Source organism: Pleurodeles waltl, chromosome 6 (assembly GCF_031143425.1).
Source record: "Pleurodeles waltl isolate 20211129_DDA chromosome 6, aPleWal1.hap1.20221129, whole genome shotgun sequence".
NCBI classification, from domain to species: domain Eukaryota; kingdom Metazoa; phylum Chordata; class Amphibia; order Caudata; family Salamandridae; genus Pleurodeles; species Pleurodeles waltl.
The window spans coordinates 1,654,892,750-1,654,964,838 of NC_090445.1; positions in this window are offsets into that span (position 1 = coordinate 1,654,892,750).

Here is a 72,089-nt window from a genome sequence, read left to right on the forward strand (position 1 = left end):
TGGCCGTATACGTCCCACATTCTGTAGAAGTTTAGCTGACCAGAAGAAGAACGCAACATCTTACTAGCAGTTCACTTACAAAACATGAGCAGGTGATATTGGCTGCAGAGAATGTAACTATCCAATTTTGTGGGATTTTGAATCCTGCTACTCTGCTGCCAATATTGAATCAAGAAATTGTTGGAGCTTGTGAAGGAGACCATGATTATCTTGATGTCACTGAACTTTGCACGAAACCGAGACCAGACATCCGAGATGAACCATTACCTGAATCTGATCATGTCCTTTATGTTGATGGTTCATGATGTTTAAGAGACAGTTGAGGAAGTCTGAGTGCAGTTAATGCTGTCTGTATACCTTCGGAAGTTGTTCTCTGCCCAAGTAGCTGAATTGATTGTTCTCACAAGAGCATGTTGTGTTTCCGATCAAATGAAAGTGACAATCTTTACTGGTGGTCAGTATGGCTTTGGTGTTGTTCATGACTTCGGACAACTGTGGTCTCAGTGAGGCTTTATGATGTCTTCTGGATCCCTGATCTGGAACGGCAAACAAGTGAGAAACCTTCTCGACACACTACAATTACCTGAGCAGATTGAAGTGTTTAAGTGCTCTCCACATCGTTATGGAGATGATTATGTAACCTTAGGCAATAGGCATCATGACAAGGTTGCAAAAAACTGTGCACATAATGTTTGCACATTCAAAGGTGAAGTCACAAATGAGGGAATGGATGAGACTAACCTTAACCTCTTGTTCACAACAGTTGATGCCTGGGATGAAGTGAAAAGGCTTCAGGAGAAGGAGTCTGAGGAAGAACAACAAAGTTGGGTCAGAGCAGATGTGTCAAGAGAGAAGATGACATTTGGATTTCAATGGATGGATGATCGGTATTGCCAAACAGCCTGTTACCTCCCGTGGCTAGATATTTCCATGGTCCAGCTCATATTGGGAGGGATGAAATAGTGAGATTGTTTAGACAGACTTGATACAATCCTACATTTAGGTTGATGACTGAAGCATTGTGTCATAGATGTGTCATGTGTCAGCAGTACTTTGTCGGCTAGAGAACTGCAGTTACTCTGAGTCATATAGAGAGGTCAGGAGGACCTTGTAACAGAATACAAATGGACTTCATTGAGATGCCTGTGTGCAATGGATTGAGGTATGTTTTGGTTGTAGTGTGTATCTCTTCCCGTTGGTTCGAGGCTTACCTAACTAGGCGAAATGATAGCCTCACTGTAGCTAAGCTGTTATTGAGGGAACTCATTCAGACATTTGGTATTCCAACCACTTTGGAATCAAATCAAGGAACTAATCTCAGTAATGAGGTCCTGAAATTGTTGTGTGCAGCTTTGCAAATGGAGCGGTGATTAAATTGCAATTACAGAAGAGGTGCAGTAACAGATGTAAATTATTTCTTTTTTTTCCAATTTTCTTTTCCTTTGCTTTCTATTGCTAGTTATGTTTATCATATAATACAATCAGGAATATAAGTAATAAAATGCAAATAAAAACATGGCAAGCAAGAAAATACAATAAAACATAGACAAGGCAAATTACACATGCATGCAAGCAGACTACCTGAAAGCTTTTTTTTGAGAGTTTGAGATTAAAATTTGTAGACAACCTGAACTTGATTTCCCAAGTAGAGTTCCATTTACGATCCCTGGGTTAAATGTAAATGATGTACTGATGGATTGGTATGTTGGAGCCCATCACCACCTTCCACAGGATCTCATTGTACAACTTTTAGGCATTAGGAACACAAATAATGACCCTGGAACATTTCAAACCATAGAGAGAGGAAGCAGGATGCGGAGAACATCCTTAAAATTAAGAATGTAAATTATACCAAAAGAGACACTTTTCAAATATGTCTTTGAAGTGACTCTTTTGGACAGAAGAAAAGCACTGGCAAAACCAATATGTCTCATCTAAAAAATGTTTTATGAAAGCAAAACTAATTCTTAAGGTTTCATGTAACTCTACATTGATTTTTAAAAAATCTTTATAAAAGGCTTATCTTATTTTCCAAACACTTTTTAAGCTGAAAACTCTGAACAAAATGTAAACGAATACGGAAATTTCAGAATGAAAAGGAAAGTGCTTGCCAAAGTCTAATTTACTTAATAAAAGACTCAACAGAATCAAACACTAGAACCATTTGGTGATCAGCAGCCGCCTAGCGAACATGTTTATGGACCTCTATGAGAACAGACATTTCATTTTCAGTCAAGCTTTGAATACCCATTGTCTCAAATGCCAGCTATGTAAATGAAAAAGCCTCCCCCAGCACCATGAATACTGCATTTATGTGCCAAGGCCCGGGTTTTCAATGCAACATGTGTAATGCATGTGATAAAACAAAGCCATCATAATAAAGGCTGCTCTTTAGACAACCCATGGCAAAAAAGAATCTGATTTGATGCTTTTACAGAGGCTTGGCGAGGAACACTGAGAGGCAGGGGGTGAGGATTTGATGGTGAAGCAGCACATGGAGAAGAGAGCAAAACAACTAATTTACTCCTTTGGAGTGCTCACAGAAAAAAGAAAAAAGTAGTTCCCTGATGTGAACTATGGAAGGGTATAAGACGTCATAAGAATGGTAAAAAGGCTGCACTCCAGGAGAGAGTCATACAAAAGAAAGAAAGAAAGCCATAAAAAAGAAGCAAGCAAATGTGATTGACAAGAAAGCCACCCAATGATAAGTAATGGGCTGACCCATGGGCCAATCTAAGCATTGATATTATCAAAAATTGGGGCTATTTACATAGGCAACTTGCACTTTATGAGCTATTTACAGATTCAGGTTTACTCTTAAACTTTTGAATAATTTAAAACTTTTGGCTGTTTATCATTTACGAGTGTAAAGTTACTCAGAAGTGGCCAAATTTACGAGTGTAAGTTACTACTTCCATTATTTTCCATGGCAGTGGTTGGTTATGTGTTGTGCTGGAATTGCACCAGCTCGGATCTAGAACACATTTACTACTGTTTTGGTCCTGTTATTTACTACCACGTACTATACTTACCTTAGTGAGCATATCCCTATAGACAAGATAGGAGATATGGAGGTGAAGATTTACACTCATAGGTTTTTGGATTGCATTTGTCTATTGAGTAAGTGGCACTACTGTAGTACAAAATGTGGTTTATGAATCAGGCCCAATAGCACTTCCACAACACACAGCTAAAAGCTGTCTGCAGGCAAGACCTAAATATTGCACCCACTAATATGACCCAGAAGTTCATGTGCAACTTGTTTTATGGCTCTTCAAATTTTTATTTAGAGCATGTATAAAGGAATCATTCCCAAAGGATTGTATGTGATGTCATCTACAAGAGTGAAAGTTGCTTAGACTGTTTTGCCTATTTCACTCAGAACCCTGAGGTGGTAAACATTTCCATGTTCATAGACTGTAATGCACTTTTTAATATTGTACTTCTCTGCCATGTCCTCTCATCACCCCTACAGGTTTTGTCGATTTTCACCTTCACCTAGACTAATAGTGTCTTTCCATAAACAAACAATAATAATGGCTTCTTACCACCACCCCACCTCCCTTTGTGTGTGCTGCCAATTTTAAATTACCTGACATTCTGACACAGTCTTATACTACCCACTTCACATATTAAAACAAATACTATACCTTTTATAATCCTCCATTGTTTCCTTGAACAGACTCCCCTCTTGTCCTCTTCCCTCCAACAAAACCAAGCCCCTGCATAACAGCCTAACACAATGGGTGCTACCAGCTCAAGTAATGCAGCTTGCCTTCCCACTGCGCAAGTGCCTCATTCTTCATTGCGACTCAATATTCCTGATCCACGGCTGTGTCTTGTTGGTGCCTGGCTTCGCAAAGTAGGAGAATCATCGTAAATGGGTTTATTACACTGCTAAACAAAAACACAGGAACCCCCTTCTATTTGGAGCACATCCTGCTATACTAACGCATGTTCTTACATGTGCAATATTATTTTAGAGAGCATGTTGGGGTAGTTTGTAATGTTCCTCCGTCCCATCACCCCTCCTCTGGGTAACTAGTATTTCCCTCTCTGAACCAGCCTGCCTGTGGCACTCTCCTCTTCAACTGAAGGTAGGGAACCAACTGGCTGTCAATGAGTTGTCACTGGTAGACTCTGAGCCGGGACCACCATTGGAAGCCCTCAGTCTGTAGACCATGCACCACGGAACTACAGGATACTGAACATTGGAAGGACGCACTCTTAGTGTCAGCACTCTGATTTTTGCAATTCCAGAACATGCTTCCTGGGGAACCATGGTAGTCATAAGCAAAAAATAGCAAAAGAAATGTCCCAGAGATGCTTAAATGAGGAAAAAAACACTGCATGCCAGGGTCATTTATTTTTTACTTCTCAAAAATGAATCCTCACTTTGAGAGTAGGTTCTAATAAACAAAAAAAATTGCTGAATGGGCCACTATGATATGGTTGCAATAAATGCTACCTATGCCCGCAGGGAACAGCCACTGAAAATGATCCACTTACCCAGATGAAAATGTTCTAATTAGTGGATGGACTGCATGAAGAAGGGGGTCAGTTATACCGTGGCAAGAGGAGTACCAGTCAACCAAGACGGTGTAGGACTACCTACCATTTTTTAGAGATCCTGGCCTGCCTTGAGGGTATGAGTATATATAATGCACCTTCCATTGCAGTGGATGTTCAGGATGCACAGATGAACGCTAATTCTTTTGCTCACTTGACATTCTGTGTTTTTTAAGAAACTCCCTAATGCTTTTAGAGATTTCTCCCTGCAAGAGGGTAACAATTTTTCCCTGCCTTGCACCATAATGCCTCCCATGGCACGCCGTGGCGTGTGCATTGAAAAGGCCGGTCTATAAAGGGCACTTAATTATAATGGCAATAGGCGGCTGACTCTATGGCAGATGGGGCACCGCCTTAGATTGGCGGCCAGCAGACCTGTGGTCAATCTTCGCTAACTAGGGAAACCAATAATAAACTGGTTTTGCCTTAAGGAACCATACCTTGTATTTAGAAACTTGAGGATTATGAAATGCATGCTATCCATATGAGAGTAGCAGGAGCACTGTCAAATCAGATTGCTCCACGTCTTATCCAGCCACAAACACCATTTGCGCTGTTTCCGGTATCACAAGCAGGAGAAATGATGCCAGCAGATTACCACTGCGTTTTGCAAAGACTAGAATTCGTGTTATACGGATCCCTAACACATTATTACATCTCCCTTTCAATTTGTAAACACCTTTTCTCCGACAGCAAGGCATTAGAAAGTGTGTATATTGACAGTGCGACAGAAAGGTCCATTTGCTGAAGGCACCTGCACAGTTGCGTGTTTAATCACTTGAAAAGGTCCTTTGATGTAAATGTTGCCTCCAGTGCTCTCTTCATTGAGGCGGATTTTCAAAGGTCAGATGAGACACAGCCAGGTAATTTGCAAGGCAGGGGCTCCCTGGCCTTATTTGTTTGTCAGGGGACACTTTGCTTCAGCGGCTGCGTGATCTGCCTGGCCTTTGACGGGAAGCCTGATTTCTCAAGCAAACCTGAGCTGACGGCTTTAGTTCTCACAGGTTGGTTCCGTTAAGTGCCCTTCACTCTGCCCACCCAATCACGTGTTGTCATTGCAAAGAGGACAAGTTGCATTTTCTCATAAGTCATTAACAGTTTAGTGCCTGGTGAAAAATACACTACACCACATACAACATTCTCAAATTTGAAATGTGAAATTGTGCATGACTTCTTGTTTTATTTATGCATGGATTTGCCAGTGATCAGCATCTGTATGCTTCACCCCTAGCAGAAAGACACCTTTGGCTGTGTTAATATAGAGTGAAATCAATAAAAACAAAAGTTAAGATAGTGGTGGGTGCAAACAATGTAAAAAAAAAAACTCAAGATAGTCTAGGTGATAGAAGAATCAGTGGTGAAGGTCATCAAGGAGCAGACCACATTTTTAGAAGAAGTTGATCAGCAAAACAATAACTGCAAACAAGCCTTGCGCCTGGGCGAAGGCAAGGGACTAAAACCACTGTCCACAAATGGCCTCGGAAGGTGGAATGATGTAATTTTAAGTTTTAGATTTTGGTGATCCTAAAAAATTTAGGTCCACTAAGAAGAGCGGTGTTGGAACATTTTCAGTATCGGTGACCATGGATGTGCGGGACCCATTTGATAAGCACAGTTTGTGCTGATGGTATGATCAAAAGCTTACCATTGCCCTCTCTTGAGTAAATAAAATCCGAACAAAAATATGTTACACAAGCTTGACATGGCAGTGCAATGTGGCCAGTGCTGCAAGGGTGTGTACTGGTACCACACTCCCAAATGTACTAATTATGTTTCAAACACATTGCATGTCATATAGTTCTAGGCTACTATAGTGACTGACATATTGTATTAAAAAACTCTCTGGTGCTCATAGAGTTTTCTCCCCCTGCGACAGGGAACCTTTTTTTCCTTTACCCTGCCTCGTATCATGATGCTTTGCATGGCAGTCCTGGGCAGGGAAAATGTGCATTAAGATGACCATGCTATAAAATGTAGACTTACGTATACTGACAGCAGGAAACTCTATATCAACCACCACTACACCACTCAATGATATCAACCCATCACCATTATTTATTTTTTCATGCTTTAATATTACGTTTATATTGATGAACATTCTTAAAATCTTAAAATGTTGTTTTTGTTGCTTTTGGTTTACTACTATTTTTTATTGTATTGGTAAAGTTTAAATACACATGCATTCGTGTGCATATTAGGTTTGATTAACAAAATGCATTTTGTAGTACCTAGAGTTGTACAACAGTAATACTTCTTACCTACTACAAATTTCAATCCTCAAATCTACAAGTGTAAATATTCACCTCCATCTTCACCTCTCCTTTTTTTTCTATGAGGAGAGCCTCAAACATTTAGGGCCCGATTGCGAGTTTGGTGACGGTTTTGCCTGTCTGTCAAACTTCCGATGGGGAGGTTGCCTCCATAGTGGTTACCTCCCAGCCAGGCCCATTACGAGTTTCCCACTAGGTTGGCGGCTGGAATCCTGAGGATGCAGGGTGCACTAGCACCCTCGCAATGTTCGCAAAGCAGACAGTGAACATTGCGAGGGTGCTGGCCAGGGGGGCCCCTGCACTGCCCATGCCAAGTGCATAGGCAGTGCAGGGTCCCCCCTGGAGCCCCTGCACCCATTCTGTGCCAGCCTTTTCATAGCGGTGTTACCGATATGATATCGCTGTCGGAGATCAAAGTTGTAATCCCCAGGGCAGCGCTGCTTGCAGTGCTGCCCTGGTGGATTAGGACAGCCGCCAGACAGCTGGGACAACTAATCTTGGCTGTGCTGGCGGTCCGACCGTGGCATGAGCGCCGTTGAATAATGTGGCGTTTGGACCGCCGCAATGGCTGTGGTCTGAACGCCACTGCAAGTCTGGCGGTCAAGAGACCGCCAGACTCGTAATGACAACCTTAATTAGTAGTAAGGTGGGAAAGACCAGATGGAGCTGCTGGGAAAAGGGTACACTTACTAGTAATTGGGATGAGTTTAGGGATAAATGTTCCCTATACTTTACCATAAGAAATCGTAAAGTGTTTAAAAAAGGATTGTCAAACTTGAAAAGAATAGTAAAAATACATTTTCTTTCAAACATTAATGTACATTTTTATTTAAAATATGTATTTTAAATGTAGACCGAAGTACAAAATAAAAACAGTAACAGCACTGTTAACTTAATTTTAATTAAAATTGTAATTCTTTTGAATATTTTGCAATATAATAAATTAAATTGAAATGATTTTCACAAATTTAACTAAAAACAAATCTGATCCCAGAAAAAATATTTTAGTAGGTATTACAAAAATTAAAAGTGATATATAGAATTAATGTAAAATAATATTACGTTTGTGTAAAAAGTAGTTGCATTATTTTTAATTAAAAAATGGTTATTTAAATATTGTAAAAAAATGAATAAATATGTTATATTTTATATAGCTTTTATGAAACATTGCAAAAAATGTAATACTATTGTTAGCTTGTTGAACTAATTTTATTTCAGTTAAAAATTGTTTTCTAAGGTGTTTTACTTAAAGTCACTAACTCCATTATTTTCCATGGGAGCCTGCTGCAATATCGGTGGTTGACTGGGGCTGAAATTATTTCTGCTCTGAGCTGGAGTATATTTACTGTTCTAGGCTCTTTTTGGCTGTAGTAATACCAATGGGCTTACTCTTTTGTTGGGGGAGATGCATGTCCCTCCCTGAAACACTCCCTAATCCACGCTAATCCTTCCTACTGTTCCCTAAACCCCTCCCATTCAGTAATGTGTGTCCCTTTTTCCAGCTGCTCCCTGATCCCTCCAACATTTACTACTAAGCAGTAGATGTATATGTTGGAGGATCTCCCCATAGAAAAGATAGGAGAGGTGGTCTTGGAGATTTACACTCACAGGCTTGTGGAGTGCATGTTGTATTAAATAGGTTACTTTAAGTACTACAAAATGCATTTTGTGAATAAGGTTCAATGTTTCTGCTCACAGATGAATGTGTTATTATGCAACTTCTAGCTGGATTTATGATCACTGAGGAGTACAACAAAGAGATAGGTGGAGTGCTTGAATTATTTGTAGCCTTCATTACAGGGGTAATGTTGCAGTCCATCATTTATTTGCCCACCGTTTATTTCCATAATATATTTGAACCATGTGCAAATCAGCCTTGTTCTTGCTCCAATAGGAACAATCCAGCTAAAAGTGCCAGAATATGAACACAAACAATCCCAGACCACTCTCCTCTTAATTAGGTCTCATCCATGAGGTATAGCTAGAGTCCTGCAGCACGATTTATAAGTAGGCAGAAAGTAATTGGAAATCAATATGCTTTTCTAAATACAGTTCGTATAAGTTATTTACAATCTGATCTTAACAGGTTTCTACCTAGCTCATTAGACAGGAGATGCCTGAGGCAACCATCACAGAATGACATGTTCGGTCTCTGTCTATTATTCTCTTTGTGGGAGTGCCACCAAGAAGCAAGGAAAGAAAAGGTTATCTCAAACGCACCCTTTAAATTATGGCATGCTTTAGGGCTACACATGGCATGCACATCCTTTAGGCCTACACATGTAATTTATGACTGTATTAATGGACATTTCCACGAGACAAATGTGAAAATTACTCATGCTTCAATGCCCCAATGTGGAACTTAGGAGTGCATAGTTTCTGCTTACATTAAGCACATTATATATGCATAAATTGCACTTCCACATGCATAACCATGGCCACAAAATGAGTTATATCGCTTCTCTCACCCTGTGATTATGCGGACAGCATACCTTTGAAATCTACATTCTAGGTTATATTTGAGTCTATATGTGTGTGTGTGTGTTTATGTGCACTGCTGCAGATTTAGTGAACAGTAACAGTAAAATCATTTGCACTTTTACCAGTACCCCAGAATTATGGTCCTTGTAATCAGATGTCAGCCAGGGACCATTGACATTCTGCAACTTCTGAGCTTACAGTACTGATTGGCATGCTCACCTTCTAGTGCAGCTTCTCCCATTTTCAGTTTTCCACATTTTACTTGTATGCCTCCATGACGAGGCCTTATTCAAGTACAGAACCCAGAGGCGCACACTTAGGCCCTCATTACAAGTGTGGTGGTCCGAGGACGGCCACACATGCGTTGATGGTCGGACCTTCACATTCCAGGTGGTCCGACCGTCGCATTACAACCCTGGCAGATGGTCCTGTCTAAAGACTTCTGAACCCACCAGGAACATGGTTTCGGATGTGGTGATGGCAGCCTGAGTTGTACTGAATTTAGTGCTGTCTGGCTGATTATAACTGAACATTCCACCAGCCTTTCCATGGTGGGGACTCTGCCCTGACAGAAAGCCAGTGCCGGGGGTCCCTCTGCCCAGTACCATCTGAATGCACACTGTCTGCTTTGCAGAGGAAGCTGGAGTGCTACGATATTTGCCTCAGGATATTTGCCTCAGCTCCTTGAATGGAGCTGAGACCAATATTGTGGCACTAACCGTTTTTTACAATGTTCTTACCGGTCAGCATGGCGGGATCATTGTAATACGCTGAAGGGAACGTCTTCCCCGTGATCATGGCGGTCCCACTGTGGGACTGCCTAATTCATAATGAGGCCCATAGTGTTATTTCCTTGCACAGAAATTGCCAGTCATTTCTAATATCTAAGAGTGACCTTTAGCAATAGATCTCAGTACTGAATAATCTATTAGCATTGTGCATCTGAGATCTTCATTTCACCTTCAGAATCCCTTTAAACAAACAGAGAAGGATAGAGCCTTTTCAATGCACATATTGTATGCTTTGTCAACCCACCAATAAAAAGTAAAGACCCTATTCTAAAATGTTTCTTACATTCAATTTGACATATTTTTAATTTCCAACATGTGATATTTAGCCCACACAAGACATTATCATTAGTGATGAAAAACATTTCACAAGGGAACTCTTTGTTTTCACAGAGAGACTGATTCTTGTGCTGAGAAACAACTGAGGAGGAAATTTCACACTTGGGAGGCGATTTATATCACGGTGGGCCACCAGCCGTTCCACCATGTGGAAGGGGTAAATTACTCCAGCCCCATGGTTGATAGGTCGCCCGCCTTATTTATAAATGACCAGCAAGCAGGCGGTCATTTATAAAGCCTTTCCAGGAACTACGGTCACAGAAATTCCTGGCAATGCATATTACTCTGTTACAGGGCTGCATCAGCAGGATGCAGCCCTGTAGCACAGAGTAATTATTTTTTTCTTAACAAAAAGAAAATACTGAAACAGGATTGGAATTGGAAGTCTTAAAACTCTACTCCAAGTCAGTATGGGTAGGCCTGGAGACATTCTTTGCATTGTCCCTTTAGTGGAGCACGAGATTTGCTGCAGTCCACTAGTGACATTTAACTTTCAGGTCCTGGGTCAATTTCTGTACTATATACTAGGGACTTATTGGAAAGTTAAATATGTCAGGAGTGTAGTACATTTTGACATACTTCACGGGTCATAGCACATGCACTGGGCACTGGACAGAAGTGCCCCAGTATGCAGAGTCCAAACAACAGCAAAAAATTTAGCAAAAAGTAAGGGTGACCAGGCAAAAAAGGGATCCTCCTATATGTACTGAGACTAGAGTTTCAAAAATCAGTTTGAATTGCCAGTGATTTTTTACAACTAAATTTGATTTTGCAAACCAAATGAAGCATTAATAGGTCCGTTCTCACAACAGGGAGCTATAGTGGATTGCAGACCAACCTGCCTAATTCATGCAGGCCACAATCGGCAATCCACCATGACTGGGTGCAAGGACAGGAATGGTAGCCTGAAAGGGCATCAAACCACCCTGCCCATCTTTACAGTTCAACAGTGAAAACATTTTTTAAACATTCCAATCTCTTTAAAGGAAATGGGGAAGAAGGTTATTTAAAACAAACTCACTTTAGAAACAATTAAGTGATAGTTAGCAGCGGTCCCCAGTGAAGAGTCACCCCCATCCATAGAATAGTGCAATGCCTAAATGTGTGAATCCTGGGCACCCTTTCTAGAACACTATTAGACCTCTGAAAAGCAGAAAAATAACTGCACCTGCAGTTGAGACCTACAAGGTGAATCCTAAGGGATGGACCTGCTCTCATTTGTACCTACGAACAAAGAAGTGAACTCTAAGGGTCAGTTGGTTGATTTCCTGTTAAGCTACAGAGACACCATAGCTGCAAAAAGCCCACTTCTCTGGAAGGGACCAGCTAATAATATCAACTAGACCTGCCCAAGACCATCATGGTGGCTTTTATTGGAGTGAGTCCTGACCACCCCAATTCCTGTTCCTCAAGCCCTGGAAGCCTTGGCTGGTGTCTGTGTGTACTCATCATGCTTGACCCTAAATCCCTAAAACCAGAAACCTTTTAAAGTCTTTTTGCTTGGAGAACTGACAGAAGACTGGGACAAACTTTCAAAGCTGATTTGCTGGGAGTGCATTGCCGATGGGCCTTACTTCACCACATGCATTGGCATGTTCTTCTCCATACCAGCAAATCTGCTCAAGTGGGAACAATGCCAACCAGCATCTAATTACATTTAACCCTTTTCTGGAGCAGCCTGCAGTCTTGCTCTCTTGAGAAAAAATGACTTCCAGAAATTAGTACGAGTCAAAAGGTAGAAATTGTCACCGGATCTGAAGCTGAGAAGCATTAAATTTGATTGACAAAGCTTCCTGGGAGCAAAATCTGGACTTTTCCTACTCAGAGCTTTTCCCGCCTTGCCAACAGCTTCACTGAGACTCTGTCCTCAACAATGAGACACTCTTCGGATACAGTCTGCAGCATTGCCCCGCTGAGGACTCTACATTTTTTAAAATTAAGTACAAAGGTACTTCTTTTACTGGGATCAGCAGCATTGCCCCAGTGAGGACTCTACATTCCTGAAAATTAAGTCCATAGGTAATTCTTTCACCAGGACTAACTTGGTCCTCTTATCTGACCCACGCTGCATTGCCATTGCCCTAAAGCCTTACCCATGTCTATGTCCACCGCAACCAATTACTGGCGGTTAGTGCCTTGCACTTTTTGGTGCTATTTTTATTTAAAACTTTAAAAAATAAGACCACTGGATCCACTTTTTGTATTCAGTGATCTTCTTGTCATTCTGTTCTTTAAAATATTTTATATATTTAAAAATTAGAGTAGAATTTTTTTTCTGTTGTGTTTTCAACATTTTAACTTTTTTGGTACTCATAAATGCTTTACACGTTTTCTATGTTACGACTGTCTGTTCTGTGCCCTAGATACTAGGGACTGATCTCAGGGTTCAATTACTGAAACCTTTACTGGACCTAACAAGAATAGTGCCATTATTACTTGTGGTGAATTACCATCCACCCAAACTAATAGTCCACTTTCTCACAGTACAGCAAACCTCTACAATGTCCCTATGTCCTTATTTGCGACTTCCCTAATGTGTGGCTGCAAATCCAAAGAGGGAGGCTTGAAAGGAGAAGAAGACTTGCATCAGTGCATTTGCTTTCCCTCATGGAGAACAGTTTAAAAAAAAAACCTTTTTCTCCAAAAAATCTTATTTAAGAACACATTGACGGTGCAGGCAGTGGTTGTATGGGACAGCTTTACTAGAGGCCACTAACATGATTTCCAAAGGGGAAACTGACCCATAGGGTTACCTTATCCTAGATGAATCAGTCTTGGGGGTCAGTAAACAAACAAACCATTGTTTCATCCCTTTCAGATTCCACATTAGGAGAGGAACACCTTGTTTTGACCTATCTTTGGAAAGGATTGATCAACCCTTTTATAAGTTGGGGAGACTTTGTCGATCCGTAAAAGACAATCTGTGGTCACACAATCTCAGTTGTGTGCATCACAGGGATTTTTATTGTAAATTGATTTTGTTTGGATACATTTACAGTATTTTCAGCATAACCCACAGAAGTGAGCTGAGTGCAGTAGTTAGGATACATAAATCCATTTACAGATGTAAACCTAATTATTATGCAGTAAATGGCTACATTTACATCTGGCAGCTAAAAGATACCTATCAGGCATTCTTGGTTTTAGTACTGTGCTATTCTCCACCAAAAGTGTGTAAAAATGCAGCAGTTAAGCCCGCAGAAGGGATGTAGGTTGAGAACAATGTGTGTTTTACCTTATTCATGATCAGCCACACATTTGTCAGTATACCAGCATTGTGTACTCCTATCCATCAATATCTCATCCTGAAACAGTGAGAGCTTTTCTCCAGGAAAGGGCTAGTGTAACACTCCTAGGGTGGGAAGGGGAATGGATCAGAACCAAATTGGGCTGGGTTGTTGTGGAAGTGGTTTCTCCATGGAAACAATGTTTTCCTCATGGCCAAACCTGGTGTTATGTAGACCTTTGACTCATGCTGGTAATTTTTGGCATATTGCGTCTATACAAGGAAACATAGTGCCCACTTCAGGTATACATCTGCCTTCTCTTAATGTTGATAATACTTGACATATTGCAGGCACCCATGAATTGATGGTGTCCAACTGTAGTATAAAGCTGGCCCAAGCATAATGGTGGTTATTGCAAGCGTAATTCCAGCTTATGGCGGGCATTCATGGAGTGCCACCCTTTCCATAATACTGGCTATATGTTAATGGTGGTGATTATTGGCACATTGTTTGAATCCAATGCAGAAGGTCCCGAAATTAAGTTTATGGTGATAGAAATCCTTGATATATTATGTGCATCCCTAGCAGTATGACATTAGAGTATTTTATTTAATTAAAGTAACACATTGATGTTTGGGGTCCAAAGGTACATTTACTAAAGTTTACGGCTAGTATAGTAGACTAGTAGACAAGATATGTTTGTTTCTTGAAAAAGGTCGTTCTTCTGTTTCAAGGAACTTTAACTAATGTAGCAAAAATAAAAAAAAATAAAAAACTTGTATTTGATTGTAAAATGATTTAATATCCATAAACTGACCAGTTTATGCATTTTGAAAAAAAATATGTTTGATTTGTAAAATGTATTTATGAATGAATGTTTCTGGTAGCTAAAATGCATGGCTTATTGTGCAAAAACTCTAAAATGGTGGTGTGTAAAAACTAGCTGTCTGAAAAGATACATAACAGAGGTAACAGAATAACTACTGGGTCATACCATGAGAGGGACAAGGAAGTGGCGTTGGAAGTGAGAGGTAGGGAGTGGAAAAGGATGTAAGCCACTTGCCTCATTCGGTTTCATTATGAGAGCGAGGGTAGGGGCTCACATTCAATCTGAGGGGAATAATAAAAGTGACACCAGGGTCAGTGAGAGGGTTTTCATCAAGAGGTATTTGTAACCAGCTGGTTACATGCTGAAGGTATTTTAAAAGCCGAGCCCCAATATTTTGTACCCTAATATTTTAATCACCTCGAAATGTATGCATCACCACGCTCCTTGACATCAGGCCCAACAAATTAGCAGAGTAAATAAAAAGAGTGATTGGGACAACTTAATGACTGGGTTCTAGATGAATGGAAAGTTAAAGGGTTTCATTACAAATTTCAAAATAGGAAATATAGAAGAATTCAAAATATATATAAATGGAATAGAGGCTCAGTATAGAGTACATAATCAGAAAAACAAAATTATTCTAAGATCCAATAAGCAGCAAAAATCACAAAGATCACATCGCTAATGGACAAGGAAGACTACCCTCAATACATTACTAGGGTCCCTAGTAGGTTAGAGAAGTCATCAAAATAACCAGTCAGAATTCTGTTAGGAAAACAAAAAGTCTCAAGGTTTTAACTGTCAGATACATAAGGAATATCAACATTATTCCTAAGGGAAAGAAAATTGGACAGAGTCCTGTGAGGAGGGTGATCCCCATGCAGGGATCCACCCGCTACACACTAAGGAATTTTTGTTTGGGCAGGGAGCAGCCTCTTAGGCAAGGGTCACTCCATATAATGGTGGCAGTACTTTGCCCGTATTCTGCCCCCTCGGGTGCAATTGGCCTTATTTTTCAGGCAAACTGACCCCAGGGAGGTAGAAAACCACTAGACACCAGGGATTACTCTCTCTTTTTTTTTATTTGTACGGAGTGGGGGCTGCCCATCATGGACATGGCCATGCCCCCCACCAAAAAAAAGGGAAGCAGTCTTACTACTCCTCTGGGGGGACATATGAGGGCTATTACCCCATCTGCCCTCCCTGAGGGAATAGAAAGCCCACTAGACACTAAGGATTACTTTTTTTCTTTTTTATTTGTATCAACAGCGCTTTCCATCATGGGCATGGCTATGCTCCACCATCCCCCTTAAAAAAGTGGAAAAAAGGGAAACAGTCTCTCTGCCCCCACGGGGAGGTGGAGCACATGAGGGCAATTACCCCACCTGTTCCCTAGGGCGGCAGAAAGCCCACTAGCCCACTAGACACCAGGGATTACTTTTTTTTTTTTGCAGGTATGAGGGCTGGCCAGCATGGGCATGGGCATGCCACCACTGCCTCAAAAAAGAGGAAAAGGGGAACCAGTCCTTCTGCTCCCCTGACGACCAAAGCATCTCATCCCAACGGTAAGCAACAGGACATTTGATTTTTTGGGGGTGTTGTTTTTACATATTAGGCCAGGAGAGTTTGTCTAAATCCCAGTATCATCTCACTTGCAATGGTGAATAGCTGCAGGTTTTGGGCTTGTGTAGTCTACCTAAAAAAAAAATCTACAAACCCAGACAGTTCTGAAACCTAGACATCTGGGGGAGTCCAGGGTGGTGTGCTTTGCATCCATCCCACATCATTTTCTTACCCACAATGCCCTGAAACCTCAAATGTTGACTAAAAACCACAGATTCTTCCTCACATCTCTGTGGTGGAGACTTTCAGAATCCGCAGGAATCCAGAAAATGCCAACCACCCAGTATTGCTTCACTTCTGGTGATAAAAATGCTGTGCCACTTGTGTGGTTGGGCCTAGTTTCAGCGCCAGGAACTAATCCAACCAATGTCAATAGGAAGCTCCATATAAGGGCTTCCATTGTCCTTGGTTTGATCCGTTCCTGTCATTGGCAGTAGGCCCACCCACGCAAGCGGCACATCATTTTTATTTGCACAAGTGGTAGGAATTTTGTGGATTTCTGTAGATTCCGGGAGTTTCCATCACAGAAATGTAAGGAAAATGCATGATTTTAGGTAAAGTTTGAGGTTTGAAAAAATGTACAGGTTTGGTAGGTGTCCCTAGGTGCCAGCTGAGTTAGGGCCCTAAAACTACAGCTACCCACTTTGCAAAAAACAGGTCAGTTTTGCGTAGAAAACTTTGATGTATCCACGTTGTGTTTTGAGCCATTTCCTGCCGCGGGCACTAGACCTATCCACACAAGTGAGGTACCATTCTTCTTAGCAGACTTAGGGGAATACAGATTAGTAGAAAAAAGTGCTAATACCAATTGTATTTCTCTGCATTTGCACCTTCCATATGTAAGACAATGTGCAAAAAATAAGTAATTTTGAGAAATTCCCTCTGATTCACATGCTACAATGGGTACCCACAAATTCAGACATGTGCAAATAACCACTGCTTCTAAATTCCATTTCAGAAATACATAGGTTTCCTTGATGTCTACTTTTCACTATTCAGATTTTACCACATGAATTGCTTTATACCCGGTACACTATAAACTACCATTACAAGTTGCAGCTCAGTTATTGGCTCTAGGTACATCAAGTTCTTGAAAAGCCCACAAACCCTATTTGAACCATCAACAAGAAGGGTCAAGCAGATGTAATGGTATATAGCTTTTGTGAATCGATTCGTGATGAGAACATGCTAATGAAAACGTTGTCACAAATGCCTGTTTGTTTCCTACTAAATGTCAATTTGTTTATTTCTACTTTTGGTTTCTTTGAGAAAATCTTGAAGGAGCTACACAAATGACCCCTTACTGAATTCAGAATTTTGTACTTTTCAGAAATCTTGCTCTCCGGGATCCACAATGAGGTTTACAACCGTTTCCACCACAAACTGGAAGGAGGTTGAAAGTACAAAAAAATAGGAAAAATGGGCTATCTCCCAGTGAAATGCCAAAACTATGTTAGAAAATGTGGTTTTCTGAATCAAGTCTTTCTGCTCCTAAAAGCTGGGACGATGATGATTTTAGCAATGCAAACCTCATTTTCAGGAAAAAGCACACACTTTCTTCTGCAGCAGGTTTTCACATTTTCCTCCACATAAACAAAATTTAGCTATATTTTGGCTAATTTCTTGGTTTGTTCCAGGGGAATCCACAAACCCTGGGCACCTTTAAAATCTCTACCATGTTTGAAAAAAAAAGAGTACTAATTTGGCATGGATAGCATATGTGGACAAAACTTTATGGGGGCCAAAGTGTGAACTACCCGAGATAGTTAAAAAAAGGCTTAGCACATGGGGGAAAGCCTAGCAGCAAAGGGGTGAATGGTATTAAAATCTGATTAGCGCAGATGTGTTTTTACTACAATTGAAATTCTATGAAGCCTTTAATGTTTCCACCAGGTCCTTTTAGCTAGATGATCAGTCGTAGAATCTGACTTAGAATTAGGCCCAGGTGGAGCTCATGGAGTTCTACTCCGCAGAATTTCGCTGAGTTGGCTTAAAATTCTGTGGAATTTTGTGGAGTTCCGTGTGCTGCGGAGTGCCTCCTTTCCAGCTGGCACCCTGGCCCAAATGCACCCAATCTCAGAAACGCTAAGCAGGGGTGGGCCTGGTTAACCGGACCCAACTCTGCTAACTGTTTACGAGATCGGGCACATTCTGATCAGGGCTCTAGGAAGTAAAAGCTGCCATTTCAGGCCTCTTGTGCTGACACACAGCCCACCTGTCTGCAGCCTGCTACTCTCCACACCTGCACACTTCCCTTTACCCAACTGCCCTCCTTCACAAACTTGCAACGGAGGGCCAAGCACACCCCCTGTATTGCACCAGCCTTGCAATTGCTTCCTGTGCACCTTCACACAGCCTCTAAACGCCCTTTCTTTAAAGCCCATCACCAGCAGCAGCAAACCAGCTCATTTTTCAAGTGCAGCTCTGATGGTAAGATTCCTTTTTTCCAAGGACAGACAGCCTCCTCATATGCAAATGTTGTCCATGCCCAGTGCCGGCCCTCATGTGCACTTAGAAGAGAAAGCGTAACGATGTTCTTACCTGGGTTTGACTCCCACACTCCCCGTTACCAACGGCCTGGCTCTCTGCCTTCCCCTGCACCCTGATCTCAGCGGGGCTGCTGAGGACAGTGTAAGGATGGAGGCCTGGATCCAGAGCTAGTGCAGCCCTGCAGCTTTCAGCAGCTCCAAGCCAACGTCAGGTCTAGTGTGCACGGCAGCCCAGTTATGGGCCAAATAGTGCAAGCACAGACTGTCTGCGCTAGCACTGTGTGGCTCATAACTAAGCTGTATTGCGCATGCAGTGAGCTCCACTCTGTGCCCAACCTAACTCAGAATGTACTTAAAATTGGCAGGATAACATTAGAGGGTGTAGAATTTTGATTTGAAGAAGGATGATGTATTAATTTAAAAAAAGGTATTTATTGTAAACTGCCTCTAATGACTATGGCATTTCTACCAATATTTAGAGAAATTGTGCTATAACATTCTTTTTAACACAATTTTCTCAAAGTTGCCTTAATGAAGGTAAACATCAAATATGCCTGGAGATGATCAGGCTTCCTAGGCACAAATGAGAGCTCTTTCAGTGCCTATGGCTTTTTTGCCACCTTAGAGACTACTTAGAAGTAAAGCAAACTTAATCGGATATATCCGATATAGAAAGTGTTCTGAGATTGAGTGTGCAGTGCTAATAGGGACAGGTACTTACACCTCATCACTTACTCTTTTCCCCTTACCTACTGAGTACTACAGCCATTTTTCATCCATCCCTTATATATTTCCATAGCTTATACTGACAGTGGAGCCCTTAGACCTGCAGTGTGCCCCATCAACCCTAGTACCAAAACGTGACTCCTCCTTCATATTGATTCTTTGGAATCTGGACTGCCACAAGCTCTTAAAGTTCTTTGAGAACTAATGGGTGTTGGAGCATGAAAACTGTAAAAGAATCAGTTGAGAAGGATTAGTGGGGGAAGGAGGGGATACCAAAAGGCACCTCCACTCATGTCTGGCTTTTTATATATATTATGTATTTTTACATATGTTGCTCTTCTAAATTACTGCTGTGACAAATTTGATATATATTGACTACTTTTATGGAGCTTCTAGAATGCTACCCCATTGCTCCATAACATATAGGATGCTTAATGATGGGGAGAGTGCATATTGAGTTCCAGCTGCCTCTAAAGTACCCCCTGAAACTCTGCAATTATGCCTTCTACTTTACAATTTCCCAGGTTTGCCATCTTGTGCACACTACTGCCTGATCTATGCTGTCTTCCTGTAGCGAAAATCAGTCTTTAAACATGTTTTGTCTGTGCAAAATGCCATTTATCCACAGAGTCTGTGTAGTGTACACACCCCTTGCCTCAAGCTCCCTGCTAATGATTCTTGGTGAGATTTGACCTATAATCTTCACAACATGCATGACTTTATACGGCTTCATATGGAGAGAGAAGATTTGCTGCATTGGCCTCAGCAGCGTGAAAGTAGGTAGTGAATACTTTTTGCCTTATTTTCATTTGATACATTTTCAGAATATATTACTTTTGGTGTTGTCCCTTGAATTGAAAAACTACGCTTTGACGCTTTGACTCAATTGCTAAGATACACTTTTCTCCCTCTCTCTCTCTCTCTCTCTCTCTCTCTCGCTCTTTCTCTAACTTTTAAAATTCACTGCCTCATTACAGTTTTGGCTGTCCCACCACGGGACGGCCAAAGCGTGGGAGGACGCCATCGCCATGCCGGTGGAGTTCCCCTGTCATATTACAATGCTTCCGCTGGGCTGACCTCCTGTTTAGGATACATGTATTCAACAAGCTACAAGGGGCCATCCCTACAACTGCCTAGCTGACCGGTAGTCTCTCGACTGGACCTTCTGTTGGCTTCTACCTGACCCTCCAATGAGTCTCTGGGGGGCTTTATGACTGTACTACTGTTTTGGGTTTGAACCCAAAGGTCTAAAATCAGAAATTTGAACATTTTGCCCAGGATGAACCTAGATGATGCATTCCAGTGGTTCCCAAATTTTTTACTCTTGTGGACCCTCACCTCACCATTATTGGAACCCGGGGACCCCCACTTTACCATTATTGGAACCCGGGGACCCCCACTTTAACATTATTGGAACCCGGGGACCCCCACTGATCCATTATTGGAATCTCAGGACCCCTCCACTGAGTCATTATGGGAAGCTGGAGACCCCGGCCTAAACTTTGTTAATCATTTGAAACGCAAAACAATACACAAAACATACAGAAACAAGCATTCATCAAACACATACACACATTATAACACATTTTATTTAATTTGCAAACAAATATAAAAAAAAAAATCAATAACAAAATGATTTTAACAGGAATGTTGAAGCTTTTCTAAGTCCAATTGAAGCCACACATCATCCATACTATATTCTGTTTGGTGCACCAGCACTGCTCCCACTAACAAATGAATACATTTTTAGCCTCTAATTGAAATTTCTTTACATTTACAGTACATTAAAAAAATTTCAATTGTACATGTAGCCACTTTATTTATATACACTTTATTGATCTGTTAATATTAGTTAAACTTATAAGGAGTTGAGGACCCCCTGCGGAGCCTTTGTGGATCCCTCAGGGGTCCCCGGATCACAGGTTGGGAACCACTGGTGTTTTCAAACCACACTACATTGTGGGCAGCATTAAAATTAGCCTCGGGCCTCATTACGACTTTAGCAGTCTTTTATCAAGACAGCCGCGGTGGCGGCCACCAAAAGACCGCCATTGTTGGTTGTATCCCACTCACTGTAGTAAGAGTCCACAAAGTATTCCACCCCAAAACAGCCACAAATCTGACACCGCCAGGACATAGGAGGCCGGTAAAGAGGCGGTTGCACCACCTGCACTGCCACGCCAACAGCTTTCCACCCACCACATTATGGACCACAATTCAGCACAGCGGTCCTTCCATGGTGTAAAACCATTGGTGGTCCGAACTGCCGCACTCTGCACACACTTCTGTCAGAACACACCACCACATTGCACAGTTTGAATACCCCACACCGGAACCACATCCACACACCATGCACACCTACTCACAGCCCTATATAACACAACCCCCCCACAACACACAATCCTTTGCACACTAACAAATTACACAGACCCAGAGAAGCCACAATTCAAACTTAGAGCATATATACACCATAGGCACTCATACACTTCACACTCACCACACACAGCACCACCAACACCATACATACATCACAACTAAACACAAACACCACCACCTACCACCACACCCTGCAAAACACTCCCACCTCACCAAGCAGCTTACACTGCAACCTACACACATAACACCCCCCACAACACAACCACCATGTCACGCCAAAAGCACCCACGCTTCACCGATGAGGAGTTGCGGGTCATGGTCGATGAAATCCTCAGGGTAGAGCCACAACTTTTTAGCACACAGGTTCAGCAGACCTCCATAGCAAGTAAAATGGAGTTATGGCAGAGAATAGTCAACAGGGTCAACTCTGTGGGGACCCATCCATGAACAAGGAAGGACAGCAGGAAGAGGGGAAACGACCTACGGGGTAAGGTGCGTTCCATGGCGTCCAGGCATCAGCTGGCAGTAATGAAGACTAGCAGTGGGCCCCAGAGTTCAAGTCGTGGGAGGAGAGGGTCTTCTACATCCTGCAATGAGGGCCTGACTGGAATACCTGGAGGACTGGACTCTGGTGAGTAACTAACTCTCCCCTGCCAGTAAGTCGTTCTGTCCAACGTGCTTCCTCACCACCCAATCACTCCATCTCCCACTCCTGCATGCCACACCACCACCCACCCCCAATGCCCACACACTCCCTGCCATGTATACGCTTAGCTCTGCCATTAAAAATCACTACAAATCCCACAATTCACTAGCCCATCCACCACAAAACCTGCATTGTGCACGTCACATCACACGTCTTGCATGTATGACAATTGCACTAGCTACAGCAACTGGATGCTTTGACTGAGGACCACTACATGGCAATGACAGCAATGTTAAGGCACTACACAATGGAAAACTAACGCAGACACAGCACTGTCACCAATCCAAAAGGGCCACTAATCCAGACACACTACCCTGAAATGGACCAATCCGGGCCATCACAGGTATACTCCATGCACAACAGGTACAGACTGGACAAACAACCTTGTATCCACACATACCCACCAACCATTTGTACACCATTCTGTAATGTACAGCCAATCCCAATCACATACCTAGCAAGCCAGAATGCCCATCAGCTAACAAGGCAAACCTGTCATGTAAATCATTACACAGGAACACAACCAACCCACGGAGCAAAAGTGATCAGGCCTGATGCAAACAAGCCCAAGGAGCATGGTACACATGTCTCAATCCTCCTTCCACAAACAGTTTTAGCAGTGCTGCACCTGTCAATGCCATTGCTGGGAGACAAGGCAATCCACTGTATGCATCAGACTTACTGACAACCAAACACACCTACAACATGTAACTCTCTCTCACTCCATCTACAGGTACCCCTGCCACAGCAACAATGGAGAGGTTACCAGAGACTGCCAGCCCTCCTCAGGATGAAGGCCTGTAGTGCTTTCCTCTTATTTAGTTTCTAAGCACTAACATAACACAACAGAAATGCACTTCTGAGGTCAAAGAAGACTTTTATTGTTGTTAATTCTTCCCCAACCACAATATTTTATGTATGACGAATTAGTAGCTTTCAAGTCCGCGTTAATCAAACAAAATATATCAGTTTGCAATATACACAGCAGGTTATATTTATAAGATATTGAATGCAAAGCAAAACAAATACTTCACCGTGTGGGAACTATTCACAGCTTCATCTTTCTAAGGTCTGCAAGCTGAGGACCCCTGTCAGCCGCGAGAAAGAGAGATTCATCTACCCACACGGGATTGCTGGCAGCTGGCGCCAAGCTCCAGCACGAGGTCCGGCAGATTCGAATCTGACCCTCTGCAGCCTGTTACATTCGTTACAAAGGTGTGCCCCCTCCTCTCAGACCTGGGAAACTGAGCAAGCCTTTTGGAGACTGGCCAGGTCTCCAAGACTACTCCTGTTCCCAAGCTCAAGCGAAGAAAAAACAACACCCATGTACTCTCTCTTATCATGTCTAGTCTACTGTGAGAACAAAACATCTTGGTTCATCTTGTGCAAAAACACAGCTTGGAAAAATACAGCTTGGATTCTCAACTGCAATGTCTAACTCCACGTTAAAGGCAATGGGCAGCTAACCTAAATATCAAATGCAATGTCTAGTGTCATGTCAAAGCCAATAAGCATCTAAGCTGAATACAAAATGCAATGTCTTATATTATGTCAAAGCCCATAGGCAGCTGAGCTGAATACAAAATGCAATGTATAATATCATGTCAAAGCCAATAGGCAGCTGAGCTGAATACAAAATGCAATGTATATGATATCATGTCAAAGCCAATAGGCAGCTGAGCTGAATACAAAATGCAATATATAATATCATGTCAAAGCCCATAGGCAGAATATCTAATAGCATGTCAAAGTCAATAGGCAGCTAAATTGAATACATCATGTCAAAGCCAATAGGAATGCAATGTCAAAGCCAATAGGCGGCTAGACTGGATACAGCATGTCAAAGCCAATAGGCAGAATACAGAATGTAATGGCTAATGCAATGTCAAAGCCCATAGGCGGCTCAACTGAATACAGAAAGTAATGGCTAATGCCATGTCAAAGCCAATAGGCAGAATACAGACTAATGCAATGTCAAAGCCCATAGGCGGCTAAACTGAATACAGAAAGTAATGGCTAATGCCATGTCAAAGCCCATAGGCGGCTCAACTGAACAAAACATATCATGTGCTACTGGTGAACATTGAGCAACTAATATGCGCAGTGGTGAAACACAAAGTCATTGGTCAAAACAAAACTTATCAAATGGCAGTACATTCCGCCCTTTGACCAATTAATTTTTGTTTCACATATCTCTTGTTTCAAACAAAAACAAAAAACATCAGCACAAAAAAAAACATTATCAGCCAATCAGATTTGAATGATCAAAGCAATCCCTGTAAAGCAATAGAAGTGGATTAACACATTGATTTCATAACCTTTCACATCAGATACATCTACATAGAAAAGACTGGGCAATTTTTATACTCTGAATGAGTCTCTAATTCAACAGTGTTAGCAATTTGATGTGGCATGAGTTCCGCTCATGTAAAGAGGCACGGTCCACCTGAAAGGTTTGCTGGAAGATAAGCAAAAGTCAGAGTTCCATACGAGAAGGGAGAAAAAAAAAACCACAGCTTAATTCCGGTGGAAGAATGCAATCAAACAAGTTGAACTTGAACTGAAGGCGCAGTTTGCGCAAAATGGATCCATGGTGCTGGCACTTTACTCAGCCAGGTTCAGGTTGGGGATTCGGTCCCTTCCCCGACCCCACACGCACACACCGGAAGGGGGACCACACAGCACACTCAGGGACAGTGGCGAAACGTGGTAGGATCTGCAAAAGAAACAAGTATGACTTTTCTTGCAAATAACATTTTTCATTTAAACTGCACCCTTCCTCTTTCTTTCCCTGTTTTATAATCAGCAGGACGTTTTTGGGGCCCTTTGTTACATTCGCTGCAGGTTCTGGAGGATCACTTGGGGCTTCAGCCCACACATCAGTACTGAGGTTTTTATCTGCTGCGCCACAGCTTCCCTTTTCTTGCACTGTCAGAAGGGCTGGGGCAGACTCATTCTTTACCAAACCTCCATTCACTGCACTTTTGTCAATTTGGGCCATTCTGTCTCCAATTTGTTTGAATGAATCAGATTCTTTTCTGGGTATCAGCATAATTTCGATTTTTCCTTGGTAATTTGCAGCAATCACTCTCCCTAAAACCTGATCAATTTGCCATTCCTGTCCTGGTAACGTTCCTCTCCCCAACTGCTCTGTGACTGCTTGCATGACAAATTGCTTTTGTGCGTGCTGCACAGTTTTTATCAAATCTAGGGGAATGTGCATCTCTCTCATCTCTGCCCACCTGTAAGTGGCTTTTTCTCTCAGCTGTTCACATTTCTGGGGCACCCACTTAGCCATCCCCACTAAGGCAGAATTCTGGGTGAACACTTCTCTCTCTGAATTTTTCTCATTAACATCTGCAAGGTAATTGAACCAGTTAGGTGCTAAAACATTAGCAATGAACCAAAAATCAGCGCAAAAATGACACATCTCACGTAGTTCTTGCTTTAAAATCTGACACACATTATACAACGCTGTTCCTTCTACTGTGCCAGAAAGCAACATTTCAGTCAATGAATCATTAGTAAAACAAACATGCTTTTTATCTTCAGTAGACACGAATTCAAATGGTGCACACAATTTCATCAGTAATTCTTTTATCTGTGGTACTCTAGCCCTGTCTTGCAAGTACCAGATCCATTGTATGATTCTAGCTAGGGGCACTATTTTCTTCCCTTGTTCTTGATTTACATGTACATAAGTATTTCCTTCTTGCACTGCGCAAAAACCTAAAGTCTGCATTATTTCATTTGCCAAATCACAAGCGCGCAGCTGCATATCATTTTTCACAGTGATCATATACAAAAGTGTTAGGATTTCACTCAAATGAGGGCTATTCTTTTTCCAAAAATCTAACAAGCTAATGAAACTCGGGGTGTCTTGCTCTAAAATCCTTCGTTTTACTTGTGCATTTTGCAACGGTAACTCGTAAATCGCATTCTGGTCTCTCTCGTCCGTGTTATCAGTTAAGGAATGCATTTTGTCTGCCAAAAACCCTGGCTCACACGAAAACTCAGTGCAGCTCGGAGCTGTCTTAACCCCCTCATTACTGGAATGGGACAAGAAAGATTCTTCAAAAACAGCCCTTTTATAACTTTCAGTCGGGCTAATTTGCTCACGTAAATTCCTATTTTCATGTTCCAACTTCCTACATTTCTCCTGCATTTCTCTGTAAGCAGATAAAGGTATCCAGACCTTTCTGTCATCATTACTTCCAAAAGACACGTTTTCTACATATATACAACAGGAATTATTTCTCAAAACATTATCAGGCCTTTTAGCTACACATGCATTTTCTTCTGTAATTCCCCAAACAGAAAACAATTCACAGTTTTTCTTAGCACCATCAGGCAGTTTATCAACACATGTATTCTCAGACATGGTCTGCCGTGCTACTGTGATTCTCCAAACAGAAAACAATTTCTGTAATTCTCCAAACAACAAAAAAACAATTACACTTTTAAAGTGTGCACTTAGAAATCTACTAACTCGTCAAACCCCTTCTTAATCACCTCTTAATGACCGACCCCACGACTCCAGGTACCAATTGTAGTGCTTTCCTCTTATTTAGTTTCTAAGCACTAACATAACACAACAGAAATGCACTTCTGAGGTCAAAGAAGACTTTTATTGTTGTTAATTCTTCCCCAAACACAATATTTTATGTATGACGAATTAGTAGCTTTCAAGTCCGCGTTAATCAAACAAAATATATCAGTTTGCAATATACACAGCAGGTTATATTTATAAGATATTGAATGCAAAGCAAAACAAATACTTCACCGTTTGGGAACTATTCGCAGCTTCATCTTTCTAAGGTCTGCAAGCTGAGGACCCCTGTCAGCCGCGAGAAAGAGAGATTCATCTACCCACACGGGATTGCTGGCAGCTGGCGCCAAGCTCCAGCACGAGGTCCGGCAGATTCGAATCTGACCCTCTGCAGCCTGTTACATTCGTTACAAAGGTGTGCCCCCTCCTCTCAGACCTGGGAAACTGAGCAAGCCTTTTGGAGACTGGCCAGGTCTCCAAGACTACTCCTGTTCCCAAGCTCAAGCGAAGAAAAAACAACACCCATGTACTCTCTCTTATCATGTCTAGTCTACTGTGAGAACAAAACATCTTGGTTCATCTTGTGCAAAAACACAGCTTGGAAAAATACAGCTTGGATTCTCAACTGCAATGTCTAACTCCACGTTAAAGGCAATGGGCAGCTAACCTAAATATCAAATGCAATGTCTAGTGTCATGTCAAAGCTGATAAGCATCTAAGCTGAATACAAAATGCAATGTCTTATATCATGTCAAAGCCCATAGGCAGCTGAGCTGAATACAAAATGCAATGTATAATATCATGTCAAAGCCAATAGGCAGCTTAGCTGAATACAAAATGCAATGTATATGATATCATGTCAAAGCCAATAGGCAGCTGAGCTGAATACAAAATGCAATATATAATATCATGTCAAAGCCCATAGGCAGAATATCTAATAGCATGTCAAAGTCAATAGGCAGCTAAATTGAATACATCATGTCAAAGCCAATAGGAATGCAATGTCAAAGCCAATAGGCGGCTAGACTGGATACAGCATGTCAAAGCCAATAGGCAGAATACAGAATGTAATGGCTAATGCAATGTCAAAGCCCATAGGCGGCTCAACTGAATACAGAAAGTAATGGCTAATGCCATGTCAAAGCCAATAGGCAGAATACAGACTAATCCAATGTCAAAGCCCATAGGCGGCTAAACTGAATACAGAAAGTAATGGCTAATGCCATGTCAAAGCCCATAGGCGGCTCAACTGAACAAAACATATCATGTGCTACTGGTGAACATTGAGCAACTAATATGCGCAGTGGTGAAACACAAAGTCATTGGTCAAAACAAAACTTATCAAATGGCAGTACAAGGCCCCAGGAAGGACAATGCCACTGAATGTCTGGACAGAGATGACCTACCTTGCCCATCTGGGACCCCTGGTCAGTCTACCACTCCTGCCTCACCCTGCCCACAATAACCCCCCCCCACCTTCTGGCAATGACAACTGAGCCAACCCTTCATCCCCAAACCTGTGCCCCAAGAACTGGTTAATCAATATTGTGCCCCACAGTACAGGGACATGAGTTGACCTTTCACAACAAGAAAATGGGAGGTGTATGTTAACCATTTTGCCCCCTATCACTCTCTCTCTCTCTCTCTCTCGCCCTCCCTCCCTCTCTCTCATTGTGTTCATCAGCATCATCTGGTGGAGGAGAAGGGGCACAGTTGAGTGTGGAAACAGCAGCCCACAGGACTTGGGAAGGTGGCACCACCGACACTGAGGCACCCGTTGGATAGAGGGTGAGGGGAGTGCCACAGGGAGACCAGATCCAACACATCATTTTTGGAATCCTTCTCCAGTGGACACTTCCTGGCTGTGACGGATCCATCGGGGACCACCCCAGCACCATATTTGTCTGCCAACCCCATTACTAGCACCGCCCTCCCAGTTGCTCCCCACACTGTTGCCCGCACCTGCTCATCCAGTAGGGTGGGTGTCACCTTCACCACAAGCACCTCTGCCCCTACCCCAGTCAGCCATGCTGCCCTCAGTGAGGAGGCTATTAACCTCCTGAGGTCCATCTCAGTGGGTCAGAACAACCATCGTGAATGCCATCCAGGGGCTGGTAGCTCAATTGCAACAGAGCAATGCGTTCCTGGAAGACATTTGCGTTTCCCTGGCTAGCCTCGAGAGATCCTTTCTGGCCACCTCACTGATGGCAGCCAATGTCCCTTTGTCTACCGCCCCCCTCCACCTAACTCTTCCTAATCCCAAATCCCTCTCCCTGCACCCATCCAGAGCACACATTCACACAGGCATGCATCCACCTCAACAAACATGGTTAGCACTGACAAACATAAGCACCACAAAACCCACCACCGGCATGCACACAGACAACACACACCTGCAGACACAACAATATCCAATCCCTGCACAGACTCCCCCACCACCCCTTCTTCACAAACACTACACCTGACACTCCTGCAGGCAGTGCAGCATCATTTGCAGATCCAGCCACCAGTCCCATCTTACCCACAGTCACTACAATATCAGACCCTCAGACATCCACCCCAGTCACTACATCCGTACTCACCGCAACCACAAACCTCCCCGTGCAGAACATGTACCATACCTAAAGATACCAACCCAACAGACAGTCACCCATCCAGCATGGCACCTCCTAGCACCTCCTCCCCTCTCCCAAGACACCTAAATGCCCGCACTCAGACATCCAGCACATACAAGCATTCCACGTACGCACCTGCACCAAAGACACCCACAAAGACACATCTAACGACCATTCCCTCTCCCTCCACTCCCAAAGCCATTCCCCATGACCGCCCCTGAGTGCCTAAGAAATGTTTCCTGTATGAATTGTCCCTGTTACCTACCTCTCTCCCACCCCATGAGACCCCAGCACCCTATGTGTCCCTCCCCAAGTTGAGCCCTTCCACCTCAAAGTCCTCCCTTACCACCCCTGCAATTGCCCCTGCCACTCGCCCTGCAAAAAAATCAGTCCCCCAAAGCCAAAGCCCCCCCTCCGAAGGCCAGACCCAAGGACCGCACCCAAACCCACACCCAAGGACCCCCCTCACAAACCCAAAGAACCCCCCTCCCAAGCCCAACCAACCCGCCCTCCCCACTGAGGTGCCTGCCTCCCCCCTGATACCCCTACCCTGTGGAGGTCATTTTGCTGCCAGGAGTCAAGATGGGACACAGTGAGGTGCCCATATGCCTTTGGCACCTTGAACATTGGACTTGCCTATGGGTTATTATGTTCATACTTCAATATTTCTATTTATTTTGTTTACTTAATACCCCTGGGCCAACTAGATGTTGGCATCCATTGAACAGCACTTGTTCTACATTTCTTTCTCCATATCGGATTTGTGTTTGTGATCCTTAGTTTGTGTGTGTGTTGGCTGTGTGTGCTGTTGTGCATGGCCTGCATGTGTGAGTGAGGCCCTACCATCAGTCCCGCTGTGATGGGTGTGTATTGTGTGTGTGATATGATTGTGTAGTCATATGCATGTGTGTAGCTATATTGTGTATTGTTCGTGGTGCGATGTGCTGTGTTAGTGTTGTGTGCCATTGTGTGGTTGTTGTGTGTGTACATTTGTGTGTGTGGTATTTGCTATGTCCTATGCGTTGTGTGTTGTGTAGGCATAGTGTGAGAACACATTTGTTGTATGGGTGTGTGTTAGTGTTGGTTGGTTGTGTGGTGTTGTTACGTGTTGTGTGTATATGTTGTGATGTGGATGTGTGCAGTAAGAGTGGTTGGCAATGCGTCTGTGTAGATGTGGTTCTGTGAATCGGTGGTGTTGTGTATGAATGTGTTTGACAGTGACGGTGTTGTGTGTGTGTGTGTATGTCACTTGTGTGTTGGCCGTGGTGTGTGCAATTCGTGTTTGCATGTGTGTAGTATGTGTGTGCGTGTGTGTATGTCAAAGTGTGTGTGTATACGTAAAGGTGTGCGGGATGTGTATGTGTGCCCGTTGCAAGGTGTCCCAGCTGTATGTGTTGTGTGTGGGTGTGTAATAATGGCTTTCCCTCCAGTGTGTGCTAGGTGTGTGTACTTATGGTTGTTGTCTTCGTCGCTGGATCATTGTATGAGCCGAAGCAGTGGCAGGACTTTGACTTCTGGTTCCATGGCAGCTCCGGTAAGCTCTGTGTTCCTGAAGGTGAGTGTTTCCTTTTATATCATTTGTTTCCGCCAGAGTTTTGGTGGCGGTGCAACCACGGCAGTAACCCTGGTGGTGTGCAGCCTCGTAATCTGTCCGGTGGAAACCTGTTCCCTGCCGGTCTGAAGTGCTTACTGACATCTGTGGCGATCAGACCGCACTTGTGGTACTTGTGGTGTATTGGCTTTATTCAGTTGGGAAGACCACCATGGTCTTAATATGGTGATCTTAACCACCAGGCCATTGGCAGTACGTCTGCCGTCACCAACGTGGCGGTCCCGAGACCGCCAAACCCATAATGACTACCTAAGTTCTGTTGTTTGGCAGCCATTGACAATTATTGGCACTTTGGGGGTCATTCCGACGGAGGACAGCGGAAGCACCGGCAACAGGCTGGCGGTGCTTCCTGGGCGATTCTGACCGCGGCGGTAAAGCCGCGGTCAGAAAAGGGGAGCCGCCGGTTTCCCACCGGTTTCCCGCTGGCCCAGGGAATCCGCCGCCATGGGGATTCCGACCCCCTTCCCGCCATCCTGTTCCTGGCGGGAACGGGTGTCGTGGGGCCCCTGGGGGCCCCTGCACTGCCCATGCCACTGGCATGGGCATTGAAGGGGCCCCCTAACAGGGCCCCATAAAGATTTTCAGTGTCTGCTTTGCAGACACTGAAAATCGCGACGGGTGCCACTGCACCTGTCGCACCCCTTCAACTCCGCCGGCTCCATTCGGAGACGGCTTCATTGTTGAAGGGGCTTTCCCGCTGGGCCGGCCGGCGGTCTTCTGACGGTCGCCCGCCGGCCCAGCGGGAAAGCCGGAATGGCCGCCGCGGTCTTTTGACCGCGGAGCGGTCTTTCGGCGGGAACCGCCTGGCGGGCGGCGACCGCCGACCGCCGCGGTCAGAATGACCGCCTTTGTGTTTTGTGTTTTTTTGGCACCGTTTCTTCTTAAAACATTAACCATTCAAATCTCAGGATCCCTTTAATTGGATTTTGTCATTTTGGTGTCTCTCATTTAGTAAATTTTACTGTATTTTTCAGTTTGGGGATTTTTATTGTTTTACATTGTAACTCCATTACCATTTTAGCACTCCATAAATGTTTAACACATGGCCCTCACTACGAGGTTGGCGGTCATGAGACTGCCAGCTTCGCAGTGGCGGTCCTTCTGCGGTGGAGCCAGCAGTAAGGACCGCCACATAAATAGTTGTGAGGCTTGGCAGACGCCAAGCCTCCACAACCGCGCTGGCCCACCGGTGTGGTTGCACAGCCGCGGCCGGCGGGGAGCACCTCCAACCCGACAGCAGGCCCCAGTCTGCCGTCCGGATTACGATGTTGCACACTGTCAGGCTTTCTATGGCAGCCACCCCACCACTCAAACCCTGGCGGCCTGGCACCCGGTGATAGGAATCTTCATTCCTGGCGCCAGCACACACAAATACACATGTCCCCACACATCCATACATCCCGCCACGCGTCCACACTCAAACCCCCCACCCCTTCACGCTCACAAGCATTGACATACACACACATGCAGCACACACATACATGCACTCAGACACCCCCACTCACTCGCATTCATCCTCACAGACACCCCCATACATGTGCAGTCATCCACACAAACACCCCCATACAAGCGCACACACATGCATACACACATTCACTCGCAGACATGCACGCATTCAGCACCCCTCTCCTCCTCCACAAACACGCCCACACGCACCCAGACACACAGACCCCCCCTTTCAGACGCCCACTTACCTTCTCAGTCGAGGAGGATGTCCGGGAAGGGATGGGTCCTGTCGGTCTTCCCTCGCCACCACCACTACGCCAGCAGGACTCCGCCAAGCTGTATTACTGCTTTTAATACGGCGGGTATAGTCCTGCTGGTGTAGTGATGCCTGCTAGGGAACCGCCTCTGCAGTGCAGACCGGCAGCACAACTCCTGGCTGCTTTCCATCTCAATATTAGCGGATGGCAGCCAGCACTCGTAATATGGCGGTCATATGGCGGGTTGGGCTTTGGCAGTCAGTGTAATTGACTGCCAAAGTCCAAATGAGGGCCATTGTCTCTAAGTTAAGCCAGTCTAATTTGTGCCCTAGCTACCAAGGAGTTGATTTCAGGTTATAAGTCACTTCAGGGATTCACTCTTCGAATACTACCAGAGGTGAGTACTTAACTCCCCACCCCCCTACCCCCGCCGAACTAATAACCCAGTTTCTGACAGTCTTGTTCAGAGGTAATACAACATTTTTCAAATAAAATAATAAAACAACGTTCATACAATGAGAGTAATGATGGGGTACCTTAGTTAGGCTAATAAAATCAGCTACTTGCAAGCACTCCTGAATAAGCAGACTGCTTTGTCAGCTGTGCATAAGAGCATGACAAGTGTATCGGTTCGGTTGTGAAACTTTGTAAGTAAAGGCTTTCTTTAGGACAAAACGGTAGCAACATGTTGCTTTTAAAAGAAAAATGTTTTTTAAACTATGCCTGGCTAGCATATAAACTCAAGACAAAATAAAATGATAAATAGAAGGCCTTAGTGTCAGCTACTGAAAGTTTGTTCTGACAAATTTAAAATAATGAAAGCTGCAGTCTATTTTATCATTTTCGAAAATGCACAAACTTGCCATTGACAAACGTTAAGTACCAATGTCTAACGACCATGCATATCAGAATTTACAGTTGCAATGCTAAAATGTCCCCGTTGTGTCAGAAAGATTACTAAAGTACTGCTACGATGTGAGAATATTTTACAATGATCTAAAATGTTTTAAAATGCCCTTGACATAAGAGATAACAATAAGCTATTGTTTTCTCGATGTATTTATTGCAAAACTCTACACCTCTTTTTTTATTGTAAGAGAGCATTCATATTCAAATTAGGAATTTGCTGTGATTTTTTTGGGCTAATTCCTCATTGGTATTGTTTCCTCCAGTCCTCCTTTATAGTCACAAGGTTTGTGGAGTAAAGACTGAAACTTCACACACTCCAATACAGCACTAAAAAGTCGTTAATAATATTTACAGCGTTAGTTACACAATATCCAATCCATCTTTAGCCTGGGTGTTTCTTATAACTTCTTGGTGGATGGGCTGCTGGAGCCGGTAATCAATGAGAAGGTCAATTAAAAAGCGAATGGTTTACTTGGTTTTGTGATCATGTAAGGAAGGGCAAAACGTCTGCAGATTGGTTATTAAAACATGCTCTTTAGCAACGCGAGAGTGATAATTTGAAATCTGATTTTTTTATGAGATCTATATGACCAGATACAAAGAAGATATTTATTCCAAAGATTTAGGAGCCACTAATTTCTGTTCCGGGGCGGGCCTTAGGTATCTTGGTGGCTGATTGACATGATGTAAATGGACATCTTATTTCTGAGAGCACCAATATTAATGTGAGAGGGCTAAAGCTTGCAGGGCGCTGAGGTCGATTACAAATGTAAGTTGTTGAACAAAAATACATAAAAACAGTTTTATATATCATTTTAGGATCTCTTAAAAAGAGCACTGTGATAGCTGCATCCAGTCCTAGCAGTAGTTAAAAAAAAATATTTTATTTATAACTTTTCAGATAATAGACAATCCAGAAATGCGAATACAGTCATTTATACAGTTCTGCTTGTCTCGGCCATACACGTTTTAAAGATTTGGTGCAAACGTGACAACGGATCAGATATCATAATTGTATGAAGAATAACTAGACTTATACAGCGGTCGTGTGCAAGTATTCACCAGTGGGTCAGAGGAAGAGCCCTACACCCTGTGAGTAGCAGATAATTACGAAGTGGTTGTCATATATCTTTTGGGTGGGAAGCAGAGGGTTGGAATGTGGCGTACACTTCACTTGCTGTATCGCAATAAGCCAGGCTACCAAGCCATAATTTGGCGGTAGGGGAGTGTCGAGCACACTAGTGATGTGCCACTTCATGCATCGCCAACAGGACTGTGATGGCCCTGAACCAGCAAACCGGCTTAGGGATGTCATGCATGTAACCCAAAGGGCCGAGAGCAGGTGCGGCCCGTCCTTTAGGGTGGAGGGGCCACGCCCCCCCACCTTTTGCCCCTCTTGAAGAGTGTCTGTCAGGCTGAGCAAAGGTCAGCCTGACAGACACTCTTCATGTTCAGGTCAGGCAGCCAGGAGTAGACATTCACGATTTGTGGAGACTCCTGGCTGCCTGAGCTGAACTTTGCTGGGCTGAAGGTGGTCACAGCTCCTATGGGCGTGACCTCCTCGGCTCAGCAAAGGTGCCTCGAGGCCCTCCCCCGGGTGATGAGGAAAGCGTCACCCATTGACTTCAACCTGGGTGCTTCAGGTTGAAGCCCTGAAGCGCCCAGGGCGAGTGTCTATCAGTGACACTGTGTCGCAGAGTGGTGTGGGGTCAGCAGTCTCACTTACCCCATCCCACTCTGTGACAAGGCTGGGACTGCAGCAGTCCCAACCCTCCTGGGACCTCTGGGGCTGAAGGTAAGTGTGTGTGTGTGTGTGTGTGTGTGTGAGATCTTTTTAAATGAATGTTTGGTTCATGTGTGTATGTTTAAATGTTGATGAGTGTTGTTAATGGATGTGCGTGCGTTTGTGTGAAAGTGTGAGTGTGCTTCTCGCCGGCACCCCTCCCTCCTAAAACAGCTGGGTGCCACTGGCCATGACAAGACTACGAGTTATAGGTAGTTCTACTATCTTGGTCAGCATGGTATATATTGACTGCGAGTAGATGGGCGAAGTCCACAATGGGGTTGGAGCATCCTGGACAAGGGGGGGATCTTGTGGGGTCCCGGGGCACAAGGAAACTTGGTTGTAACATCTATACTATGAATGAATTTAAAGTGAATAAGCTTCTAGTGGTAGTTAGGGGAGACCAGACAGGTCTGTGTGCAGCAGGCGGACCATATCTTATAGCTGAATGTGTGACCCAAGTCAGATTCCCAAGCCTGTTGGAGTTTAGCATTGCGGGAGGGGAGTAAGGCAAGAGATGTGTGATATAGTTTGTATACAAGTCAACATCTGCTTTAAGAGCTAGTGATTGAGGTCACTGGGAGAAACTCAGGAGGAGCTAGTGGGTATGATGTGGTCGTGGTGCGGGTGGCGCTAAGAAGGCAGCGAATAATGAGACTGTCCATCAGGTGGGAGCTGGAAAGCAGATTACATCTGTCATATCCACTATGTGACCTGCCGGGAATAAATCAGCAAAGGTGTGGAGCATACGCTTTTCAAGGGTGTGGCTCACTATCACCTTGTTGGTGATGGGCAACCAAGGGTTGAAGGAGAGAGGCAGCAATGGGGAGTATAAGAGACGGGACTTGAGTAACCTGAGCAGCCTTTACAGCTGGTGGTGCAGAACGGTTGGATATCTGCAGAATCCAGTGGGTGTCCAGCAGGGATCAGGAATGTATGTGGGGATGGAAACGCTAACTCAGTTTCTGGTATTGCACAAGGAATTGGTGTATAGGGATGAAACCAATGATAGGCATATTGACTCTGGGCTACCAGATAATAAAGATGCATGTACAGCACTCGGAATCCCCCACTCTTAAATGACTGCTCAAATGCATCACCTCCCCTTGCGCACCGTCCTGCCCATATCACAATACAATGTGGCAAAGATCTTGCTGGTAAGTGGGATGGGGATATTAAGAAACAAGTATAGAAATCGTGGAAGTATGACCATTTTTACAATAGCAATGCACCCAGCCATCGAAAGGCGAAGACGTAGGCAGGGCCATAATTAAGTCTGATACCTGTTCCTTATCTCTATATAGCAGAATACCAAGATACCTAACCAAGCCAGCTCATCAAGACAATGGAAACACACATTGGAAGTGTGCAGTGGAATCAGTGAGTGGAAATAACTCAGGCTTGGACTAGTTGATGCATAGGCTTGAAAGGGTTCCAAATCGAGTGATTTCATGCAGCAGTGGTGGGAGATTGTCAGCCGGGTGCCTGACAAAAAGCAGAACATTGTGGGCATACAATGATAGAAGAAGTGGGCCATTGCGGAACTGAATCTCTTGATGTCTATGATTTTCCTGGAGATGGCAGACCAGTGGGCCCATTGCGATTATGTAAAGAAACTGAGAGCACGGGCAACCCTGCCTGGTGCCCCTCATGATAGTGATGGGCCCAGATAGTGAGGTATTAATGCAGATGCAGGCTGTGGGTTGGGAATATAGCAATTTAATCATGGAGGTGAAGTAAGACGGTATGCCTAATTTGGCCAGAGTGGTGTGTAGAAAGGGCCATTCCAAAGAATCAAAAGCCTTCTTTGCAGTGGGAGTGTCCGCTGAAAGCTGACTGGGAGCAGAGAAGATGGTACGGATCTTCAAAGAGGTTGAGCGGTGAGGGACAAAGTCAAACTGCACCGGTAAGATAAATTGGCCCGTGAGTAAGGAGAGCCAATGAGCGAGAACTTTATCAAGTATTTTATTATCTAAATTTGAGAGCGATAGAGGTCAATATGAGCTGCATTTGTGAGGGTCCTTGCCGGGTTTAAGGAGTAGGGTAATTACTGCTTCGTGCACTGATGGTGACAGAGTACCCGCCTGCAGTGCTTCTGTGTACATGGCCAGAAGACGGGGTGCAAGGAAATGCTCTAATTGTTTATAGAAAATGCCGGTAAAACCATCTAGGCCATGGGCATTAGTGCTATCTAGAGAGTCGATGTCTTGTCTAATTTCATCATAGGTGATAGGCTCGGCTAGGAACTGTTGGTGGGCCTTGGTCCTCCATACCATGGCCACCTCCTCAAGATATAGGACAAAGAGGAGGTATCACCGGAGAGTCTAGTGGTGTATAAGTGAGTGTAGTAGAGTGGAAGATGAGTCAGGATGTACTCACATTTCGTGACATGGACGCCTTCAGTCTAGCTAGTGTTAACCCAGGTCGCTCTCCCTCTCTGTAATGGTGGGACTTAGGTTCCGCGAAGTCACAATATTTCTGTCAAAAGGGAGACATGCAGTGTAGATAACAATGCATTTTGGTATGATGTGGCCTGTTTATCTAATGTTATCAATTGTGCCTTGACTCGTTCCAGGTGGGAATGAAGGTCCCGCATGATGCCCGACCTCTTGGAGATGCATATACTGCGAATGTATGCCGTAAATGCTTCCCACATGGTAGATTGAGTGGGAAAAGAGTTAGTGTTTAGTGCAAAGTAGTTGGTTATCGCTGATCAAAGCTCGGAGCGGAAAAGGTCATCCTGCAGGGCCATGATGGGAAACTGCCATTGAAATTCAATGACACTGTCGTATGGTAATCAGAGTGAGATGGACACCTGTGCATGATCTGAGAGAGTGTGCATTAAGTGGGCAACATCTTTCAGCCACGGGGTGAGTGAAGAGGATAAGAAGCAATAGTCAAGCCAGGACCATGTGTCAAGCGATGTTGAATGATGTGTGTAGGCTGGGGTGGTGGAATAATGCAGGCGCCAAGAGTCTCAGAGCATAAAAGTGTAGCAGATGTTGCAGACTATTTGCACCAATTTGAGTTTGTTCACAGTGGGCTTGGAGATGGAGTCCAAGTGAGGGTCCATGAGAAGATTAAAGTCCCTCCCTGGGATAATGTGATTGTAGTCCATGCGTTTAAAATGGGCCATGAGGGAGCTAAAGAAGTCAGGGCTGTCCACATTGGGTGCACAGATGTTATCCAAGAGAATCCAGTGGTTCTCCAGGATCACGTTAAGCAGGACATATCGGCTGCCTTCATCTATGGAGGTCGTCAGCGAATGAAATGGAAGATTTTATGTATAAGGGGGCTGACTCCCCTAGAGTAGGAGCTAGAACAAGAGAAGTATCAATGAGGCCCCCAGGTGGATGCGGAAGGGTGAAGTTTACCCAGGATAGATGGGTCTCTTTAAGGAATGCCACCTTCACATTGTGTCTGGTGAGATAGTGAAGTACTTGCCTACCCTTGCGACAGTCATTAAGGCTGCATATGTTCCCAGATAACAAAGACATGTCTAGAAATGGGTTACTATAGTTATGTTACGTAAACATGGTTGGAGCTGTATGGAGTTATGGAATGTGCACCAAGAAAACTAGTTTATTTGACAGCTGAGGAGTGTTAACAAGGAACATGTAAAGTCTAAATCCCCCGATCCGCCCAACCACCCACACTGGGCAAAAGGGAGCACAGCTGTTCCCGTCCAACATTACCCCAACAAAACATTAGAACCAAACACAAGAGGGTGTGTTCAGAACTGGGAAGCGGCAATGCCACGGCATGATGGGTTTAGGTGTATGATAATATGAGGATGCAATACTGGACCAATATGAGCAAACAAAGAAGAGTGCATACCACATCATTGGAGTGAGGCAGCGGGTTAATGACCGATGTGTTGGGGGTCAGGGCAAGAAGTCAGGTCATCCCTAGTCTGATGGAAACAGTTCTGCACTGGAAGTGGGCCCAGGGTCCTGCATTAGGGGGGTCTGGGGATGTCCTCTGTAGCAAAGAAACAGGCACATCGAAGATGCAGGTTTTTACATGGCCATCAACCCAAAGGTGTGCTGAGTACAACATGCCATAATGAAGTCCTAGTTTCCACAGAGCCACCTTGGCCTCAGTGAACCTGTGGTGGGCCTCCTGTACAGCCATGGTGAAGTCTGGAAAGATCAAGATGGTGGTGCCCTGCCACTGTAGCACACCATGATCACGCACCAGGCGAAGTACAGTCTTGGTCATGGTAATTCAATAGTCTGCCCATGATTGGTCTTACTGCAGTTCACTATGGGGGCGGGGGTCCAGGGACTGGTGCGCCCATTCAACCATGAATGTAGATGTGAAAGGCTGGCGATTGAAGAGGTCCTTGAGTATGCGTTCCACGGAAATGTCAAGACCCCCTGTGTCCGTGGATTCCACCCCCCTCCACCCCCCATTATGCAGATGTTATTGTGTCGCTCAGAGGCCTCCAAGTCCTCATTTTTTATGGCCACTGTTTTGAGATTTTTTTCAAGCTTGTCTATTTTTTTAGCCACTAATAAGGAACTGTCCTCAACACTTAATAGGCGCTCCTCCGCTGCCTCCAGCCTGGTCTGATTGTGGTCCAGGCACTTCCCCATGCGGTCAAGTTGGCCAGCTAGGGTGACAAGTCTGTTATCAATTTTGCGAAACCCCACACGCTGCTCCTTTATGATGGGATCCATTCCATTGAGTGGGGTGCCCTCCGCGGTGTCAGTGGCTCCCCACTCCATCTCGGTGGTGAGGGCTTCCCATCCATGGCTTTGGTGGTTGTGAATTGGAGTTTTCATTAGCGATTGTCCTCATGGACAATGGTGGCAAATGAACGAGGTTCGAGACTCCCCTGGTCACAGCAGCTGGCAGGGGACAAGAAGAGGAGCAGTTCACAGCCCAGAAATGAGGCTTATGTATAGAGGACAAAGTGGGGGCCATAGAGGCGTGAAGCACTGGTGAGAGTCAGGTGGCAAGGCTTGGTCATGGCAAGAAGCGAGAAGGAGGCCTGGCCCACGAGAGCTGCCGGCTTGGTATAAACAGCAGGAGGGGGGAAGGTGGCAAGAACTTAAGCTGAAGTAAGCAGTGCAGCCCAAAGGTGGGATTCCCAAATATGTAGGCATTGCCCCCTGGGCAGACGGGGGCTTATGTGATGGCAGCACATGGCTTGGTAAGGAAGGGCTCACCTTACTGTCTGGGAGGCCCAGACTGAGGTGGCAGCGAGGCACCGCAGCACCACCAGCGGAAGTGGGCACGGCCGCAGCGGCAGACACTGCCATGCTGCAGGCCCCCTCGTGCGTGGACCCACAGGCTCCATCGGTGCCACAGAAGCTGCGCCCCCCGGGAGGGAACAGGTTTCAGGGGTGAGGCAGAGGGCGCCTGGAAATGGGGCCACGCGGCAGTGGCCCAGTGAGGCCCGGCTGCGTCAGGCTCACCTGCAGCCCCTGTTGCCGCTAGGCCTCTGAGGCAGGCAAACCTGCCATTTGATCACCACACTGGAGTGAGCTCCGCAGTCTAAAGTAGTCACTCAAAAGCAGCCCCATTAGTCACAGCCCATTTACCCAGTCTGGCACTTTGTGGATCTCAGCCCACATGTTGATGGGGGTCCAGTAACGGGAAAAGATTGGGCCCACTCCACTGGAGCTTCAAAGTCGAGCATCCATCTTGGCTGCCGGCTCGGCCATGCCCTACAGTCTTAGTAGTAGTTTCCAAAATAATAGTATGTCATTGTTCAATGAAACAGTTACATGCACCTGATTGGGACTATTGTTGTTTCTTAGTAGTCCTTATCTTGGGGCTATAAAGCTTCTAATATCTTTAATTCCAGAATTCCTTCCAAATCACAAATTGTGAAGATACTGTAAAGGTGTTGCAGTTACCAAATTTCGTGATGTCTTCTCAACATTAGCTCTGTAAAGATCCACAAGGCATTCATCTAGTGCTGTTGCATCCATTAGAAGGAGTAGAAGACACCACATCGGACACCATAATTATTCTGAAAGTGTTTATGGTTTATGGATTACACATGGATATTTAAATGTAGACCAGAACTAATGGTCAATTTAATGTTTGACCGAAGAAGTTAAGTTCAATAGGTTAGCGGAGGACAGTACCTCCGCCACTTGGATGGTACTCTGTCAGTAAAATTTAGAGATCCCTGGTTGGCCTGTGGTCATCTCTGTACCTTGAAGGGGAGATTTCCTTCAATGAACAAAATGTTAGGTGCTGATGGCTCTTCACCAAACGTTTAACTTTTTTTATTTTTAAAAAACAAACTCCCAAAGTGAGCATTTGTTTCTGAAAAACAAAAATACTGATGACCCCCACAACATGATAGTTTTTTCCCAAGTAGCTTGGGTGCTCTAAATAGGGTTGGCAGTATGATGGCTTTACTCTGGTGGCTCCTTCTCTCTTGGGTCATTGGAGTAAGCTTTCCATCGACAGAGACAAAAGGGGAAACACTGATGGAAAGATTGTGGTCTGCCCATCTGTAAATAAGTTTGGCAGACAGGGTACTCCACCTAGTTTGCAACAGATTACCTTGGTCACCAAACTCTAAATCAGCCCCTAACTCTAGGGTAAAAAACAGCTACGCCTAGACAAATCTTCATGAAAGGTTCTGTGTACTAATTTCTGCTTCCATCATGGCCACAGACATGGAAAATGGACCAGGTTGTGTGAAATTACATTTCCTATCTGGATATTTTCTTCATGAAGATTATTATTGAAAAATACTTTAGAAACTCTACCAGGCTGTGAATATCAATTGAATGTTTTTCTGCAGATTGATTTGTTTTATCAGAAATGCTTTACTCACGAACATGAAAACAAAAAAGCTATGTAAACCTTTGCTTGTTTGCCATTTTCAGTGACAAGCAGAGCAACTGCATTCAATTCCCCATTGTTGTATTCCTAATTAGTCTCTGCAGCAAGGCATATTAAGTACTCATTGCTGTATAGGCAAGGACTGTTAAGGAAAACACAAGAGTTATGTTTATATAAAGAGGTAATCAGAAATTAAATGTAAATGAAAAGAAGGGTGTGGCTGAGAGTCCCACAAATCACAACCACATTTGTTACTTTCATAAAATTTTTTAAATCTTATAGAAGTAGAAATTCTTAAAGAGAGGTCTATGTATGCTAATTTCCTTGTTCCCAGCTCATCATTAAAATCCCCAATGGGTCTCCCATTTGGAATAATTGCTATAGATGTAAATAGGAATGTGCGTTTTTGGGATAATATGTGGTTTCGAAGTCTCTCTGGGTTGGTTCCTTTCAATCAGTATGGGTTTAGAAATAAAGGTCAGTGTGGGCAGCTGCTGAGGGAGTCTCTGCCAAATGTTTAGTTTGATTGCGGTGGGTTTTGTGAGGGAGAATTGGAGGATTTTACAGACACTGGATCCCTTCTTTTCAGTGCCTTATAGTTGAGCTCCCAGGGATAAGGGCATTCATTACACCTTAATATCAACTCAAGAATATTGTTGCATAATAATGTACTTTCTAAAATGTCATGGCTATAAAACCATTGTGAGACATAGGGCCGCATTACGAGTCTGGCGATCAACAGACTGCTAAACTCGCGGTGGCGGTAATGACCACTGTCAGTTTGGCGGTTCGACGGCCAAATTAAGAGCTTGGTGGTCAGACTGTCTAATGACCGCCGTCTCTGCCAGGAACAATGCTCCCGATGGGCTGACCGTGGTGCAGGTTGGAATCAGCCAGGGGGGCGCTGAACTCAGCGCCACCCTTCTGATTACAAGCTGGTTCTCTACCAGCGTTTTCATGGCGAATTAATTGCCATGAAAAGGTGTGGGGGCTGCGGGGGGCCCTGCACTACCTGCGGCATGGGCAGTGCAGGGGCCCCCCTGCCCAGCACCCTCATAGTGCGCATTATGAGGGTGCTGGTGTAACCTGCAACAGCAGCATTGCTGCCTGCTTGATTACGAGCTGGCGACAATGCTGCCGCCACTTTCCCGCGCGGCTGACGGGCAGAAACCTTGGTTTCCACCCATCATCCCATCGGCAAAGTCATAACGCGGCCGGCGAAGAGGCAGCCAGAAAGGCAGCAACCTTCCTGGTGGAAGGTCAACGAACGGGTCTTCTTGTCCACCGAAGTCGTAATCAGCCCCTTAGCATTGAAGGTAAGAGTATCATTTGTACAAAATATTCATGTCAATAATTTAGTTTTGTTTGATATCATTGTTAGTAAGTTTGTTTTTGTTGTACATTTGTAAGTTGAATTCTTATGTTTTAAATGTATTGGTTTTTTTGTAGTGGTGTGTGTGTAAGTTCCTCCATGTTATTTGTAGTATTTTTAATTTTATAAAATGGTTTATGTATTATTTTTAAAAAAAATGTATTTCTATGTTATGGCATTTTGTATGTTCAAATAATTGCATTTTATTATTTTAATTCTGGTTTATTGTTATGAGATTTTTTTTTTCAGGGATTGTTGGTTTTGCAGTCGAGTAAGGTGGGAAGTATTTGGCATATAATTTACGGTTATATTTGATCTTTCTTCCAATTTATGGGTGTGTTCATGCAGTGATTTATTTAGTTCATTGTTTGCATAGATTTTTACAGACTCTTGAGTTTTAGGGGAAATGGATAATTAGTATTTTAAATTAAATTGAAGTTAAATTGCATAAGTGATTGATTTTTTTTTTTTCCATTGAATAAATATGTGGAATTTGTAATTTGTTCATTTGTTAATCACAATTATAGTTAAATGTACAATTTCTATTAAGGGTATGTTGGTGGCTTTTTTATAAACGTATTTTATTTTATAATTTCGAGATTTCAATTCAGATTTTTACATTTTTTTAAAAGGATCACTGAAACACAGGCTGTTCTTTCAGTTTGAAAACACTTTTTTCTGGGGTCAGAATGTATAGTGCAGAGGGTCAGTGGGTTATAGCTTAGCCAGAAAGTACAATCTATTGAAGTGAGTACAAATATCTCCCCTTTTACTAGAAACTTCTAATTTTCTACCACCTTTTTTAAACTATTGTGCTTCTGCTAATTTATTCTTAATTAGTTTTTTACTCAGTCTTTGACTACAGGGAGGTACGTTCTCTATTTCTTTGTGGAGCACTGACCCCTTATTCATACGGTAATGTAAAAATAATATTGTCTGCTTTTTCTCTTCTACATGTGTGCATTAATACGCCTGATTGCGGTGACTCACCCTGGTGCAGCATGTTTATTGGGACTTTTGAAGTCTTCCTTATCTTAACCCCTTCTGTGCCTTGGACGAGGTCACCTCGTCCAATGCTACAGTTCCCGTGTGCCTTGGACGAGGTCACCTCGTCCAAAGCACGGGAACTTGGGGGAGCGCTAGCGCGCCCCCCCTGTGCACCACCCTACCCCCCCCAAGGTGGGGATGGAAGGGGAAGACCTTCCCCTTCCACCCCCCACCCCCACCCACCCCCTCTGTGACGTCAGCGCGCGAGGGTGCGCTGATTTGTCACAGGGGCCTTACCAGAGCTTCCAGCGCGATTGAAAGAGAAATGCTCAGCATTTCTCTTTCAATCACGTGGGGGAGGCCCGGAGGGGCTTCAAAGGGAACGAAATGTATTTCCTTCCCTTTAAAGTCTCTCCCAGGGTTTCAAAAGCCGGATTGCTTGCAATCCGGCTTTTGAAACCCTACTAGACACCAGGGATTTTTTTTTTTTTGGAAGAAAGTGACAAAAGGGAGCGACCCCTTGGGCAAGGGTCGCTCCCAGGGGGGGGCATTTTTCGGGAAGGCCTTTTCTGCCCCCCCTTTGGGGGGCAGAAACCTCTAGGCACCAGGGATCATTTTTTTTTTTTCTTTTTGTTATGTTTTTTTTATTTTTAGGTGGGGAGCGACCCCTTAGGCAAGGGTTGCTCCCCTAGGGGGCAAATTATATTTATGCCATTCCTGCCCCCCTTGGGGGCAGATTGTCCTATTTTGATGAGGCTAATCTGCCCCCAAGGGGGGCAGAAACCACTAGACACCAGGGAGTTTTTTTTCTTTGCGTGAATTTCACGCAAGGGGAGCGACCCCTTAGGCAAGTTTATTTTAGGCCATTTTTGCCAGGGCAAAGTTTTTTTTTTTTGTTAGTTTTTTTAGAGGTGGGGAGCGACCCATCAGGCAAGGGTCGCTCCCCTGGGGGGCAAATTGTACTTAGACCATTTCTGCCCCCCTTGGGGGCAGATTGGCCGATTGGCCGATTTTAGGTCAATCTGCCCCCAAAGGGGCAGAAACCACTAGGCACTGGGGATTTGTTTTTTGGCGCCAATGTCACGCAGGGGGAGCGACCCCATAGGCAAGGGTCGCTCCCGGGGGGGGGGGGGTTGGGGGGGCAAATTTATTTTAGGCCATTTCTGCCCCCCCTGAGGGCAGATCGGCCTATTATTTGGCCGATCTGCCCCCAGGGGGGACAGAAACCTCTAGGCGCCAGGGCAATTTTTTTTTGGTGTTTTTTTTTTGTTTGTTTGTTTTTTTAGAGATGGGTAGCGACCCATCAGGCAAGGGTCGCTGCCCTGGGGGGCAAATTATATTTAGACCATTTCTGCCCCCCTTGGGGGCAGATTGGCCGATGGGGCAGAAACCACTAGGCACTGGGGATTTGTTTTTTGGTGCCAATGTCACAAAGGGGGAGCGACCCCGTAGGCAAGGGTCGCTCCCGGGCAGGGGGGGTTTAGAGGGGGGGGGTTCAAATTTATTTTAGGGCATTTCTGCCCCCCCCGGGGCCGGCTGAGCTAGAGGCCAAAATCCACAGGTAGGCACTTTGCAAAAATCACCTCTGTTTTCTGCGAAAAAATATGTTGTGTCCACGTTCTGTTTTGGGCCATTTCCTTTCGTGGGCGCTAGGCCTACCCACAGAAGTGAGGTACCATTTTTATCGAGAGACTTAGGGGAACGCTGGGTGGAAGGAAATTTGTGGCTCCTCTCAGATTCCAGAACTTTCGGTCACCGAAATGAGAGGAAAAAGTGTTTCTTTGGCCAAATTTTGATGTTTGCAAAGGATTCTGGGTAACATAACCTGGTCAGAGCCCCGCAAGTCACCCCATCTTGGATTCCCTTGGGTTTCTAGTTTTCAAAAATGCGCTGGTTTGCTAGGTTTCCCCAGGTGCCGGCTGAGCTACAGGCCAAAATCCACAGGTAGGCACTGTTTTCTATGAAAAAATGTGATGTGTCCACGTTGTGTTTTGGGCCATTTCCTTTCGTGGGCGCTAGTCCTACCAACACAAGTGAGGTATCATTTCTATTGGGAGACTTGGGGGAACGCTGGGTGGAAGGAAATTTGTGGCTCCTCTCTGATTCCAGAACATTCTGTCACCAAAATGTGAGGAAAATGTGTTTTTTTAGCCAAAGTTTGAGGTTTGCAAAGGATTCTGGGTAACAAAACATTGTGAGAGCCCCACAAGTCACCCCATCTTGGATTCCCCTAGGTCTCTAGTTTTCAGAAATGCACAGGTTTGGTAGGTGCCGGCTGAGCTAGAGACCAAAATCTACAGGTAGGCACTTTGCAAAAAACAGCTCTGTTTTCTGTCAAAAAAGGGATGTGTCCACGTTGTGCTTTGGCGCATTTCCTGTCGTGGGCGCTAGGCATACCCACACAAGTGAGGTATCATTTTTATCGTGAGACTTGGGGGAACGCTGGGTGGAAGGAAATTTGTGCCTCCTCTCAGATTCCAGAAATTTCTGCCACAGAAATGTGAGGAAAATGTGTTTCTTTTAGCCAAATTATGAGGTTTGCAAAGGATTCTGGGTAACAGAACCTGGTCAGAGCCCCACAAGTCACCCCATCTTGGATTCCCCTAGGTCTCTAGTTTTCAGAAATGCACAGGTTTGGTAGGTTTCCCTAGGTGCCGGCTGAGCTAGAGGCCAAAATCTACAGGTAGGCACTTTGCAAAAAACAGCTCTGTTTTCTGTCAAAAAATGGGATGTGTCCACGTTGTGCTTTGACGCATTTCTTGTCGTGGGCGCTAGGCCTACCCACACAAGTGAGGGATCTTTTTTATCGTGAGACTTGGGGGAACGCTGGGTGGAAGGACATTTGTGCCTCCACTCAGATTCCAGAACTTTCTGCCACAGAAATGTGAGGAACATGTGTTTTTTTTTATCCAAATTTTGAGGTTTGCAAAGGATTCTGGGTAACAGAACCTGGTCAGAGCCCCACAAGTCACCCCATCTTGGATTCCCCTAGGTCTCTAGCTTTCAGAAATGCACAGGTTTGGTAGGTTTCCCTAGGTGCCGGCTGAGCTAGAGGCCAAAATCTACAGGTAGGCACTTTGCAAAAAACAGCTCTGTTTTCTGTCAAAAAATGGGATGTGTCCACGTTGTGCTTTGGCGCATTTCTTGTCGCGGGCGCTAGGCCTACCCACACAAGTGAGGTATCATTTTTATCGGGAGACTTGGGGGAACGCTGGGTGGAAGGAGATTTATGCCTGCTCTGAGATTCCAGAACTTTCTGCCACAGAAATGTGAGGAACATGTGTTTTTTTAGCCAAATTATTAGGTTTGCAAAGGATTCTGGGTAACAGAACCTGGTCAGAGCCCCACAAGTCACCCCATCTTGGATTCCCCTAGGTCTCTAGTTTTCAGAAATGCACAGGTTTGGTAGGTTCCCTAGGTGCCGGCTGAGCTAGAGGCCAAAATCTACAGGTAGGCACTTTGAAAAAAACAGCTCTGTTTTCTGTCAAAAAATGGGATGTGTCCACGTTGTGCTTTGGCGCATTTCCTGTCGTGGGCGCTAGGCATACCCACACAAGTGAGGTATCATTTTTATCGTGAGACTTGGGGGAACGCTGGGTGGAAGGAAATTTGTGCCTCCTCTCAGATTCCAGAAATTTCTGCCACAGAAATGTGAGGAAAATGTGTTTCTTTTAGCCAAATTATGAGGTTTGCAAAGGATTCTGGGTAACAGAACCTGGTCAGAGCCCCACAAGTCACCCCATCTTGGATTCCCCTAGGTCTTTAGTTTTCAAAAATGCACAGGTTTGGTAGGTTTCCCTAGGTGCCGGCTGAGCTAGAGGCCAAAATCTACAGGTAGGCACTTTGCAAAAAACAGCTCTGTTTTCTGTCAAAAAATGGGATGTGTCCACGTTGTGCTTTGACGCATTTCTTGTCGTGGGCGCTAGGCCTACCCACACAAGTGAGGGATCTTTTTTATCGTGAGACTTGGGGGAACGCTGGGTGGAAGGACATTTGTGCCTCCACTCAGATTCCAGAACTTTCTGCCACAGAAATGTGAGGAACATGTGTTTTTTTTTATCCAAATTTTGAGGTTTGCAAAGGATTCTGGGTAACAGAACCTGGTCAGAGCCCCACAAGTCACCCCATCTTGGATTCCCCTAGGTCTCTAGCTTTCAGAAATGCACAGGTTTGGTAGGTTTCCCTAGGTGCCGGCTGAGCTAGAGGCCAAAATCTACAGGTAGGCACTTTGCAAAAAACAGCTCTGTTTTCTGTCAAAAAATGGGATGTGTCCACGTTGTGCTTTGGCGCATTTCTTGTCGCGGGCGCTAGGCCTACCCACACAAGTGAGGTATCATTTTTATCGGGAGACTTGGGGGAACGCTGGGTGGAAGGAGATTTATGCCTGCTCTGAGATTCCAGAACTTTCTGCCACAGAAATGTGAGGAACATGTGTTTTTTTAGCCAAATTATTAGGTTTGCAAAGGATTCTGGGTAACAGAACCTGGTCAGAGCCCCACAAGTCACCCCATCTTGGATTCCCCTAGGTCTCTAGTTTTCAGAAATGCACAGGTTTGGTAGGTTTCCCTAGGTGCCGGCTGAGCTAGAGGCCAAAATCTACAGGTAGGCACTTTGAAAAAAACAGCTCTGTTTTCTGTCAAAAAATGGGATGTGTCCACGTTGTGCTTTGGCGCATTTCCTGTCGTGGGCGCTAGGCATACCCACACAAGTGAGGTATCATTTTTATCGTGAGACTTGGGGGAACGCTGGGTGGAAGGAAATTTGTGCCTCCTCTCAGATTCCAGAAATTTCTGCCACAGAAATGTGAGGAAAATGTGTTTCTTTTAGCCAAATTATGAGGTTTGCAAAGGATTCTGGGTAACAGAACCTGGTCAGAGCCCCACAAGTCACCCCATCTTGGATTCCCCTAGGTCTTTAGTTTTCAAAAATGCACAGGTTTGGTAGGTTTCCCTAGGTGCCGGCTGAGCTAGAGCCCAAAATCTACAGGTAGGCACTTTGCAAAAAAACAGCTCTGTTTTCTGTCAAAAAAGGGATGTGTCCACGTTGTGCTTTGGGGCTTTACCTGTCGCGGGCGCTAGGCCTACCCACACAAGTGAGGTCTCATTTTTATCGGGAGACTTTGGGGAACGCTGGGTGGAAGGATATTTGTGGCTCCTCTCTGATTCCAGAACTTTCTGTCACCGAAATGTGAGGAACATGTGTTTTTTTAGCCAAATTTTGAGGTTTGCAAAGGATTCTGGATAACAGAACATGGTCACAGCCCCACAAGTCACCCCATCTTGGATTCCCCTAGGTCTCTAGTTTTCAGAAATGCACAGGTTTGGTAGGTTTCCCTAGGTGCCGGCTGAGCTAGAGGCCAAAATCTACAGGTAGGCACTTTGCAAAAAACAGCTCTGTTTTCTGTCAAAAAATGGGATGTGTCCACGTTGTGCTTTGGCGCATTTCTTGTCGCGGGCGCTAGGCCTACCCACACAAGTGAGGTATCATTTTTATCGGGAGACTTGGGGGAACGCTGGGTGGAAGGAGATTTATGCCTGCTCTGAGATTCCAGAACTTTCTGCCACAGAAATGTGAGGAACGTGTTTTTTTAGCCAAATTATGAGGTTTGCAAAGGATTCTGGGTAACAGAACCTGGTCAGAGCCCCACAAGTCACCCCATCTTGGATTCCCCTAGGTCTCTAGTTTTCAGAAATGCACAGGTTTGGTAGGTTTCCCTAGGTGCCGGCTGAGCTAGAGGCCAAAATCTACAGGTAGGCACTTTGCAAAAAACAGCTCTGTTTTCTGTCAAAAAATGGGATGTGTCCACGTTGTGCTTTGGCGCATTTCCTGTCGCGGGCGCTAGGCATACCCACACAAGTGAGGTATCATTTTTATCGTGAGACTTGGGGGAACGCTGGGTGGAAGGAAATTTGTGCCTCCTCTCAGATTCCAGAAATTTCTGCCACAGAAATGTGAAGAAAATGTGTTTCTTTTAGCCAAATTATGAGGTTTGCAAAGGATTCTGGGTAACAGAACCTGGTCAGAGCCCCACAAGTCACCCCATCTTGGATTCCCCTAGGTCTTTAGTTTTCAAAAATGCACAGGTTTGGTAGGTTTCCCTAGGTGCCGGCTGAGCTAGAGGCCAAAATCTACAGGTAGGCACTTTGCAAAAAAACAGCTCTGTTTTCTGTCAAAAAAGGGATGTGTCCACGTTGTGCTTTGGGGCTTTACCTGTCGCGGGCACTAGGCCTACCCACACAAGTGAGGTCTCATTTTTATCGGGAGACTTTGGGGAACGCTGGGTGGAAGGAAATTTGTGGCTCCTCTCTGATTCCAGAACTTTCTGTCACCGAAATGTGAGGAACATGTGTTTTTTTAGCCAAATTTTGAGGTTTGCAAAGGATTCTGGATAACAGAACATGGTCAGAGCCCCACAAGTCACCCCATCTTGGATTCCCCTAGGTCTCTAGTTTTCAGAAATGCACAGGTTTGGTAGGTTTCCCTAGGTGCCGGCTGAGCTAGAGGCCAAAATCTACAGGTAGGCACTTTGCAAAAAACAGCTCTGTTTTCTGTCAAAAAATGGGATGTGTCCACGTTGTGCTTTGGCGCATTTCTTGTCGCGGGCGCTAGGCCTACCCACACAAGTGAGGTATCATTTTTATCGGGAGACTTGGGGGAACGCTGGGGGGAAGGAGATTCATGCCTGCTCTGAGATTCCAGAACTTTCTGCCACAGAAATGTGAGGAACATGTGTTTTTTTAGCCAAATTATGAGGTTTGCAAAGGATTCTGGGTAACAGAACCTGGTCAGAGCCCCACAAGTCACCCCATCTTGGATTCCCATAGGTCTTTAGTTTTCAGAAATGCACAGGTTTGGTAGGTTTCCCTAGGTGCCGGCTGAGCTAGAGGCCAAAATCTACAGGTAGGCACTTTGCAAAAAACAGCTCTGTTTTCTGTCAAAAAATGGGATGTGTCCACGTTGTGCTTTGGCGCATTTCCTGTCGCGGGCGCTAGGCATACCCACACAAGTGAGGTATCATTTTTATCGTGAGACTTGGGGGAACGCTGGGTGGAAGGAAATTTGTGCCTCCTCTCAGATTCCAGAAATTTCTGCCACAGAAATGTGAGGAAAATGTGTTTCTTTTAGCCAAATTATGAGGTTTGCAAAGGATTCTGGGTAACAGAAACTGGTCAGAGCCCCACAAGTCACCCCATCTTGGATTCCCCTAGGTCTTTAGTTTTCAAAAATGCACAGGTTTGGTAGGTTTCCCTAGGTGCCGGCTGAGCTAGAGGCCAAAATCTACAGGTAGGCACTTTGCAAAAAAACAGCTCTGTTTTCTGTCAAAAAAGAGATGTGTCCACGTTGTGCTTTGGGGCTTTACCTGTCGCGGGCACCAGGCCTACCCACACAAGTGAGGTCTCATTTTTATCGGGAGACTTTGGGGAACGCTGGGTGGAAGGAAATTTGTGGCTCCTCTCTGATTCCAGAACTTTCTGTCACCGAAATGTGAGGAACATGTGTTTTTTTAGCCAAATTATGAGGTTTGCAAAGGATTCTGGGTAACAGAAACTGGTCAGAGCCCCACAAGTCACCCCATCTTGGATTCCCCTAGGTCTTTAGTTTTCAAAAATGCACAGGTTTGGTAGGTTTCCCTAGGTGCCGGCTGAGCTAGAGGCCAAAATCTACAGGTAGGCACTTTGCAAAAAAACAGCTCTGTTTTCTGTCAAAAAAGGGATGTGTCCACGTTGTGCTTTGGGGCTTTACCTGTCGCGGGCACTAGGCCTACCCACACAAGTGAGGTCTCATTTTTATCGGGAGACTTTGGGGAACGCTGGGTGGAAGGAAATTTGTGGCTCCTCTCTGATTCCAGAACTTTCTGTCACCGAAATGTGAGGAACATGTGTTTTTTTAGCCAAATTATGAGGTTTGCAAAGGATTCTGGGTAACAGAACCTGGTCAGAGCCCCACAAGTCACCCCATCTTGGATTCCCCTAGGTCTCTAGCTTTCAGAAATGCACCGGTTTGGTAGGTTTCCCTAGGTGCCGGCTGAGCTAGAGGCCAAAATCTACAGGTAGGCACTTTGCAAAAAACAGCTCTGTTTTCTGTCAAAAAATGGGATGTGTCCACGTTGTGCTTTGACGCATTTCTTGTCGCGGGCGCTAGGCCTACCCACACAAGTGAGGGATCTTTTTTATCGTGAGACTTGGGGGAACGCTGGGTGGAAGGACATTTGTGCCTCCTCTCAGATTCCAGAACTTTCTGCCACAGAAATGTGAGGAACATGTGTTTTTTTTAATCCAAATTTTGAGGTTTGCAAAGGATTCTGGGTAACAGAACCTGGTCAGAGCCCCACAAGTCACCCCATCTTGGATTCCCCTAGGTCTCTAGCTTTCAGAAATGCACAGGTTTGGTAGGTTTCCCTAGGTGCCGGCTGAGCTAGAGGCCAAAATCTACAGGTAGGCACTTTGCAAAAAACAGCTCTGTTTTCTGTCAAAAAATGGGATGTGTCCACGTTGTGCTTTGGCGTATTTCTTGTCGCGGGCGCTAGGCCTACCCACACAAGTGAGGTATCATTTTTATCGGGAGACTTGGGGGAACGCTGGGTGGAAGGAGATTTATGCCTGCTCTGAGATTCCAGAACTTTCTGCCACAGAAATGTGAGGAACATGTGTTTTTTTAGCCAAATTATTAGGTTTGCAAAGGATTCTGGGTAACAGAACCTGGTCAGAGCCCCACAAGTCACCCCATCTTGGATTCCCCTAGGTCTCTAGTTTTCAGAAATGCACAGGTTTGGTAGGTTTCCCTAGTTGCCGGCTGAGCTAGAGGCCAAAATCTACAGGTAGGCACTTTGAAAAAAACAGCTCTGTTTTCTGTCAAAAAAGGGATGTGTCCACGTTGTGCTTTGGGGCTTTACCTGTCGCGGGCGCTAGGCCTACCCACACAAGTGAGGTCTCATTTTTATCGGGAGACTTTGGGGAACGCTGGGTGGTAGGAAATTTGTGGCTCCTCTCTGATTCCAGAACTTTCTGTCACCGAAATGTGAGGAACATGTGTTTTTTTAGCCAAATTTTGAGGTTTGCAAAGGATTCTGGATAACAGAACATGGTCACAGCCCCACAAGTCACCCCATCTTGGATTCCCCTAGGTCTCTAGTTTTCAGAAATGCACAGGTTTGGTAGGTTTCCCTAGGTGCCGGCTGAGCTAGAGGCCAAAATCTACAGGTAGGCACTTTGCAAAAAACAGCTCTGTTTTCTGTCAAAAAATGGGATGTGTCCACGTTGTGCTTTGGCGCATTTCTTGTCGCGGGCGCTAGGCCTACCCACACAAGTGAGGTATCATTTTTATCGGGAGACTTGGGGGAACGCTGGGTGGAAGGAGATTTATGCCTGCTCTGAGATTCCAGAACTTTCTGCCACAGAAATGTGAGGAACGTGTTTTTTTAGCCAAATTATGAGGTTTGCAAAGGATTCTGGGTAACAGAACCTGGTCAGAGCCCCACAAGTCACCCCATCTTGGATTCCCCTAGGTCTCTAGTTTTCAGAAATGCACAGGTTTGGTAGGTTTCCCTAGGTGCCGGCTGAGCTAGAGGCCAAAATCTACAGGTAGGCACTTTGGAAAAAACAGCTCTGTTTTCTGTCAAAAAATGGGATGTGTCCACGTTGTGCTTTGGCGCATTTCCTGTCGCGGGCGCTAGGCATACCCACACAAGTGAGGTATCATTTTAATCGTGAGACTTGGGGGAACGCTGGGTGGAAGGAAATTTGTGCCTCCTCTCAGATTCCAGAAATTTCTGCCACAGAAATTTGAGGAAAATGTGTTTCTTTTAGCCAAATTATGAGGTTTGCAAAGGATTCTGGGTAACAGAACCTGGTCAGAGCCCCACAAGTCACCCCATCTTGGATTCCCCTAGGTCTTTAGTTTTCAAAAATGCACAGGTTTGGTAGGTTTCCCTAGGTGCCGGCTGAGTTAGAGGCCAAAATCTACAGGTAGGCACTTTGCAAAAAAACAGCTCTGTTTTCTGTCAAAAAAGGGATGTGTCCACGTTGTGCTTTGGGGCTTTACCTGTCGCGGGCACTAGGCCTACCCACACAAGTGAGGTCTCATTTTTATCGGGAGACTTTGGGGAACGCTGGGTGGAAGGAAATTTGTGGCTCCTCTCTGATTCCAGAACTTTCTGTCACCGAAATGTGAGGAACATGTGTTTTTTTAGCCAAATTTTGAGGTTTGCAAAGGATCTGGATAACAGAACATGGTCAGAGCCCCACAAGTCAACCCATCTTGGATTCCCCTAGGTCTCTAGTTTTCAGAAATGCACAGGTTTGGTAGGTTTCCCTAGGTGCCGGCTGAGCTAGAGGCCAAAATCTACAGGTAGGCACTTTGCAAAAAACAGCTCTGTTTTCTGTCAAAAAATGGGATGTGTCCACGTTGTGCTTTGGCGCATTTCTTGTCGCGGGCGCTAGGCCTACCCACACAAGTGAGGTATCATTTTTATCGGGAGACTTGGGGGAACGCTGGGTGGAAGGAGATTTATGCCTGCTCTGAGATTCCAGAACTTTCTGCCACAGAAATTTGAGGAAAATGTGTTTCTTTTAGCCAAATTATGAGGTTTGCAAAGGATTCTGGGTAACAGAACCTGGTCAGAGCCCCACAAGTCACCCCATCTTGGATTCCCCTAGGTCTTTAGTTTTCAAAAATGCACAGGTTTGGTAGGTTTCCCTAGGTGCCGGCTGAGCTAGAGGCCAAAATCTACAGGTAGGCACTTTGCAAAAAAACAGCTCTGTTTTCTGTCAAAAAAGGGATGTGTCCACGTTGTGCTTTGGGGCTTTACCTGTCGCGGGCACTAGGCCTACCCACACAAGTGAGGTCTCATTTTTATCGGGAGACTTTGGGGAACGCTGGGTGGAAGGAAATTTGTGGCTCCTCTCTGATTCCAGAACTTTCTGCCACAGAAATGTGAGGAACATGTGTTTTTTTAGCCAAATTTTGAGGTTTGCAAAGGATTCTGGGTAACAGAACATGGTCAGAGCCCCACAAGTCACCCCATCTTGGATTCCCCTAGGTCTCTAGTTTTCAGAAATGCACAGGTTTGGTAGGTTTCCCTAGGTGCCGGCTGAGCTAGAGGCCAAAATCTACAGGTAGGCACTTTGCAAAAAATAGCTCTGTTTTCTGTCAAAAAATGGGATGTGTCCATGTTGTGCTTTGGCGCATTTCTTGTCGCGGGCGCTAGGCCTACCCACACAAGTGAGGTATCATTTTTATCGGGAGACTTGGGGAAACGCTGGGTGGAAGGAGATTCATGCCTGCTCTGAGATTCCAGAACTTTCTGCCACAGAAATGTGAGGAACATGTGTTTTTTTTAGCCAAATTATGAGGTTTGCAAAGGATTCTGGGTAACAGAACCTGGTCAGAGCCCCACAAGTCACCCCATCTTGGATTCCCCTAGGTCTCTACTTTTCAGAAATGCACAGGTTTGGTAGGTTTCCCTAGGTGCCGGCTGAGCCAGAGGCCAAAATCTACAGGTAGGCACTTTGCAAAAAACAGCTCTGTTTTCTGTCAAAAAATGGGATGTGTCCACGTTGTGCTTTGGCGCATTTCCTGTCGCGGGCGCTAGGCATACCCACACAAGTGAGGTATTATTTTTATCGTGAGACTTGGGGGAACGCTGGGTGGAAGGAAATTTGTGCCTCCTCTCAGATTCCAGAAATTTCTGCCACAGAAATGTGAGGAAAATGTATTTCTTTTAGCCAAATTATGAGGTTTGCAAAGGATTCTGGGTAACAGAACCTGGTCAGAGCCCCACAAGTCACCCCATCTTGGATTCCCCTAGGTCTTTAGTTTTCAAAAATGCACAGGTTTGGTAGGTTTCCCTAGGTGCCGGCTGAGCTAGAGGCCAAAATCTACAGGTAGGCACTTTGCAAAAAAACAGCTCTGTTTTCTGTCAAAAAAGGGATGTGTCCACGTTGTGCTTTGGGGCTTTACCTGTCGCGGGCACTAGGCCTACCCACACAAGTGAGGTCTCATTTTTATCGGGAGACTTTGGGGAACGCTGGGTGGAAGGAAATTTGTGGCTCCTCTCTGATTCCAGAACTTTCTGCCACAGAAATGTGAGGAACATGTGTTTTTTTAGCCAAATTTTGAGGTTTGCAAAGGATTCTGGGTAACAGAACATGGTCAGAGCCCCACAAGTCACCCCATCTTGGATTCCCCTAGGTCTCTAGTTTTCAGAAATGCACAGGTTTGGTAGGTTTCCCTAGGTGCCGGCTGAGCTAGAGGCCAAAATCTACAGGTAGGCACTTTGCAAAAAATAGCTCTGTTTTCTGTCAAAAAATGGGATGTGTCCATGTTGTGCTTTGGCGCATTTCTTGTCGCGGGCGCTAGGCCTACCCACACAAGTGAGGTATCATTTTTATCGGGAGACTTGGGGAAACGCTGGGTGGAAGGAGATTCATGCCTGCTCTGAGATTCCAGAACTTTCTGCCACAGAAATGTGAGGAACATGTGTTTTTTTTAGCCAAATTATGAGGTTTGCAAAGGATTCTGGGTAACAGAACCTGGTCAGAGCCCCACAAGTCACCCCATCTTGGATTCCCCTAGGTCTCTACTTTTCAGAAATGCACAGGTTTGGTAGGTTTCCCTAGGTGCCGGCTGAGCCAGAGGCCAAAATCTACAGGTAGGCACTTTGCAAAAAACAGCTCTGTTTTCTGTCAAAAAATGGGATGTGTCCACGTTGTGCTTTGGCGCATTTCCTGTCGCGGGCGCTAGGCATACCCACACAAGTGAGGTATTATTTTTATCGTGAGACTTGGGGGAACGCTGGGTGGAAGGAAATTTGTGCCTCCTCTCAGATTCCAGAAATTTCTGCCACAGAAATGTGAGGAAAATGTATTTCTTTTAGCCAAATTATGAGGTTTGCAAAGGATTCTGGGTAACAGAACCTGGTCAGAGCCCCACAAGTCACCCCTTTCTTGGATTCCCCTAGGTCTTTAGTTTTCAAAAATGCACAGGTTTGGTAGGTTTCCCTAGGTGCCGGCTGAACTAGAGCCCAAAATCTACAGGTAGGCACTTTGCAAAAAAACAGCTCTGTTTTCTGTCAAAAAAGGGATGTGTCCACGTTGTGCTTTGGGGCTTTACCTGTCGCGGGCGCTAGGCCTACCCACACAAGTGAGGTCTCATTTTTATCGGGAGACTTTGGGGAACGCTGGGTGGTAGGAAATTTGTGGCTCCTCTCTGATTCCAGAACTTTCTGTCACCGAAATGTGAGGAACATGTGTTTTTTTAGCCAAATTTTGAGGTTTGCAAAGGATTCTGGATAACAGAACATGGTCACAGCCCCACAAGTCACCCCATCTTGGATTCCCCTAGGTCTCTAGTTTTCAGAAATGCACAGGTTTGGTAGGTTTCCCTAGGTGCCGGCTGAGCTAGAGGCCAAAATCTACAGGTAGGCACTTTGCAAAAAACAGCTCTGTTTTCTGTCAAAAAATGGGATGTGTCCACGTTGTGCTTTGGCGCATTTCTTGTCGCGGGCGCTAGGCCTACCCACACAAGTGAGGTATCATTTTTATCGGGAGACTTGGGGGAACGCTGGGTGGAAGGAGATTTATGCCTGCTCTGAGATTCCAGAACTTTCTGCCACAGAAATGTGAGGAACGTGTTTTTTTAGCCAAATTATGAGGTTTGCAAAGGATTCTGGGTAACAGAACCTGGTCAGAGCCCCACAAGTCACCCCATCTTGGATTCCCCTAGGTCTCTAGTTTTCAGAAATGCACAGGTTTGGTAGGTTTCCCTAGGTGCCGGCTGAGCTAGAGGCCAAAATCTACAGGTAGGCACTTTGGAAAAAACAGCTCTGTTTTCTGTCAAAAAATGGGATGTGTCCACGTTGTGCTTTGGCGCATTTCCTGTCGCGGGCGCTAGGCATACCCACACAAGTGAGGTATCATTTTAATCGTGAGACTTGGGGGAACGCTGGGTGGAAGGAAATTTGTGCCTCCTCTCAGATTCCAGACATTTCTGCCACAGAAATTTGAGGAAAATGTGTTTCTTTTAGCCAAATTATGAGGTTTGCAAAGGATTCTGGGTAACAGAACCTGGTCAGAGCCCCACAAGTCACCCCATCTTGGATTCCCCTAGGTCTTTAGTTTTCAAAAATGCACAGGTTTGGTAGGTTTCCCTAGGTGCCGGCTGAGCTAGAGGCCAAAATCTACAGGTAGGCACTTTGCAAAAAAACAGCTCTGTTTTCTGTCAAAAAAGGGATGTGTCCACGTTGTGCTTTGGGGCTTTACCTGTCGCGGGCACTAGGCCTACCCACACAAGTGAGGTCTCATTTTTATCGGGAGACTTTGGGGAACGCTGGGTGGAAGGAAATTTGTGGCTCCTCTCTGATTCCAGAACTTTCTGTCACCGAAATGTGAGGAACATGTGTTTTTTTAGCCAAATTTTGATGTTTGCAAAGGATTCTGGATAACAGAACCTGGTCAGAGCCCCACAAGTCACCCCATCTTGGATTCCCCTAGGTCTCTAGTTTTCAGAAATGCACAGGTTTGGTAGGTTTCCCTAGGTGCCGGCTGAGCTAGAGGCCAAAATCTACAGGTAGGCACTTTGCAAAAAATAGCTCTGTTTTCTGTCAAAAAATGGGATGTGTCCACGTTGTGCTTTGGCGCATTTCTTGTCGCGGGCGCTAGGCCTACCCACACAAGTGAGGTATCATTTTTATCGGGAGACTTGGGGGAACGCTGGGTGGAAGGAGATTCATGCCTGCTCTGAGATTCCAGAACTTTCTGCCACAGAAATGTGAGGAACATGTGTTTTTTTTAGCCAAATTATGAGGTTTGCAAAGGATTCTGGGTAACAGAACCTGGTCAGAGCCCCACAAGTCACCCCATCTTGGATTCCCCTAGGTCTCTAGTTTTCAGAAATGCACAGGTTTGGTAGGTTTCCCTAGGTGCCGGCTGAGCCAGAGGCCAAAATCTACAGGTAGGCACTTTGCAAAAAACAGCTCTGTTTTCTGTCAAAAAATGGGATGTGTCCACGTTGTGCTTTGGCGCATTTCCTGTCGCGGGCGCTAGGCATACCCACACAAGTGAGGTATTATTTTTATCGTGAGACTTGGGGGAACGCTGGGTGGAAGGAAATTTGTGCCTGCTCTCAGATTCCAGAAATTTCTGCCACAGAAATGTGAGGAAAATGTATTTCTTTTAGCCAAATTATGAGGTTTGCAAAGGATTCTGGGTAACAGAACCTGGTCAGAGCCCCACAAGTCACCCCATCTTGGATTCCCCTAGGTCTTTAGTTTTCAAAAATGCACAGGTTTGGTAGGTTTCCCTAGGTGCCGGCTGAGCTAGAGGCCAAAATCTACAGGTAGGCACTTTGCAAAAAAACAGCTCTGTTTTCTGTCAAAAAAGGGATGTGTCCACGTTGTGCTTTGGGGCTTTACCTGTCGCGGGCACTAGGCCTACCCACACAAGTGAGGTCTCATTTTTATCGGGAGACTTTGGGGAACGCTGGGTGGAAGGAAATTTGTGGCTCCTCTCTGATTCCAGAACTTTCTGTCACCGAAATGTGAGGAACATGTGTTTTTTTAGCCAAATTTTGAGGTTTGCAAAGGATTCTGGATAACAGAACATGGTCAGAGCCCCACAAGTCACCCCATCTTGGATTCCCCTAGGTCTCTAGTTTTCAGAAATGCACAGGTTTGGTAGGTTTCCCTAGGTGCCGGCTGAGCTAGAGGCCAAAATCTACAGGTAGGCACTTTGCAAAAAACAGCTCTGTTTTCTGTCAAAAAATGGGATGTGTCCACGTTGTGCTTTGGCGCATTTCTTGTCGCGGGCGCTAGGCCTACCCACACAAGTGAGGTATCATTTTTATCGGGAGACTTGGGGGAACGCTGGGTGGAAGGAGATTTATGCCTGCTCTGAGATTCCAGAACTTTCTGCCACAGAAATGTGAGGAACGTGTTTTTTTAGCCAAATTATGAGGTTTGCAAAGGATTCTGGGTAACAGAACCTGGTCAGAGCCCCACAAGTCACCCCATCTTGGATTCCCCTAGGTCTCTAGTTTTCAGAAATGCACAGGTTTGGTAGGTTTCCCTAGGTGCCGGCTGAGCTAGAGGCCAAAATCTACAGGTAGGCACTTTGGAAAAAACAGCTCTGTTTTCTGTCAAAAAATGGGATGTGTCCACGTTGTGCTTTGGCGCATTTCCTGTCGCGGGCGCTAGGCTTACCCACACAAGTGAGGTATCATTTTAATCGTGAGACTTGGGGGAACGCTGGGTGGAAGGAAATTTGTGCCTCCTCTCAGATTCCAGAAATTTCTGCCACAGAAATTTGAGGAAAATGTGTTTCTTTTAGCCAAATTATGAGGTTTGCAAAGGATTCTGGGTAACAGAAACTGGTCAGAGCCCCACAAGTCACCCCATCTTGGATTCCCCTAGGTCTTTAGTTTTCAAAAATGCACAGGTTTGGTAGGTTTCCCTAGGTGCCGGCTGAGCTAGAGGCCAAAATCTACAGGTAGGCACTTTGCAAAAAAACAGCTCTGTTTTCTGTCAAAAAAGGGATGTGTCCACGTTGTGCTTTGGGGCTTTACCTGTCGCGGGCACTAGGCCTACCCACACAAGTGAGGTCTCATTTTTATCGGGAGACTTTGGGGAACGCTGGGTGGAAGGAAATTTGTGGCTCCTCTCTGATTCCAGAACTTTCTGTCACCGAAATGTGAGGAACATGTGTTTTTTTAGCCAAATTTTGAGGTTTGCAAAGGATTCTGGATAACAGAACATGGTCAGAGCCCCACAAGTCACCCCATCTTGGATTCCCCTAGGTCTCTAGTTTTCAGAAATGCACAGGTTTGGTACGTTTCCCTAGGTGCCGGCTGAGCTAGAGGCCAAAATCTACAGGTAGGCACTTTGCAAAAAACAGCTCTGTTTTCTGTCAAAAAATGGGATGTGTCCACGTTGTGCTTTGGCGCATTTCTTGTCGCGGGCGCTAGGCCTACCCACACAAGTGAGGTATCATTTTTATCGGGAGACTTGGGGGAACGCTGGGTGGAAGGAGATTCATGCCTGCTCTGAGATTCCAGAACTTTCTGCCACAGAAATGTGAGGAACATGTGTTTTTTTAGCCAAATTATGAGGTTTGCAAAGGATTCTGGGTAACAGAACCTGGTCAGAGCCCCACAAGTCACCCCATCTTGGATTCCCCTAGGTCTCTAGTTTTCAGAAATGCACAGGTTTGGTAGGTTTCCCTAGGTGCCGGCTGAGCTAGAGGCCAAAATCTACAGGTAGGCACTTTGCAAAAAACAGCTCTGTTTTCTGTCAAAAAATGGGATGTGTCCACGTTGTGCTTTGGCGCATTTCCTGTCGCGGGCGCTAGGCATACCCACACAAGTGAGGTATCATTTTTATCGTGAGACTTGGGGGAACGCTGGGTGGAAGGAAATTTGTGCCTCCTCTCAGATTCCAGAAATTTCTGCCACAGAAATGTGAAAAAAATGTGTTTCTTTTAGCCAAATTATGAGGTTTGCAAAGGATTCTGGGTAACAGAACCTGGTCAGAGCCCCACAAGTCACCCCATCTTGGATTCCGCTAGGTCTTTAGTTTTCAAAAATGCACAGGTTTGGTAGGTTTCCCTAGGTGCCGGCTGAGCTAGAGGCCAAAATCTACAGGTAGGCACTTTGCAAAAAAACAGCTCTGTTTTCTGTCAAAAAAGGGATGTGTCCACGTTGTGCTTTGGGGCTTTACCTGTCGCGGGCACTAGGCCTACCCACACAAGTGAGGTCTCATTTTTATCGGGAGACTTTGGGGAACGCTGGGTGGAAGGAAATTTGTGGCTCCTCTCTGATTCCAGAACTTTCTGTCACCGAAATGTGAGGAACATGTGTTTTTTTAGCCAAATTTTGAGGTTTGCAAAGGATTCTGGATAACAGAACATGGTCAGAGCCCCACAAGTCACCCCATCTTGGATTCCCCTAGGTCTCTAGTTTTCAGAAATGCACAGGTTTGGTAGGTTTCCCTAGGTGCCGGCTGAGCTAGAGGCCAAAATCTACAGGTAGGCACTTTGCAAAAAACTGCTCTGTTTTCTGTCAAAAAATGGGATGTGTCCACGTTGTGCTTTGGCGCATTTCTTGTCGCGGGCGCTAGGCCTACCCACACAAGTGAGGTATCATTTTTATCGGGAGACTTGGGGGAACGCTGGGTGGAAGGAGATTCATGCCTGCTCTGAGATTCCAGAACTTTCTGCCACAGAAATGTGAGGAACATGTGTTTTTTTAGCCAAATTATGAGGTTTGCAAAGGATTCTGGGTAACAGAACCTGGTCAGAGCCCCACAAGTCACCCCATCTTGGATTCCCATAGGTCTCTATTTTTCAGAAATGCACAGGTTTGGTAGGTTTCCCTAGGTGCCGGCTGAGCTAGAGGCCAAAATCTACAGGTAGGCACTTTGCAAAAAACAGCTCTGTTTTCTGTCAAAAAATGGGATGTGTCCACGTTGTGCTTTGGCGCATTTCCTGTCGCGGGCGCTAGGCATACCCACACAAGTGAGGTATAATTTTTATCGTGAGACTTGGGGGAACGCTGGGTGGAAGGAAATTTGTGCCTCCTCTCAGATTCCAGAAATTTCTGCCACAGAAATGTGAGGAAAATGTGTTTCTTTTAGCCAAATTATGAGGTTTGCAAAGGATTCTGGGTAACAGAACCTGGTCAGAGCCCCACAAGTCACCCCATCTTGGATTCCCCTAGGTCTTTAGTTTTCAAAAATGCACAGGTTTGGTAGGTTTCCCTAGGTGCCGGCTGAGCTAGAGGCCAAAATCTACAGGTAGGCACTTTGGAAAAAACAGCTCTGTTTTCTGTCAAAAAATGGGATGTGTCCACGTTGTGCTTTGGCGCATTTCCTGTCGCGGGCGCTAGGCTTACCCACACAAGTGAGGTATCATTTTAATCGTGAGACTTGGGGGAACGCTGGGTGGAAGGAAATTTGTGCCTCCTCTCAGATTCCAGAAATTTCTGCCACAGAAATTTGAGGAAAATGTGTTTCTTTTAGCCAAATTATGAGGTTTGCAAAGGATTCTGGGTAACAGAAACTGGTCAGAGCCCCACAAGTCACCCCATCTTGGATTCCCCTAGGTCTTTAGTTTTCAAAAATGCACAGGTTTGGTAGGTTTCCCTAGGTGCCGGCTGAGCTAGAGGCCAAAATCTACAGGTAGGCACTTTGCAAAAAAAACAGCTCTGTTTTCTGTCAAAAAAGGGATGTGTCCACGTTGTGCTTTGGGGCTTTACCTGTCGCGGGCACTAGGCCTACCCACACAAGTGAGGTCTCATTTTTATCGGGAGACTTTGGGGAACGCTGGGTGGAAGGAAATTTGTGGCTCCTCTCTGATTCCAGAACTTTCTGTCACCGAAATGTGAGGAACATGTGTTTTTTTAGCCAAATTATGAGGTTTGCAAAGGATTCTGGGTAACAGAACCTGGTCAGAGCCCCACAAGTCACCCCATCTTGGATTCCCCTAGGTCTCTAGCTTTCAGAAATGCACCGGTTTGGTAGGTTTCCCTAGGTGCCGGCTGAGCTAGAGGCCAAAATCTACAGGTAGGCACTTTGCAAAAAACAGCTCTGTTTTCTGTCAAAAAATGGGATGTGTCCACGTTGTGCTTTGACGCATTTCTTGTCGCGGGCGCTAGGCCTACCCACACAAGTGAGGGATCTTTTTTATCGTGAGACTTGGGGGAACGCTGGGTGGAAGGACATTTGTGCCTCCTCTCAGATTCCAGAACTTTCTGCCACAGAAATGTGAGGAACATGTGTTTTTTTTAATCCAAATTTTGAGGTTTGCAAAGGATTCTGGGTAACAGAACCTGGTCAGAGCCCCACAAGTCACCCCATCTTGGATTCCCCTAGGTCTCTAGCTTTCAGAAATGCACAGGTTTGGTAGGTTTCCCTAGGTGCCGGCTGAGCTAGAGGCCAAAATCTACAGGTAGGCACTTTGCAAAAAACAGCTCTGTTTTCTGTCAAAAAATGGGATGTGTCCACGTTGTGCTTTGGCGTATTTCTTGTCGCGGGCGCTAGGCCTACCCACACAAGTGAGGTATCATTTTTATCGGGAGACTTGGGGGAACGCTGGGTGGAAGGAGATTTATGCCTGCTCTGAGATTCCAGAACTTTCTGCCACAGAAATGTGAGGAACATGTGTTTTTTTAGCCAAATTATTAGGTTTGCAAAGGATTCTGGGTAACAGAACCTGGTCAGAGCCCCACAAGTCACCCCATCTTGGATTCCCCTAGGTCTCTAGTTTTCAGAAATGCACAGGTTTGGTAGGTTTCCCTAGTTGCCGGCTGAGCTAGAGGCCAAAATCTACAGGTAGGCACTTTGAAAAAAACAGCTCTGTTTTCTGTCAAAAAATGGGATGTGTCCACGTTGTGCTTTGGCGCATTTCCTGTCGTGGGCGCTAGGCATACCCACACAAGTGAGGTATCATTTTTATCGTGAGACTTGGGGGAACGCTGGGTGGAAGGAAATTTGTGCCTCCTCTCAGATTCCAGAAATTTCTGCCACAGAAATGTGAGGAAAATGTGTTTCTTTTAGCCAAATTATGAGGTTTGCAAAGGATTCTGGGTAACAGAACCTGGTCAGAGCCCCACAAGTCACCCCTTTCTTGGATTCCCCTAGGTCTTTAGTTTTCAAAAATGCACAGGTTTGGTAGGTTTCCCTAGGTGCCGGCTGAACTAGAGCCCAAAATCTACAGGTAGGCACTTTGCAAAAAAACAGCTCTGTTTTCTGTCAAAAAAGGGATGTGTCCACGTTGTGCTTTGGGGCTTTACCTGTCGCGGGCGCTAGGCCTACCCACACAAGTGAGGTCTCATTTTTATCGGGAGACTTTGGGGAACGCTGGGTGGTAGGAAATTTGTGGCTCCTCTCTGATTCCAGAACTTTCTGTCACCGAAATGTGAGGAACATGTGTTTTTTTAGCCAAATTTTGAGGTTTGCAAAGGATTCTGGATAACAGAACATGGTCACAGCCCCACAAGTCACCCCATCTTGGATTCCCCTAGGTCTCTAGTTTTCAGAAATGCACAGGTTTGGTAGGTTTCCCTAGGTGCCGGCTGAGCTAGAGGCCAAAATCTACAGGTAGGCACTTTGCAAAAAACAGCTCTGTTTTCTGTCAAAAAATGGGATGTGTCCACGTTGTGCTTTGGGGCTTTACCTGTCGCGGGCACTAGGCCTACCCACACAAGTGAGGTCTCATTTTTATCGGGAGACTTTGGGGAACGCTGGGTGGAAGGAAATTTGTGGCTCCTCTCTGATTCCAGAACTTTCTGTCACCGAAATGTGAGGAACATGTGTTTTTTTAGCCAAATTTTAAGGTTTGCAAAGGATTCTGGATAACAGAACATGGTCAGAGCCCCACAAGTCACCCCATCTTGGATTCCCCTAGGTCTCTAGTTTTCAGAAATGCACAGGTTTGGTAGGTTTCCCTAGGTGCCGGCTGAGCTAGAGGCCAAAATCTACAGGTAGGCACTTTGCAAAAAACTGCTCTGTTTTCTGTCAAAAAATGGGATGTGTCCACGTTGTGCTTTGGCGCATTTCTTGTCGCGGGCGCTAGGCCTACCCACACAAGTGAGGTATCATTTTTATCGGGAGACTTGGGGGAACGCTGGGTGGAAGGAGATTCATGCCTGCTCTGAGATTCCAGAACTTTCTGCCACAGAAATGTGAGGAACATGTGTTTTTTTAGCCAAATTATGAGGTTTGCAAAGGATTCTGGGTAACAGAACCTGGTCAGAGCCCCACAAGTCACCCCATCTTGGATTCCCATAGGTCTCTATTTTTCAGAAATGCACAGGTTTGGTAGGTTTCCCTAGGTGCCGGCTGAGCTAGAGGCCAAAATCTACAGGTAGGCACTTTGCAAAAAACAGCTCTGTTTTCTGTCAAAAAATGGGATGTGTCCACGTTGTGCTTTGGCGCATTTCCTGTCGCGGGCGCTAGGCATACCCACACAAGTGAGGTATAATTTTTATCGTGAGACTTGGGGGAACGCTGGGTGGAAGGAAATTTGTGCCTCCTCTCAGATTCCAGAAATTTCTGCCACAGAAATGTGAGGAAAATGTGTTTCTTTTAGCCAAATTATGAGGTTTGCAAAGGATTCTGGGTAACAGAACCTGGTCAGAGCCCCACAAGTCACCCCATCTTGGATTCCCCTAGGTCTTTAGTTTTCAAAAATGCACAGGTTTGGTAGGTTTCCCTAGGTGCCGGCTGAGCTAGAGGCCAAAATCTACAGGTAGGCACTTTGGAAAAAACAGCTCTGTTTTCTGTCAAAAAATGGGATGTGTCCACGTTGTGCTTTGGCGCATTTCCTGTCGCGGGCGCTAGGCTTACCCACACAAGTGAGGTATCATTTTAATCGTGAGACTTGGGGGAACGCTGGGTGGAAGGAAATTTGTGCCTCCTCTCAGATTCCAGAAATTTCTGCCACAGAAATTTGAGGAAAATGTGTTTCTTTTAGCCAAATTATGAGGTTTGCAAAGGATTCTGGGTAACAGAAACTGGTCAGAGCCCCACAAGTCACCCCATCTTGGATTCCCCTAGGTCTTTAGTTTTCAAAAATGCACAGGTTTGGTAGGTTTCCCTAGGTGCCGGCTGAGCTAGAGGCCAAAATCTACAGGTAGGCACTTTGCAAAAAAAACAGCTCTGTTTTCTGTCAAAAAAGGGATGTGTCCACGTTGTGCTTTGGGGCTTTACCTGTCGCGGGCACTAGGCCTACCCACACAAGTGAGGTCTCATTTTTTATCGGGAGACTTTGGGGAACGCTGGGTGGAAGGAAATTTGTGGCTCCTCTCTGATTCCAGAACTTTCTGTCACCGAAATGTGAGGAACATGTGTTTTTTTAGCCAAATTATGAGGTTTGCAAAGGATTCTGGGTAACAGAACCTGGTCAGAGCCCCACAAGTCACCCCATCTTGGATTCCCCTAGGTCTCTAGCTTTCAGAAATGCACCGGTTTGGTAGGTTTCCCTAGGTGCCGGCTGAGCTAGAGGCCAAAATCTACAGGTAGGCACTTTGCAAAAAACAGCTCTGTTTTCTGTCAAAAAATGGGATGTGTCCACGTTGTGCTTTGACGCATTTCTTGTCGCGGGCGCTAGGCCTACCCACACAAGTGAGGGATCTTTTTTATCGTGAGACTTGGGGGAACGCTGGGTGGAAGGACATTTGTGCCTCCTCTCAGATTCCAGAACTTTCTGCCACAGAAATGTGAGGAACATGTGTTTTTTTTAATCCAAATTTTGAGGTTTGCAAAGGATTCTGGGTAACAGAACCTGGTCAGAGCCCCACAAGTCACCCCATCTTGGATTCCCCTAGGTCTCTAGCTTTCAGAAATGCACAGGTTTGGTAGGTTTCCCTAGGTGCCGGCTGAGCTAGAGGCCAAAATCTACAGGTAGGCACTTTGCAAAAAACAGCTCTGTTTTCTGTCAAAAAATGGGATGTGTCCACGTTGTGCTTTGGCGTATTTCTTGTCGCGGGCGCTAGGCCTACCCACACAAGTGAGGTATCATTTTTATCGGGAGACTTGGGGGAACGCTGGGTGGAAGGAGATTTATGCCTGCTCTGAGATTCCAGAACTTTCTGCCACAGAAATGTGAGGAACATGTGTTTTTTTAGCCAAATTATTAGGTTTGCAAAGGATTCTGGGTAACAGAACCTGGTCAGAGCCCCACAAGTCACCCCATCTTGGATTCCCCTAGGTCTCTAGTTTTCAGAAATGCACAGGTTTGGTAGGTTTCCCTAGTTGCCGGCTGAGCTAGAGGCCAAAATCTACAGGTAGGCACTTTGAAAAAAACAGCTCTGTTTTCTGTCAAAAAATGGGATGTGTCCACGTTGTGCTTTGGCGCATTTCCTGTCGTGGGCGCTAGGCATACCCACACAAGTGAGGTATCATTTTTATCGTGAGACTTGGGGGAACGCTGGGTGGAAGGAAATTTGTGCCTCCTCTCAGATTCCAGAAATTTCTGCCACAGAAATGTGAGGAAAATGTGTTTCTTTTAGCCAAATTATGAGGTTTGCAAAGGATTCTGGGTAACAGAACCTGGTCAGAGCCCCACAAGTCACCCCTTTCTTGGATTCCCCTAGGTCTTTAGTTTTCAAAAATGCACAGGTTTGGTAGGTTTCCCTAGGTGCCGGCTGAACTAGAGCCCAAAATCTACAGGTAGGCACTTTGCAAAAAAACAGCTCTGTTTTCTGTCAAAAAAGGGATGTGTCCACGTTGTGCTTTGGGGCTTTACCTGTCGCGGGCGCTAGGCCTACCCACACAAGTGAGGTCTCATTTTTATCGGGAGACTTTGGGGAACGCTGGGTGGTAGGAAATTTGTGGCTCCTCTCTGATTCCAGAACTTTCTGTCACCGAAATGTGAGGAACATGTGTTTTTTTAGCCAAATTTTGAGGTTTGCAAAGGATTCTGGATAACAGAACATGGTCACAGCCCCACAAGTCACCCCATCTTGGATTCCCCTAGGTCTCTAGTTTTCAGAAATGCACAGGTTTGGTAGGTTTCCCTAGGTGCCGGCTGAGCTAGAGGCCAAAATCTACAGGTAGGCACTTTGCAAAAAACAGCTCTGTTTTCTGTCAAAAAATGGGATGTGTCCACGTTGTGCTTTGGCGCATTTCTTGTCGCGGGCGCTAGGCCTACCCACACAAGTGAGGTATCATTTTTATCGGGAGACTTGGGGGAACGCTGGGTGGAAGGAGATTTATGCCTGCTCTGAGATTCCAGAACTTTCTGCCACAGAAATGTGAGGAACGTGTTTTTTTAGCCAAATTATGAGGTTTGCAAAGGATTCTGGGTAACAGAACCTGGTCAGAGCCCCACAAGTCACCCCATCTTGGATTCCCCTAGGTCTCTAGTTTTCAGAAATGCACAGGTTTGGTAGGTTTCCCTAGGTGCCGGCTGAGCTAGAGGCCAAAATCTACAGGTAGGCACTTTGGAAAAAACAGCTCTGTTTTCTGTCAAAAAATGGGATGTGTCCACGTTGTGCTTTGGCGCATTTCCTGTCGCGGGCGCTAGGCATACCCACACAAGTGAGGTATCATTTTAATCGTGAGACTTGGGGGAACGCTGGGTGGAAGGAAATTTGTGCCTCCTCTCAGATTCCAGAAATTTCTGCCACAGAAATTTGAGGAAAATGTGTTTCTTTTAGCCAAATTATGAGGTTTGCAAAGGATTCTGGGTAACAGAACCTGGTCAGAGCCCCACAAGTCACCCCATCTTGGATTCCCCTAGGTCTTTAGTTTTCAAAAATGCACAGGTTTGGTAGGTTTCCCTAGGTGCCGGCTGAGCTAGAGGCCAAAATCTACAGGTAGGCACTTTGCAAAAAAACAGCTCTGTTTTCTGTCAAAAAAGGGATGTGTCCACGTTGTGCTTTGGGGCTTTACCTGTCGCGGGCACTAGGCCTACCCACACAAGTGAGGTCTCATTTTTATCGATAGACTTTGGGGAACGCTGGGTGGAAGGAAATTTGTGGCTCCTCTCTGATTCCAGAACTTTCTGCCACAGAAATGTGAGGAACATGTGTTTTTTTAGCCAAATTTTGAGGTTTGCAAAGGATTCTGGGTAACAGAACATGATCAGAGCCCCACAAGTCACCCCATCTTGGATTCCCCTAGGTCTCTAGTTTTCAGAAATGCACAGGTTTGGTAGGTTTCCCTAGGTGCCGGCTGAGCTAGAGGCCAAAATCTACAGGTAGGCACTTTGCAAAAAATAGCTCTGTTTTCTGTCAAAAAATGGGATGTGTCCACGTTGTGCTTTGGCGCATTTCTTGTCGCGGGCGCTAGGCCTACCCACACAAGTGAGGTATCATTTTTATCGGGAGACTTGGGGGAACGCTGGGTGGAAGGAGATTCATGCCTGCTCTGAGATTCCAGAACTTTCTGCCACAGAAATGTGAGGAACATGTGTTTTTTTTAGCCAAATTATGAGGTTTGCAAAGGATTCTGGGTAACAGAACCTGGTCAGAGCCCCACAAGTCACCCCATCTTGGATTCCCCTAGGTCTCTAGTTTTCAGAAATGCACAGGTTTGGTAGGTTTCCCTAGGTGCCGGCTGAGCCAGAGGCCAAAATCTACAGGTAGGCACTTTGCAAAAAACAGCTCTGTTTTCTGTCAAAAAATGGGATGTGTCCACGTTGTGCTTTGGCGCATTTCCTGTCGCGGGCGCTAGGCATACCCACACAAGTGAGGTATTATTTTTATCGTGAGACTTGGGGGAACGCTGGGTGGAAGGAAATTTGTGCCTCCTCTCAGATTCCAGAAATTTCTGCCACAGAAATGTGAGGAAAATGTATTTCTTTTAGCCAAATTATGAGGTTTGCAAAGGATTCTGGGTAACAGAACCTGGTCAGAGCCCCACAAGTCACCCCTTTCTTGGATTCCCCTAGGTCTTTAGTTTTAAAAAATGCACAGGTTTGGTAGGTTTCCCTAGGTGCCGGCTGAACTAGAGCCCAAAATCTACAGGTAGGCACTTTGCAAAAAAACAGCTCTGTTTTCTGTCAAAAAAGGGATGTGTCCACGTTGTGCTTTGGGGCTTTACCTGTCGCGGGCGCTAGGCCTACCCACACAAGTGAGGTCTCATTTTTATCGGGAGACTTTGGGGAACGCTGGGTGGTAGGAAATTTGTGGCTCCTCTCTGATTCCAGAACTTTCTGTCACCGAAATGTGAGGAACATGTGTTTTTTTAGCCAAATTTTGAGGTTTGCAAAGGATTCTGGATAACAGAACATGGTCACAGCCCCACAAGTCACCCCATCTTGGATTCCCCTAGGTCTCTAGTTTTCAGAAATGCACAGGTTTGGTAGGTTTCCCTAGGTGCCGGCTGAGCTAGAGGCCAAAATCTACAGGTAGGCACTTTGCAAAAAACAGCTCTGTTTTCTGTCAAAAAATGGGATGTGTCCACGTTGTGCTTTGGCGCATTTCTTGTCGCGGGCGCTAGGCCTACCCACACAAGTGAGGTATCATTTTTATCGGGAGACTTGGGGGAACGCTGGGTGGAAGGAGATTTATGCCTGCTCTGAGATTCCAGAACTTTCTGCCACAGAAATGTGAGGAACGTGTTTTTTTAGCCAAATTATGAGGTTTGCAAAGGATTCTGGGTAACAGAACCTGGTCAGAGCCCCACAAGTCACCCCATCTTGGATTCCCCTAGGTCTCTAGTTTTCAGAAATGCACAGGTTTGGTAGGTTTCCCTAGGTGCCGGCTGAGCTAGAGGCCAAAATCTACAGGTAGGCACTTTGGAAAAAACAGCTCTGTTTTCTGTCAAAAAATGGGATGTGTCCACGTTGTGCTTTGGCGCATTTCCTGTCGCGGGCGCTAGGCATACCCAC